General features: G+C 36.8%; 2 protein-coding genes across 2 annotated transcripts; one reads left to right on the top strand and one right to left on the bottom strand.

Moving 5' to 3' along the window:
• Nucleotides 1-47,237: 47,237 nt before the first annotated feature.
• On the top strand, nt 47,238-47,591 carry LOC149154254 (protein GLUTAMINE DUMPER 2-like). Its single transcript, XM_089444087.1, has one exon. The coding sequence runs from the start codon at nt 47,238-47,240 to the stop codon at nt 47,589-47,591; it is 354 nt and encodes a 117-aa protein (XP_089300213.1).
• A 520-nt stretch (nt 47,592-48,111) lies between these two features.
• LOC149154253 (protein STRICTOSIDINE SYNTHASE-LIKE 6-like) lies at nt 48,112-66,502 on the bottom strand. The gene is made up of 5 exons (XM_089444086.1): nt 66,439-66,502; nt 66,221-66,344; nt 48,868-48,930; nt 48,641-48,773; nt 48,112-48,396 (listed from the first exon to the last, which is right to left on the bottom strand). The coding sequence occupies exons 1-5, from the start codon at nt 66,500-66,502 to the stop codon at nt 48,112-48,114; spliced, it is 669 nt and encodes a 222-aa protein (XP_089300212.1).
• Nucleotides 66,503-72,089: the final 5,587 nt, after the last annotated feature.

Raw genomic sequence — 72,089 nt, 5'->3', positions numbered from 1 at the left:
TTTCCATAAAACCTTATAGAAGACTCGGTATGATTTTGTGTGTGTGTGTGTGTGTTTACATGGTGGCGATGGACACAATTGCAACTAGAAGTAAAAGCATGGACAGTGGTTTGGCATAACAATGCCTGGGCCAAGTCCATTGTTAATAAGAAAGGGGAAGTTCCCCTGATAGATAAAATCTCTTCGGGAGATATTTCGAAGGATAATTTAAAATGTTAAGGTTGCCATAAACCCTTAAAGAAAACTCGATATGATTTTTTGTTTGTGTGTGTGTTTACACGATGGCGATAGACACACTAAACACTAGAACTCATGGGATTGAGTTGTTATGGGTTAATGAATGTTTTATATGTTTTTTATTTTATTTATTGACTTCATATTTTCCTTTTTTATTTAATTGTTGACCTTGAGCATGGTCATGTTGCTTTTTATTTTTTCCTTATGTTTCCATTATGGTTTTCTTTGTTGTCATTCTTTCTCTTTGCTTTTGTGGTTTGGTATTGGCGATTACTTGGATTTCATAAGTGAATAAAGAGAAGCTCCAAGGAAGAGTTGAATTAGTAGAACCCAACTAGAAGTGCAATATCTTGGTTAAACCCTATGAATAAGATAAATGATAGTCAAAGGGTAGAAGAAAATGATAGAATATCTAAGATGGGATTGGTTGAGTCCACATGAAATCAAATGGAAACATTGTAACAACCATGGAAATGGCGCAAAAAGGGATGCTTTCCTAAATTTAACATGATGTGGCTAAGATATGTAAGGCATAATGAAACGATGTGGTTTGGTAGGTCATTAGTTGAAAACCATAATTGTAGCATGACAAGTGATCAATCTCTAAAAATATGATCACTGTGTGAAGGCATGGAAAATGAGTTTGTATTTTCCATTATTCGATAATGCAACAAGGTTATTTAATGGGTTCTAAGTTGCATGGAAAATGATTGGGAAAGTTGGTAGGAATGGCCCATTATTGATATTTATGTTATATTTATGCTCATGAAAATTGTGGTGAGCATGAATTTAATAATGTTAATGATGGAAGAAAGATAAAAATTAAAAGGAAAGCAATTGGGTGAGAATTCCTTAGGCTGAGTTTGGAAACTTTGTTTGCAAATTAATTCATGATTTACATGGATATTAGGAGGCTTTCTAACTTTAACACTATGAATGTTCTATATTTAATGAACATTCTAATGATGAAATAAATTAAATGTTGTGACACAAGTTGCATGATGGAGCTGGGAGCTCAGGAAGAAGATTAACATACAAGAATTCCATTAACTCCTAGGAACAAGTAATAACAAAGACCTTGACTATAAGACTATATGAGTAGTGCATGGCAACATGCCAAACCGTGACTTCACCTTAACACTCCATGCACATGTCATTAAAGCATGATATATAGCTACCAAGTTGTAATTATCTAATGATTACCCCACGCAACAAATCCCTTCGATAGGTAGACTACTTAGAATGTGGGTCGCTTGGGTCTGAAAGGGTGAGTGACTAATTAGGGGGCCATGGAGGAAAGCCCTTGGATAGGTAGATTGCCCAGAATGGAGGTTTCCTAGACTCAAAAAGATGAGTGACTGATGGGGGCCCACGTAGGAAAACCTTTGGCAACGTAGGCTATCTAGAATGGGGGTTTCCTAGGCCCGTAAAGGTGAATAGCTAGTGGGAGAAAAAATATGCCTATGATCAGGGTAGAAGTAACTTGAAATTTGTAGTTGCTAATGAATTCAAACTGAAAACAATACACACAAATTTATTCTACTCAATATGCGAAACAAAAAACATACAACAGAAACACATTCAAGCATTCAATCACAATGAACACTTTTTTTACTAAGGAACACAACTAGGAAAAACCCCTCCTCTATTTGTATTATATCAGATGAGAAGAATGATCTATTACGATAACAACTTTAATGCATGAATCTAAATCTGCACTACAATGTTGATCTCCTCCTCTGTGTCTGCTCTAGCCAATACTTAGCCAAAATAGGCCTTTTGCTTCCTCCTATTTCCTTGCACAATTCATGCTCCTAAAGAATAGGGAGGTTCATATTTCCTTTTGCAATTCCTAAGAGAAATGGCTTACCTTCTACATGAAAAAATTGTACACTCAATAGTATAAAATAATGATTACAATTATGCCTTTTTCATCCACCTCACTAGGGAATTCGAATTGCATGCATGAATATGACCATTTTTAGTAAATTGACTAGTTAACTGAAATATTAGTGCATTAAAAATAATTGCAACTAGTCAAATGAACTCATACTAACCCTATTCTAGACTAGAGCTCATATATTAATTGAGTTTCACTAAATTTAACTCGCCTAGATTTCTAGATATTAGCAATTAACTCATGCACAACTCTACTTCTTTCCCAGAAAATCAAATTGACTAACTTAACTGAGTGATTTCTCCATTTGACTAAGGAAAAAGTCAAATGAAGCCTTTTCTTGCTACAATTAAACACTCACTCTTAGCAAGAAAAGGGTTATGAACAACCCCAATCATTATCTTGAGGAAATCAAACTTACCTCTTAACAAAGCCTTTGTAAAAATGTTTGCATCCTCCTCCTTTGTAGGAATGTACTGTAACCTGGAACCAACAACTGATTTGTTCTCAGGGCTAGGCATAACCTCCCAAGAATCATTCTTTATGATGGAATCATACTCCTCAGCCATGGAATCTACCCACACAGTTTGGAAACAACCTCTTCAAAATATGGTGGCTCAAAATCAATGAACTCTGACATGAGTGCCATAAATATGGTATATCTATTTGGTGCTCTCATTTATCTTTGCAAGGATCTAAGAGCTCCAACCTACCCCTGATCTTCCTACACCAACTTCTCTACCAACCTGGTCATCTTCCTCCCTTCTTTGGAAGGATCTATGTGAGTGGGTGCCTCCATTGGTTCTTCTCTCTACTTATCCACATGTGGTTTCTCCACGTCATCCTCTTGGAATGTCCTCTTGCATATGAGAAATATTTGACTCTGTGGATTTGACTGAGGCTCCTCCTTTGTAGATATAAGCTCCTCCTTTGGTGGTATTCTCAGCTCTCAGTCTAGAGAATTCCTCATGGATTTCTCCTCATCAAATAGCACATCCCTCCTCATAACAATCATCCTAAGTGAGGACATGTACACCCAGATAATATGAGTTTTCTTTGTGTAACCTACAACAATCCCCCTCTCTATAGTGGGCTCCAAATTTTTCTTGTTATCTTAGAATATATTAAATAGATTATGGATCCAAAAATGCAAAAGAGGGAGACATATTACTTCCTCCCAATGAAAGCCTCTTGAGGTGTAATCATTCCAAGAAATTTGCAAGGGATCCTGTTTTGCAAGTATACATTTGTATTGCAAGCTTCTACCCACAAGGATAGTGGAAATCCATAGTCATGCGAAATTTCTCCTACAACTCCGACAATACTTCTACTTTTCCTCGCAACCCCATTTTGTTGTGGGTCGTGGGGTGTAATCTACTCCCTTCTAATACCCTCCTTGGCACAAAATTCTTTGAAGGCATTAGACACATACTCTCCTCCATTATCACTTCTTTGGGATTTAATTTTTTTTCAAGTCTCATTTTCAACTAAGGATTTAAATTCAACAAACTTTAAATAAGCCTCATATTTCTTCCTCGTGAAATAGATCCACCATTTGCAGAAAAAAAAAAATCTATGAAGATCACATAACACCTATGCTTTACAATTGAGATTGTGTAAAATGGTCCACAACCATTTGAGTGAACTCGCTCCAATATGGCTCCATCTTTGTTATCTCATCCTGGGAAGGAGAATTTAGCATTTTTTCCAAGAGTGCATCCCTTGCAAAAATCATGTTGATCAAGGGTTATTTTTGGAAGTGCAGTGGTGATCTGCTACATTATTTCAAAGATCCATGGTGTAAGTGTCCCATGCACCGATGCTACAGCTCTCAACCATCTCGGTCTTGAACATGTTTTTCCTTGCTACTAAATGCAGTGCATGCATCCACCTCTAACTAGTACAGATTTTTAACCCGAAAACCAATTTGTTTTACTTCTCTAGTAGCAACATACTTCAAATATGCCTTGCCTCTACTCAACACCACATAATATCCTTTTTCTTCAAGTACAACTATATAAATTAATTTTTTCTTTAGACTACGCACATACATTACATTCTTTAGGTGAAGATGGGAGCATGACTCCCTCTTAAAGGTGATATTCCCCATCCCTTTGGTACTATACCTTACATGATCTCCAAAATCTATGTGTAATTGTATGTCCTTCTCCTCTAAACTATTGAAGAACTCCTTATTTCCTATCACATGAAATTAAGCAACATATTCTAATTACCATACACTACCTCATACAGTACTTTCCATTAAATAAAAGAGGGTGAAATGCAATTCGAATTGTGATGTGAGAGAATCTCCTCTTGTTTCTCATGCGGGCTTCTTACTGTATTTCTTATGAGGACACTGGGCTACAAAGAGTCCATACTCATGGCAATGAAAGCATTTCATTTCACTAAGTTATTTCTTCTTGCCATGGTTTTGGCTGGATTATGTCTTGCCTTGGGCCTTCTTTCCTTTGGCTTTCTTTCCCTTTACAGTTAAGGAAAAATTTCTTCTTCATCAACTCTAGATGTGACATCATCTCTAGTGTTTCTTCTAATCTCCTCTTGCACCAAGTCAAACCAAAGTCTCTCCCAATATGGGAGCTTGTGTCTTCCATCAACTGAATCCTTATAGATGTGTTAGTACTTTGGAAGACCAAGTACTACTAAGTTGACAAGTTCAGATGATTGCACATTTTCTCCAACTCCTCTAAGTTCATATATCACCTTAGTGAATATGGACAAGTATTGAACAACAATTTCATATTTACTCATTTGAATGTTCTTGAGTTTATGTTTCAATGCCAATTTCCTGGCATCATTGTTGCTTTTGAATAGATTTGTGAGGGTTTTCCACAATGCATAACAGTCTCCTTACCATGTAAATTTGAGACCACGTGGTCTCTAACCCCCTCCAGGATAATCCTCCTGCCTTTTGTAGTATCTTTCTTCCGTTGAGTCGGTTGTTCTTCATCTAGAGCTATTGGTTTTGGAATATCTTTTTTTGTGTATTCTAATACTACATTGTCATCTAGAACAACATCCATTATGTTTTTCCATGCAATGAAATTCAAAGTTCCCTCTAATGAATTCTCAAGCCTCAATCCATTGAAAGACATTGATACTGCACTGAATAAATTTCTGCACTCCAATTACTACACTTGTATAATTTGAATTCTTGCACTCAAATTCCTGCACCACAAATATGTTATTCAAAATGTCTCTGAGATATGATCAGGAAGTTGGTTTCTACGTAGTTTTCAATAGCTTTGATTCCATGTATAAATAACTCAAAAATTGTAGTTGCTCATCAATTCAGATTGAAAATAATAGACACAAATTTCTTCTACTCAATCTACAAAAGGGAAAACATACAATAGAAACACATGCAATCATTTAATCACAATGAATACAATTTTTACTTGGGAAGTCAACTAGGAAAAACCATTCCTTTGTTTGTATTATATCTAATGAGAACTGTGATCTTTTACAATGACAACTTCAATGCTTGAATCCCAACCTGCACTGCAATATTGATCTCCTCCTCTTGTGTCTACTATAGCCAATACTTAGCCAAAATAGGCCTCCTGCTTCCTCCTATTTCCTTTCACAATTCCTACTCCTAAAGAATAGGGAAGCTCCTATTCCCTCACACAATTCCCAAGACTAATGGCTCACCTTCTACATGAAAACGTTGTACACTCAAAAATATATAATAACGATTACAATTATGCCATTTTCCTCCACTTCAATAGGAAATTTGAATTGCATGCATGACTAGGGATATTTTTTATAAATTGACTAGTTAACTGAGAGATGAGTGAGTTAACAACAATTACAACTACTTAACTGAACTCATATTGACTCTATTCTAGAATAGAGCTCAGATAATTGAGTTTCACTAAATATAACTCCACTAGATTGCTAGATCTTATAAATAAACTCATTCACAACTCTACTTCTTACCGAAAAACTCAAATTGACTCACTTAACTGAGTGATTTGGCCATGCTACTACTGCTATCTGCAACTTAAGTCATCCTGCTGAAGTGGAAATTTGAATTTCTCCATTTCACTAAGGCACATGTCAATGAAGCCTTTGCTTGATACAATTTAACACTCAATGGGGGTTGAGCATGAGGAAGCGATTGGGAGTTGTGTGAAAAGACTGTGTAGAGTAGTGTGACTACCACTAAGTACTTTCCTTGGGGCCGAGAAATAATCAGTTAGCTGCAATTGAGGGAGAAGCTGGCTAAAAATTGTGTGGAGCCCACAAAACACTTAGTACTTGCTTAGGTTGATAAACCTCTCAGTGAAGAAGCAAAGAAGAAGTTATAGAGATAAATATTAATTATCTGTTAAAAACCGTTTTCTAATATTATTCTTTACTTCAATTTAAAGTTATGATTCATAATGACTTGATTTATGTTTTAATATGATTATGCTATGTTCTAAATCGATTTAAAACTTTATGATTATCTCTCATGACATATGTCTATGATGTAAGAGAATCAGTGAGCTACCCAACACATGTATATGAGGTTGACTACAAGATAAACAACATCAACTTAATGACATCAGAGTGTGTTGTAGCATAATGAAGCTGAAGACTTCAGAAACTAGGTCCTTGTGCTGACACTAGAACCCTGTGATATGCATTGATTACCATGAGGTTTTCCATGAAACATGTGTTATGTTATTATAAAAATGCAAAGGGAAGTCTTAGCGAAGAGTATTCTTCTTGTGCGAGGAAGCTTGATTCAGGGGATAAAAAATATGCTCAAAAATAAATGTGCTCAAATTCTCCTAAAAATGACTTCAATCATATATCTTGTTGTTATGATTCCAACGATGCTTAAATATCCTCAATACAACATCATATGAGGAAGTTATCACATTCTGAAGTTTATGGCAATTAGTTAAAAAGTCAACTTGCACGGTTGACTAGGCAGTGTATGGAGACCATGTGGCAGTCTGTACACTAATGTGGTGATGACATCAACATGATGACTATGTAGTACAGAGCCAATCAGGAAAACACAGATGGCTTGGTCGTAGCAAGGTAAATGGCGCGATTTGATTCTTTAGAGGTGATTTGGTTTGGGCCAATCACAGAGTGACATTTGGCCCAATCACAGGGTGCCACATGGTGCTTTGGATGAGGCCAAAATTTTGGTTATGGGTCATATGGACTTCCACAATATTTGAATCGCTGAACTCATATCAACTAACCATTTTCTCTACCATTTTACCACATCATTTCTGGTTAATACATGGTCGGTCAGTTAATAATAAACAATACAGTTGGAGCCATTTGGGTTGGGGGGGGTCAGGATGGGGGGTGCACCTGACTGGCCTATTCCTAGCTTGTATGGTGGTTATATGACCATCGACAAATGGCGGGAGAGGTGGGGTGCGTGGAACTTAGCACACACACAAACCCATGGTTTTATCACATTACACGACTGTCAGTGGAAAAGTAGGGAGGGTCGGGTGCATGGAAACTTTCTTCCACTTAGCCCGTGGTTCCATTAACCATAACATGACTAGGAACAGGGCCATCGTGGCGTGTGGCCTCTCAACCATGCCCCACATTCATTTTAATTTCCATGGGATCAACTAGAGGTGGAGAAATAGAGGCGCAGAGGTTGGTTAAACATTCGAAAAAATCCACCCTGACATGGCAGGTTTTGTGGGTTGAACCGGCTACCTATAGTTGTGAACATTATTCCTTGCAAGCCCACCAAAGAGGAATTTCATTGCCAATTTCGATAGGAGTTCAAATTTCCAGAACAGATAGCATAGAAATGGAGAAGGAGTCCTAACTTGGCCATTTTTTAGCCTTTTTGATCCAAAGAAGAGCCTACCCTAGGGTTTTTGGGTGTTCTAGACATAATGGAAGTGTTAATTTTGCAATTTGAGCATTGTCTATTGATGCAATTTCACATTTGAGCATATAATTTAAAGGGCCGCCATTGGAAGCTGGACCTGGAGATGTAGCCTAGGAGGGGTGAACTCCATCATCAAATTGATGTTTTTGTGATGCTGCTTGTTGTCTATTTTTCACTGTTAAAATATGAAAAATTTAACTTAGTTTGTGTGCTTTTCAATATCGGTCCATTTCCCATAAGACATAAACTAGCTTACAAAACTTTACATGAAACCTTCAATTTTAATTTCGGATCAGTTTGGTATCAGAGTGTCATTTTTGTGAAGGTTTGAAAAATTTTGCAAGTGTTTTTCTTGGATGATTACAAGGTCTAAATTGAAAATAGGAGAAGGAGTGCCTGAAGAACCAAACCCTCAAATTGGTTCAAGGAGGCCTTAAACTCCGACAGTCACGGAGCATGAAGAAGGACAAAAGTTGATGTCTGAGGAGGAGAGAGGTTTTAGAAAGGATTTATATGATATGGATGAGATTGTGAAAATGTTGTACAATGAGAGGACAAAAAGGTTTCATGGAGAAACTTTTAATCAACCAAAAGGTAATGGTGGTAATGGGAGCAAGCCTTCACCTCCACCTCCTCCTTCAACTCCATCTTCACCTCCATCCTTACCTCCTTCTTCACCTCCTTTATCTCATAGACCTACTCCTCCTCCATCTCAAAAAGGACATGCTAAGTCTCCTTTGATTGAGCTTGCTGTCAAGTTTGAATTTCCTGTGTACAATGGGGAAGTAAATGTTGAAAAGTTAGATAATTGGGTTCATCAAATGGAAGTCTATTGTAGGATGCAAAATATTGATGATGATGTCAGTAAGATCCACCTTGCTTCTCTTCTCTTGGAAAGTGCATCTTTCATCTAGCGGGAGGCCAAAACTCAAGAAGATTTGAAGAAAAGTGGTAAAATCATCTCTTCTTGGAATGATTTTATAGTTGCATTAAGAAGGAAATTTTATCCATTAGCTAACATGAAAAAATCAATTATGGATTAGAAAAATTTAGACAAGCTAAAGGTCAAAGTGTCCAAAGTTACACACAAGAATTTAGAAGAAGAGCTTTAATATTGGGTGTTGATTTGTCTTCCCAAGATACTCTCCTTAAGTACATAGGTTGATTACATAGTTATTTCAGACATACTATACTCATGTAAATTAATCCCACCAATATAGATGAAGTATGTGTTTAGGTAACTCATTTATAATAGGAGGCAAGAAAGTTACTAAAAAGACTAGCAAGAAACCTTTCAAAATTAGGGCAAAGGAAAGGGGAAGTTTAAAGGTAAAGGAAAAATTAATTCTAGTGTCAATAAAGAGAGAAATAAAGTTACCTATAAACATTTTTCAAAAGAAGGCCCTGATGAAGACGATTGTTGAAAATTTCATCTAGAAATGAGACCAAAGAATTTCAATAACAAGGGGAAACAAAATATTGTTGCTACAACTCAACACGATCTAGGATCTGATTCAGGTGATGAAACCAAAATCATGACCATGGAAATGAAAGATATAGATTCTAATGCAAGTACTAGTTCTTCTAGTAATGAATTTCAAAATGATAAATAAAGAAGTGAGTTTTTTTATATCAAGGTCATTACAAAACATATAAAATTTGATACATATTTTGATAGTGGATACCAAGTCAATATTATCTTTGAAGAAATTGTCAAGAAACTTAATCTAGAAACTACACCTCATTCTAAACCTTACCCTTTGGGTTGGGTATGTGATGATGCCAAATTACAAGTGACAATAAAATGTAAATTCAAATTTTCCATCATTGCTAAATTTATAGATGAGGTAGAACTTGATGTTGTACTCGTTGATATTTGCGAAATTGTTTTAGGGATTCCATACTTCTATGACTCAAAATCGATTTTCTATCGTCATGAGAAAAAATATCATATTTTTAAATATGGAGTTGAGTATATTGTTAGAGCACATGGAAATAATATGAACTTATCTCTTATTAGTGATGGTCAGGTGAAAAGGCTTGTAAATGCTACTAATAATTTTTTGTTGTTGATGATTAAAGATAAAGATATTGTTGAATCTGAAGCTTTCACAATATGTGATTCGAAACTCAAGTATGAATTGGTTGAAGTCGTTAACACTTATGAAAATATGTTTAAAGAACCTAAAGGGTTACCTCCAAAAATAGGAATGCAACATGAGATTCATTTGCAACAAGATGCACCGCTTCCAAATATTAGCATGTATAGAATGTTAGTTTTGGAGAATGTAGAGATTTCAAAGAATATTCAAGAGCTACTTGAAAAAGGGGTCATCAGGCCTATCACATCTCCTTATGGGTATCCTATTGTCATGGTTCCAAATAACGATGCTATATGTCGCTTGTGTGTGGATTTCTGAGTTTTGAGCAATACCACGGTAAAGAATCGCTATCCTCTTCCTCACATTGATGATTTGCTAGACTAGTTGAAGGAAGTTGTTTACTTTACTAAGTTAGATTTGAGAAGTGGTTATCACTAGATAAGAATTGTCGAAGATGATATTTGGAAAATTGCTTTCAAGAAAAAAAAAGGTTTGTTTGAATGGTTAGTTATGTTGTCTGGGCTTTGCAATGCACCTGTGAAATTCATAAGCATTATGAATTATGTGTTGCGGCCATTCCTTGATGATTTTTTCATAGTATGCTTAGATGATATTTTTAATTTTTGTAAGACTCATGAAGAGCATGTCAAGCATGTGAAACAAGTTTGGATGTCTTGAAAAAGGAAAAATTGTATTTGAAGATTTCTAAATGTGAATTTGGGAAAACATATTTGGTTATTTGTGTCATATTGTAGGAGGGGGTGAATTGAAGATCAATCCCTCAAAAGTTGATGTTATTGTGAATTGGCCTAAACCCAACAATGTAATACAAGTTAGGAGATTTTTAGGAGAAACCCAATATTAGACAAAACTTATCGCTAACTTCTCACTCATTGTCACATAATTACATACTTTGACAAGTGTGAAACAATTATTTTAGTGGGGAGGAAAGCAACAGAAAGCCTTCAACACTTTGAAAGATTAAAATCATTACAACACCAATTCTAGCACTTCCAGAGCTTAAGTAGCCATTTGAAATTCAAACCGATGCAAGTGAATATGCTATGGGAGTAATTTTGATGTAGCATGGTAAGACAATATGTTATCATTCTAAAACCTTTACCAATGCAATAATTAACTATCAGACTTATGATAAAGAGTTGTATTCTTTAGTACAAAGCGTGAAGAAATAGAAGCATTATTTGATGGGTAAAGAAACGATTATTCATGTTGACTATCAACCTTTGCAGTATTTACAATCACAAAACAAGCTTCAAAAAGCTAGACATTTCAGCTTGATGGGATTCCTACAACAATTTCATTTTATAATCAGGTATAAGAAAGATATATATAAAAAAGTTGCAAATATCTAATCAAGGGCTATTGTTAATGCATCTGCTATTCTTAAGCATAATTTAATCATGCATGAAATTTATATTGAACAATATGCTCAAGATGAAGATTTTAAAGATCTTCATGCAACTTTTAGTCAAGGAAATCATGTTTAGGAGTTGAATTATCATGTTCATAACAAGTTTTTATATCATCTTGGCAAGTTATATGTTCGACAGTGTGAAAGAGTCAATGTCATAAGGGAATCCTGCACTTCTCTTATTTCTGACAACTTTGGTGTAGACAAAACAATTTCTCAAATTCAAAGGTATTGTTATTGGCCTCACATGAATGAATTAATTTCAAGATATGTGAAAGGATGTTCCATGTGTGCTACTAGAAAGCCAAGAAATATGAAAATGGTTTTCTACACTCCACTTCCTATTCCTTATCATCCTTGGGATTTTTTTTCTATGGATTTTGTTAAGGGACTACCAATGTCTAGGAAATGTCATGATTACCTATATGTTGTTGCCATAGAAAATTTTAGGGGTGAATGTTAGCCCTTTGGCGAAATTAAGGGGTTTTATATTTTTAGTGCGCAAATATTTTGTATCATAGTACATTTTTACAAATCACCTCAAATAACCCACCTTATTTTAAGGGAGAGGGTAAAAAAGGTAAATTTAGCCCTTGAAATTAGGAGTTACAACCTTCCATTCACCCAATTTCAAGAATAGGTTTTATTTAAGTGAATCCATTCGCCCATTTTCAAGAATAGGTTTTATTTAAGTGAATCCTATGGGCCAAAGGCCCAAATACCATATTTATAAAAGAGGTATGGTAAATTAATAAAAATATAAATAAATGAGAGGTATGGTAAATAAATAAAACATTTTTTTTATTTACTCCATAAGTCACCTTATATACATGCAAGGGTGTAAACAAATAAAAATATAAGTAAAGTGGAGGTATAGTAAATAAATAAAACATATTTTTATACTTACTCAAAAGGTATGGTAAATAAATAAAAATATAAATAAACTAGATGCATGGTAAATAAATAAAACCTCTTTTTATATTTAGTCCATAACCCTCGTTCTATTTATGAAGTCTCAAGAAAGTGGTTTTATTTAAGTGAATCCTATGGGCCAAATACCATGTTTGTAAAAGAGGTATGGTAAATTAATAAAAATATAAATAAACGAGAGGTATGGTAAACAAATAAAACATTTTTCTATATTTACTCCATAAGTCACCTTATATTTAAGAACACAAAAAATGCGTTATATTTAGGTAAAACCTATGGGAAAAATACTAAGGGACAAATACCATGGACTAGATTGTTATTAATACCATGAAAAAAACATTATTAACCCTAATATTATTATTAATGAAAATAAAAATGGCACATGGTATTGACCCAAGGTATTCACCAAAATGGCACATGGTATTGACCCATGGTATTCACCTGGAATGTAGCCTATTTAAATGGGGGAATTAAACCGGCATAGATCCATCTTTACTCTGGATCTACTAACCCCCGAGAGGTATCAAATATCGTGATATGCAGACTAGCATAGAGTGAAAAAATATCATGATATGCAAACTAGCATAGAGTGAAAAAATATTTGATCCGATCAAGAGTAAACATGGATGTTGTAAGTTAATGTATGTCAAACATTTTAGATTGGTTAAAATTAAAAATAAATTAAAAATCAACTATTAATTTTATTAATTTTTATAAATTACTAATAGTAATTTTTAAGCTCCATGTTTATGATAACCCATGGTAGAGCATAGACTATTTAAAGGGGAAATTCTATCATCTTAGATCCATCTTAATTCTGGGTCTACCAAGTGCTCAGAGGGATAAATAGATTTCATCCCCCTAAGAGTGGTAGATGTGGAGTTAAGATGGATATAGGTTGGTTTTTATGATAATGAAGATATTAAATAGACTTAGGAAATTATATTGTAAAAACATCTTAAGGTGAATGGTTAAGGCATAGACATTGGACAAGTATATTTGTATACTTCTGTTTTAAACTGAAACAAATCCAGGGCTAAAAGGAATGGATTGATTGCACTAGTCATCCTTCTATAACTTTCCAACATATGTTGGAGTAAACAGATTGTAATTTGGGTAATTTTTTTAATTGCAAACAGGAACATAATTGTGTATTGGCAGGGTGGTTACGAGGTCCCTAGAAGTGATGAATTTGAATTTTTCTTGGTTTTATATATAGTATTAGGTTTTTTCTCATGCTTTCTGTGAATGGCACGGGTGAATTTTATCCTACACCCACTAGGTTATCGATATGTAATTTCGGTAATTTTGATTTCAAAAGATATTTTAAAGAAATGCAATGATTTCATTTGTGTATTCAATAAACACAAGATTTTATAATTGAGTAAAATATTCGCCATGCTTGGTGAGAGATTCGCCAAAAAATTATATATACATATCATATTATTGATAAAATCGCCTTCCATTTTTCCTATATACCATGGAGATTCGCCCATTTATTATACATGTAAATTAAGGGGGGGTTCTTAAAATTTTCCCTGGTTGTCGCAGATCATTTAAGAAAAAAGTGTTTGTTGATGCCATGACAGAAATAGGTTACAATTGGAAAGACCACAAAATATGTTCTTCTAAAATGCGTGGTTTCACTTTGGGTTACACACTTCTATTATTTATGATCGTGATTCTCGATTTGTTGGGAATTTTTGGTCAAGTTTATGGGAATTCATGGACACAAAGTTGAAGAAGAGCACCACATTACATCCAGAAATTGATGACCAGACAGAAGTAGTGAATGGAACAATAGTGCATGTCCCTACAGGATCTTGTGGTAAGCATTCTAAACTTTTGGATGAGCATTTTCAATACATCCAACATGCCTACAATCGTGTCAAACACTCATTTGCACAAGTATCTCCATTGAAAGCTTGTTTGGGTTATTTTCCAAAGTATACTTTGGATTTCATATTTGGTAAATACATTGTACTAGATGGACTTAGTAATGTGGACAAAGCCAAGCATTTCATTGAAATAAATCAACTAGTTAATCAAAGGGCAGAAGAACAGCTAGAACAAAGAAAAGCCATGTACAAAGAAAGACCTTAGAAGAATTAGGTGGATCATGATTTCCAAGTGGGAGATCAAGTTTGGCTATACATCAGCAAGTAAAGACTACAAGGTGAAGGTTGTTAACGTTGGAATCTGCCTCAGGCTGAGGAAGACAAAACTCGAGGCCACATCAAATCACGCTCAGCCTCGTACCTAGCCCTACGAGGACAGGAGAGGGCTCTCTCCAGGTCTATCTTGGCAAAAGGTTTTCAAAATGGCTGAGATGACTCCAAATTAATACTGATTTTAGGCTAGTAAATTGATAGAAAGGGGTTTTTTGTTTTGATAAATGATTGGGTTTTCTGGGCAGTGTGGTACCAAGAACAGCGTGAGCAGAGACTTAATCAAAGGCACAGATTATTCCATAAGGCGAGGTAGGAGCGAAATTTAACAATTAAATTGAGATTAAACAAAATGGCAAGACTGCTGAGAAGTCGACAAGGGCATGTGTGATGAATCCTTGTCGAACAGAAGAAAACATTAAATATGAACACTTCCTCAAGACAGGGCAAATAAATTGAATTCTGCCTTTCTCACTTAAAAGTATCAATTTAGAAACGATTATGGAATGAAATGGAAACATTAAAAATACATATGAAACAGAAGAAAAACATATGCTAAATGTCCACACCACAAGAATCTCACATATCAGAGCTGAGCCATTTAATTAATCTCTGTCATTTAACTATACAATGAAATGCTCTGTTTTCCTCCACGCAACTCTCAGAATTTTTTTTTCCCTACAAATTTTTTTACATTAAATAAACTATGAGAGGTGTTAACTGATCGATGAAAATAAGGAGCAGTTACATCAATAATCATGAAAATAGGAAAACTCTGCTCTAAAAGGAATAACGTTATATTTTTTTGTTGATAACCAATGAATTGGTAGGACCTGTAGCTAGACTTTCTGAACTGCAGCTTGAAGAAGACCCAAAATAGACCAACCAATTCGATTTCTGTGCTAGGATAGTTATCTGTATTTAAATTTGGCTTTTGACTTTTATTCTCTCCCAAAATGTCACGACAAGTGTCTTTGCTGAAGGCACGTTTCCATGCTGCCACATATGTTCTTTAGATGAATCGAATGCCCACATATTGCAACGACTGCCACGTTACATTTTCCCTTTGAATGAAGAATAACCTTTTAATAAAAATGGCTTCCATCGCACAATTGCTGCCTTCTGCTTTCCTTCACCAAATGTCAAGCTGCTTCACTCGTTGCAACAACTGTTCAACTACGTTATCATCCCATTGCAGACTGGGACACCAAATGGCCTTAAGGCTCTCTAACGCCATGCAATATTCAACACCTTGCAACTCTTGTAATTCAGAGCAATCATTAACATATAGTAATCGAAGTTTTGTGAGCTCATCCAGCCACTGTATGCTTTTCAACATGACACAGTCAGCTAAGTACGACTGATGCAAAGACACCAAAGTTTCAATGCTTGGCAGCTTCTCCAATTTCAACCCTTTAATCACCAACTCCCTAAGTTTTGCAAGACCACAGAGCACTTCTATTTTCTTCAAATTATTACAATCAATCAATTCCAACTCTAGGAGTCTATTTGACAATGTGACAACCTTCTCCAGATAATGGCTAAAGCTTATGTGAATATGTTGAAGGTTGGGGAATACATCTTCATCAAATGATACCTCTGATATTTGTGTGTTGTATAGTCTTATGTGTTGGAGTTGAAATATGCACTTGTCAACTGAAGAGCCCAAATTACTGCATGTTCTCTGCCCAGTCGATTCTATTAAACTCTCTCTTGCTCCTTCAACTCTTCTAAATGGCAGTTGGCTTATGGGACAGTCAAGTACTAATTTACCCAACTGAGTTAATTGTCTAAAGGAATCCGGCAAACATTTCATTGCCTTGCAATCCCGAAGGTTCAATTCCTTAATTCACCAAGTGAAGGAGGCAGCGTTTCCAGCAAAGGGCTTCCTGTTCAACAATTTTCACAGCCAAATCTCTCTGGGTTTCAATATTTCCAAAACCATTTTCAGGTTCTATTGTAATCAGGGCAATCTCCCCCGTCTTTATGGTTTCCACAGCCTTTGCAATAGCATGACAAAGTGTCCATCATTGACATAAACTCCATGCCTTCTTCTGGTGATCGAGTCCGTATTATGACGCTGATCTTGAATCTCAGCATATAACCTGTGAGCACTGCCCAATAAATGAAGGATAAAGCAGGGCTGGCTTTTACACCATATCATACAATATGTGCATAAATATCCCATGTTTTCTAAATGTCCCATCTCCTTCACCTTCTTGAGCCTATTGCTTAAACAAACTTTTTGCAATTGAAATTTGTGTTTATATGCATGCAAATGGCTCTCCCGGTCATTCATTAAACTCTTCAACCATGACTAATGGTCTTCCATCCGCAAATGATCTCCTTAGAATTTCATTTGCAAACAGTAGACACTAAACACTGCGGATAATCACCATCCTTTCGGAATAGTAGGCACAAATACAATATCTTTACAAACTGTAATAAAATTTGCAGACCTTTTACCAAGCACGACCAAAATAGTTATAATTATGCCTTGTCATCATGGAACCACCAGCGCGTCTCTTTAGGTGATCGACCGTTTCTGCAATTTTTGACATATCGATCATTGCCTGGCGGATGTTGTTTCACAGTAGAGCTGGATAACATTGAAAGAATGTTGATGGAGATAGAGCTGACGGTCATAGCTGGAGACCAGGAATCGTACAGAATATCTAGAGATATGTGGCCATTGCTGTAAATATGTGGATGCAGAGGCGCTTGTGAGAGAAAAATAACCTGTGGAGCTTCCATGGGATAATGATCAGGGAAATCAACTTGTAGTTGATAGGATTCATTGGCATGAAAAATCCGAGCACTCATGTGTCATCAATTTGTTTGATTTCACTTTGTCTCTGATTATCTGTTTGTGCTTTTGCAGGGATAGAAGCTGTTGAAACTGAAACAAGATTGAGGAGTTGTAGGATTTGAAACATTTTGACAAATTACATATTCAGCATAAAAACATATTTGATGACTTCTTCTTCAAAACAGGGTTTTGAAGAAGAATCAATCTCGCCTTATTTATGATGACATTCCTGAAATAAACACTTACTGAACCTTCCTCTAGTCTGCAAATAAAACCCTGGACTCAAGACGTAAAATGACTCTTCTGATCAAAATGGCATTTAATGACTGCCAGTGACGAGAAATGAACCGTGGTGAATTTGACTGCAGCGAGCTAACAAGACGGAGTCTAACATTGGCTCCAATGGGGATGGCAGCTGCCGCTTCTTGGAGGTGCCAAGAACCGCAGAGCTTTGGGAGAGCAGACAGTGCCTCCGTCCATTGGGCGATGGAGTCATTATTTCAACAACCAACACAAGATTTCCGACTCATTTATGGACTGAAACTTGACTGAAATGATTGAAAAACTGACTCGGCAAACTTCACACTAAAACTGTAATAAAACTGGAACAAAATGCTGCCCTTTGGCTGCTTATTTATTTACAAAATCTACCCTACTTTGCTATAAAAACAATAGATCAGGTGATACTGAAATGCCAGATCAACCATTCAAGTAAACCTAAGAATGATGCCGCTTGAGAGTGCTTCAACTAGGACACAGATGTAATTGTTGGCAGCCCTTCATGCATGTAATGAGCCTGCTCACGTAAAAGACAGCCTGATCTATCAATCAAACTGAAAAACATTTCCATGTATGTTGCCATTGGATCGCGGAAGCCAGACTCTGTTGGCTACCCCAATTCCGCAATACATATTTCCAGCTGCACACTGTCAATGCAAACATCTGTAGGCAAGTCTGTTATTTCTTGTTTCGATGGAGGAAGGATTTCCAAGAACTTTTTAAGGTCTTGTAAATCATATAACTACATCTGCTCATCTAAACATTGAATCTCCTTCTCAACTCTTTCAACAACTAATTCACAAACACCAGTTTTGGCTTCAAAAGGAAGCTTCGTAGATTTCAAACATTGAAGCAAGGCACTGAAAAATTCTTCATTAAGTTCAAGATCCACTAACTGATTTCTTACTTCTTTTACAGCTTCACACAAGGCAGGGTTTGCCACATACCCTACCATTGCATGAGTGGATCAGTGAGAACTGGACTGTCTGGGTCGAGTTGGATTCACCAGGTGAAAGTTTTCAGCCTTCATAAGTGTCCGACTGCTGTCCACCATCAGCATCAGATCTGCAATTTGATTTCATGTATTGGGACAAGACAATCAACAAGTCGAATGTCACATCAACAACAAACCATCTTCCCCAGTATGGTTGCCACTATGTTAACGTTCGAATCTGCCTCAGGCTGAGGAAGACAAAACTCGAGGCCACATCAAACCACGCTCAGCCTCGTAGCTAGCCCTGCGAGGACAGGAGAGGGCTCTCTCCGGGTCTATCTCAGCAAAAGGTTTTCAAAATGGCTGAGATGACCCCAAATTAATACTGATTTTAGGCTAGTAAATTGATAGAAAGGGGTTTTTTGTTTTGATAAATGATTGGGTTTTCTGGGAAGCGTGGTACCAAGAACAACGTGAGTAGAGACTTAATCAAAGGCACAAATTATTCCATAAGGCGAGGTAGGAGCGAAATTTAACAATTAAATTGAGATTAAACGGAATGGCAAGACTGCTGAGAATTCGACAAGGGCATGTGTGATGAATCCTTGTCGAACAGAAGAAAGCATTAAATATGAACACTTCCTCAAGACAGAGCAAATAAATTGAATTCTGGTTTTCTCACTTAAAAGTATCCATTTAGAAACGATTATGAAATGAAATGGAAACATTAAAAAGACATATGAAACAGAAGAAAAACATATGCTAAATTTCCACACCACAAGAATCTCACAGATCAAAGCTGAGCCATTTAATTAATCTTTGTCATTCAACTGTACAATGAAATGCTCTATTTTCCTCCACGCAACTCTCAGAATTTTTTTTTCCCTACAAATATTTTTACATTAAATAAACTATGAGAGGTGTTAACTGATCGATGAAAATAAGGAGCAGTTACATCAATAATCATGAAAATAGGAAAACTCTGCTCTAAAAGGAATAGCGTTGTATTTGTTTGTTGATGACCAATGAATTGGTAGGACCTGTAGCTAGACTTTCTAAACTGCAGCTTGAAGAAGACCCAAAATAGACCAACCAATTCGATTTCTGTGCTGGGATAGTTATCTGTATTTAAATTTGGTTTTTGACTTTTATTCTCTCCGAAAATGTCATGACAAGTGTCTCTTCTGAAGGCACGTTTCCATGCTGCCACATATGTTCTTTAGATGAATCAAATGCCCACATATTGCAACGACTGCCACGTTACATTTTCCCTTTGAATGAAGAATAACCTTTTAATAAAAATGGCTTCCATCGCACAATTGCTGCCTTCTGCTTTCCTTCACCAAATGTCAAGCTGCTTCACTTGTTGCAACAACTATTCAACTACGTTATCATCCCACTGCATACTGGGACACCCGATGGCCTTAAGGCTCTCTAACGCCATGCAATATTCAACACCTTGCAACTCTTGTAATTCAGAGCAATCATTAACATATAGTAATCGAAGTTTTGTGAGCTCATCCAGCCCCTGTATGCTTTTCAACATGACACAGTCAGCTAAGTACGACTGATGCAAAGATACCAAAGTTTCAATGCTTGGCAGCTTCTCCAATTTCAACCCTTTAATCACCAACTCCCTAAGTTTTGCAAGACCACAGAGCACTTCTATTTTCTTCAAATTATTACAATCAATCAATTCCAACTCTAGGAGTGCATTTGACAATGTGACAACTCTCTCCAGATAATGGCTAAAGCTTATGTGAATATGTTGAAGGTTTGGGAATACATCTTCATCAAATGATACCTCTGATATTTGTGTGTTGTATAGTCTTATGTTTTGGAGTTGAAATATGCACTTGTCAACTGAAAAGCCCAAATTACTGCATGTTCTCTGCCCAATCGATTCTATTAAACTCTCTCTTGCTCCTTCAACTTTTATAAATGACAAATGGCTTGTGGGACAGTCGAGTACTAATTTACCCAACTGAATTAATTGTCTAAAGGAATCCGGCAAACATTTCATTTCCTTGCAATCCCGAAGGTTCAATTCCTTAATTCACCAAGTGAAGGAGGCAGCGTTTCCAGCAAAGGGCTTCCTGTTCAACAATTTTCACAGCCAAATCTCTCTGGGTTTCAATATTTCCAAAACCATTTTCAGGTTCTATTGTAATCAGGGCAATCTCCCCCGTCTTTATGGTTTCCACAGCCTTTGCAATAGCAGGACAAAGTGTCCATCATTGACATAAACTCCATGCCTTCTTCTGGTGATCGAGTCTGTATTATGACGCTGATCTTGAATCTCAGCATATAACCTGTGAGCACTGCCCAATAAATGAAGGATAAAGCAGGGCTGGCTTTTACACCATATCATACAATATGTGCATAAATATCCCATGTTTTCTAAATGTCCCATCTCCTTCACCTTCTTGAGCCTATTGCTTAAACAAACTTTTTGCAATTGAAATTTGTGTTTATATGCATGCAAATGGCTCTCCCGGTCATTCATTAAATTGTTCAACCATGACTAATGGTCTTCCATCCTCAAATGATCTCCTTAGAATTTCATTTGCAAGCAGTAGACACTAAACGCTGCGGATAATCACCTTCCTTTCGGAATAGTAGGCACAAATACAAGATCTTTACAAACTGTAGTAAAATTTGCAGACCTTTTACCAAGCATGACCAAAATAGTTATAATTATGCCTTGTCATCATGGAACCACCAGCGCATCTCTTTAGGTGATCGACCATTTCTGCAATTTTTGACATATCGATCATTGTCTGGCGGACGTTGTTTCACAGTAGAGCTGGATAACATTGAAAGAATGTTGATGCAGATAGAGCTGACGGTCATAGCTAGAGACCAAGAATCGTACAGAATATCTAGAGATATGTGGCCATTGCTATAAATATGTGGATGCAGAGGCGCTTGTGGGAGAAAAATAACATGTGGAGCTTCCATGGGATAATGATCAGGGAAATCAACTTGTAGTTGATAGGATTCATTGGCATGGAAAATCCGAGCACTCATGTGTCATCAGTTTGTTTGATTTCACTTTGTCTCTGATTATCTGTTTGTGATTTTGCAGGGATAAAAGCTACTGAAATTGAAACAAGATTGAGGAGTTGTAGGATTTGAAACATTTTGACAAATTACATATTCAGCATAAAAACATATTTGATGACTTCTTCTTCAAAACAGGGTTTTGAAGAAGAATCAATCTCGCCTTATTTATGATGACATTCCTGAAATAAACACTTACTGAACCTTCCTCTAGTCTGCAAATAAAACCCTGGACTCAAGACATAAAATGACTCTTCTGATCAAAATGGCATTTAATGACTGTCAGTGACGAGAAATGAACCGTGGTGAATTTGACTGCAGCGAGCTGACAAGACGGAGTCTAACAAAGGTAAAGAGCTCAAGCTAATCAGCTATGGTCCTTTCAAAATCTTGGAGAATATTGGTAAAAATGCTTTTCGATTAGATTTGCAACCTTACATGCAAATTTATTTTGTTGTGAATGTAGAAAACTTGAGATTGTATGAGCCTCCAATGATTAATGATCATGAAGAGAATGTGTAGATACGATCTATAGAAGATTTTTCTCCTGAATATTTAAATGAGTTGTAGGAAGACTCAATTCCTGACAGGATGATAAGGACTTCACGTAGAGGTAATGTGGTGTATCTTTGAGTGGGGTTCAAAGGTACCAATCTAAGAAAGGCAAGGTGGATAAAGAATGGTAAAGTGAGGGAGTTGTATCCTCAATTACTTGTTGAGTAAAAATAGACTTTTGGAGGTCCAAATACTTCGATTGGGGAGGAATGATCTAGGGGATCAAAAATATGCTTAAAAATCAAAGTACTTAAATTCTCCCAAAACTGGTTCCAAATCGTAGATCTCGTCGTTTTGATTCCAAAGATGATTGAATCCCCTCAATCCAACATTATATGAGGAATTTATCACATTTTGAAGTTGTTGGCAAATAGTAAAAATTCAACTTGTAGGGTTGACTAGGTAGTGTATAGATTCCATGTGGTCTGTATGCTAACGTGGTGCTGACATTAGCAGGATGATTATGCAATATGGAGCCAATCAAGATAGGACACGTGGCCTAATCATACAAAGAAAAATGGCATGAATTGATTGGTTAGAGGTTATTTGGTTTGGGCGAATCATGGAGCAACAAGTGGCCCAATCACAGGACACCATGTGACACTCTAGATGAGGCCAAAATCTTGGTTATGGGCCAAACATACCTCAGCAGGATTCAAACCACCGACCTCATATCAACTAATCGTCTTCTCTACCACTATTCCATATTGTTTATTTTTAATACATGGTCCATCGACTATTAATAAACAATATTGTTGGAGCCATTGGGGGTGTGTGCTCGATCAGCCAAGCACTAAGTTGTATCATGGTTATATGACCGTTGGAAAATGGTGGGAGGGGCAGGGCACATGGTACCTGAACCACGTCCGAGCCCGTGGTCTTATAACATCACATGAGCATCGACGAAAGAGTCAGAAGGGGCAGGCACGTGGCATCCTACCCGTGCCACAGAGTGTGGTCTATGGCCAACACCCCACGGTCATCTTAACTTCCATGTGATTTACCAGAGGTGGAGAAATAGGGGCGCGGGGGTCAGTGAAGCATTCAAAAAATTATGCCAGATACAACAGGTTTCATGGAACGAACCTACCACCTACAATTGAAAAAGTGTCTCCTTTCAAGCCCACCAAAGAGGAACTCCATTGCTAGTTTTTATAGGATGTCGAATTTGAAGAATAATTAGTAGATAAATGGAGAAGAAGGCCTAACTTGGCCATTTTTCAGCCTTTTTGATCTGAAGAAGAGCCCACACAAGGGTTTTTAGGTGTTCTAGACACAATGGTAGTGTTATTTTTGAAACTTGAGCATTTTATGTTGATGTAATTTCACATTTGAGGATATTGGAAGCTATATCCGAAGATGTAGCCTAGGAGGGGTGAACTCCATCATCAAATTTATGTTTTTGTGATGTCACTTGTTGTCTATTTTTCACTGTTAAAATATGAAAAAATTAACTTATTTTGTGTGATTTTGCAATATTGATCCATTTCCCATAAGACATAAACTAGCTCTCAAAAATTTATGTAAAACCTTCAATTTTAATTTCAGAAATTCATTTCCCTAGGATGTATCATATGAGGGACTAAGGAAGCAGAGAAGTGGATGCATGAACTTAGATGGTGAGTGACTTTACGGAACACGAAATAGATCATGCAAGGGATTGATGAAGCAAAGAAGGGGATGCCAAAACTCAAAAGATTAATTGGTTTTTGTAGCATCATGTGCATACCAATTGGGATCAGGAATGAATTGGGTGTATTTTAAGAAAGCAATGAACTGAAATTGTTTCCTGAAGGAGGACTAAGCATAATGGTTGGCATGACTAAACATTAGAGGTGGATCATATTTCAAAATCAACTAATTAAGTAGGTCAAGGTGCAATGGAAACACTTTGGACCTGATGAAGCAACCTAGGAGATGGTTGAGAAAATATGGGTGTTATACCCATCATTTGTTGTTAAATAAGTGGATGTTAGAGTTATTTATAAGGTTGAGTTTTGTCTTAGTATTTTTCTACTAATAACACTGAGGACAATGTTCCTCTTAACAGGGTGGGGTTTATAACATCCCTAGTATACCACCCATGTTTTTTTAATCTAAGTGTACTTTCACTATAAATCATAAAAAAAATTAGGGGTGAATGTTCGCCCTTTGGCGAAATTAAGGGGTTTTAAATTTTTAGTGGGCGAATATTTTGTATCATAGCACATTTTTACAAATCACCTCAAATAGCCCACCTTATTTTAAGGGAGACGGTAAAAAAGGTAAATTTAGCCCTTGAAACTAGGAGTTACAACCTTCCATTCGCCCATTTTCAAGAATAGGTTTTATTTAAGTGAATCCATTCACCCATTTTCAAGAATAGATTTTATTTAAGTGAATCCTATGGGCCAAATACCATATTTATAAAAGAGGTATGGTAAATTAATAAAAATATAAATAAATGAGAGGTATGGTAAATAAATAAAACATTTTTTATACTTACTCCATAATTCACCTTATATACATGCAAGGGTGTAAACAAATAAAAATATAAGTAAAGTGGAGGTATGGTAAATAAATAAAATATCTTTTATACTTACTCAAAAGGTATGGTAAATAAATAAAAATATAAATAAACTAGATGTATGGTAAATAAATAAAACCTCTTTTTATATTTAGTCCATAACCCTCGTTCTATTTATGAAGGCTGGGGAAAGAGGTTTTATTTAAGTGAATCCTATGGGCCAAATACCATATTTGTAAAAGAGATATGGTAAATTAATAAAAATATAAATAAACAAGAGGTATGGTAAACAAATAAAACATTTTTTTATATTTACTCCATAAGTCACCTTATATTTACAAACACTCAAAAAATGCATTATATTTAGGTGAAACCTATGGGAAAAATACTATGGGACAAATACCATTGGCTAGATTGTTATTAATACCATGAAAAAAACATTATTAACCATAATATTAGTATTAATAAAAATAAAAATGGCACATGGTATTGACCCATGGTATTCATAAAAATGGCACATGGTATTGACTCATGGTATTCACCAAAATGGCACATGGTATTGACCGATGATATTCACCTGGAATGTAGCCTATTTAAATGGGGGAATTAAACCAGCATAGATCCATCTTTACTCTAGATCTACTAACCCCCTAGAGGTATCAAATATCGTGATATGAAAACTAGCATAGAGTGAAAATATATTTGATCCCTCCCGGGGCTTGGTGGATCAAGAGTAAAAATGGATGTTGTAATTTAATGTATGTTAAACATTTTAGCTTGGTTAAAATAAACAATAAAATAAAATTCAACTATTAATTTTATTAATTTTTATAAATTACTAATAGTAATTTTTAAGCTCCAGGTTTATGATAACCCATGGTATTGACCCATGGTAATACCATGGTATTCATGTGAGCATAGACTATTTAAAGGGGAAATTCTATCATCTTAGATCCATCTTAATTCTGGGTCTACCAAGTTCTCAGAGGGATAAATATATTTCATCCCCCCAAGAGTGGTAGATGTGGAGTTAAGATGGATATAGGTTGGTTTTTATGATAATGAAGATATTAAATAGACTTACGAAATTATTGAATGGTTAAAGCATAGACATTGGACAAGTATATTTGTATACTTCTATTTTAAACTGAAACAAATCCAGGGCTAAAAGGAATGGATTGATTGCACTAGTCATCCTTCTATAACTTTCCAACATATGCTGGAGTAAACAGATTGTAATTTGGGTAATTTTTCTAACTGCAAACAGGAACATACTTGTGTATTGGCAGGGTGGTTACGAGGTCCCTAGAAGTGATGAATTTGAATTTTTCTTGGTTTTATATATAGTATTAGGTTTTTTCTCATGCTTCTGTGAATGACATGGGTGAATTTTATCCTACACCCACTAGGTTATCGATATGTAATTTCAGTAATTTTGATTTCAAAAGATATTTTAAAGAAATGCAATGATTTCATTTGTGTATTCAATAAACACAATATTCTAATGGAATTCTGCATTTGTGGTTTACATATATAGATTCCATGGAGAAGTGTTAGTGGTGTGACATCAATTTTCCTCAAGCAGAGGCTTTAGTTTTACTCTTTTTGGAAGCAAATACTTTCTTCCAACATTTTTTAGTTCCATGAAAAATTTGAAAGTCCTAACAGTATTCAATTATGGGTTCAAGAGAGACATAGTATTCAATTATGGGTTAAAGAGATCCACACTAAATGATCTATCGGCCTTATCTTCACTTAGTTTAAGACTATTCACTTGGAGAGCCTACATGTGCCCCCACTTCAAGAGCATAGTAAAGTCATGTAGAACTTAGAGAAGCTATCTTTAAGCTTTTAGTGAAGAATGGAAAAATTTATGGGTTCAATAACAACCAGTTGAGCATTAAGCTTCCAATAATGCTAGATTTTAACCTGGAGCACTTTTGTGATTTGGAGGAGATGTCCCCTCGTTTTTGTGACACATCTTCAGTTGTGAATTGGACTATTACTAACTGTCATTTCCTTCGAAAGTTACCTGATGACTTGGGGAACCTCAACTCTTTAAGAATGTTAAGGAAGGAAAGAAAGTACATTATGCTAAGTTCTCTTATGCTTTTCAAGTTTTTCTTGGATATCTACAACGTTTCAGGTAGAAAATTACATTCTGTTAATGAAAATTTGTCTTGATAGAAAGGCCCAATTTCAAATTCTAATGCTTTCAAAAAACATTCTATAACTGTGAACATTGTATAACTCCCTTGATCGTGAACACGATTGTGATCAAGATGGAAGACTTCATAGTCTGGATTGATTGTTTAGCAGTGATAATTAGTGGGCTCATTCACAAAAGCTTCTATTTCACTAATCCTTTTTATAGAGTTGTCAGATTCAATTTCCAAAGGTTTTAATTACACTATAGAGTTGAGTTCAGAGAGAGTTGTGATTCACAGTGTTAAGTGTAGCAGCTATGACACTTGAATGAAGACAAGCATAGTAGATGTATCAGACTCTGTTATAAGCTTACTTGCATATTATAAGGGACTTGGTTGGCTTTTTTATAATTTTATAAACAAGTTCCATTTCGTTGAAATGTGAAAAAAACAGTGATATGGACACCATGTGGCTCTTGTCATATATGGTTTTATACTTTTTCAAAAAATTCTCTAAGAGTTCACAATGCTAAGATTCACTAGGACCTTACAAAGTTATATTATTTAGTGAAAGAATCACCAAGATCTTACAAGATTTTATAATTGAGTAAAATATTTGCCATGCCTGGTGAGAGATTCGCCAAAAAATTATAGATACATATTATATTATTGATAAAATCGCCTTCCATTTTTCATATATACCATGGAGATTCGCCCATTTATTATACATATAATTTTGGGGGGGTTCTTAAAATTTTCCCTGCTATAAATGGTTATAAATTTATTTGAATGTCCTGAAGAGTGGGACCACAAATCTATGACTTATGGGACAAAAGGAAAGACAACCTCAGTAGTGTTAGCTGAGACCACTCTTTAATCAAATTTGGGCTAGAAAGAAAGGTATTAAAGAATGTTCCCCGAGGAACATAAAGAGACACACAAGAAAAAATATAAAAAGCAATTCAAAAAGAAATAGGTGGTTGGATTTTGGTTGAATGAAAGAAGTTTGAGGACATAATTGGATTTTTAGGCAAGGAGGAGATCTTGTGAGAATTATTTCCCACTGAGTTTGCTTGGAAAATCCCATTGGATTGTGGATCTGGCTCATGGATGACTATTGAAAGAAATATAGGTTGTAACTACTCTATGGTCGGGTGGAAAATTTAAGTCCCACATTTAATTTCAACCATTATTAGATCGAAATAAGTGTTATTAATTGTTAGATATGAATATGATGATTAGTTCTTTATTTAAATTAATGTATAGCTTTGTAATAATTTTCCATGGCTATATAAAATTGTTGCATGGCATCAATAGGGAAAATGCCTTAACTGTTTTGCAGATTATATTGAATTTATACCTTGAAGTTGTAAGAAATATGTCTTGATTTTTATGTGCAAGCTAATATGTTGCATGTGGACATGAATGGCTCTATGATTACAATTTCTCACATTTCTACTATAATTTTTTTTTTGGGAAATTCCAAGAGATGAAACTTGGACCATAGTGAGGGTAAATCCTATCGATCCTTTGATCCACTTTTTAGATCTGGAGTCACAAAGTTTTATGAAATATGATCAAAGAATGATGGGATTACTAAATGAATCTTTAAACATATCATGTTGGCATTTCTACTATAACTTTTCTTCTGATTGGTTTTAGAAGTTGAAACTTGAACGAGGAAATCCCATTGATCATCCGGTCCATGTTTCAGATCTTGGGTCACAATATTTTAGGAGATATGATTAGAGGAATTCAATATTCTTAAATGCTCCTAGAATCATGATTTAAACTACTCGTGTTGGAATTTATGCTATAAATTTTCTTCTTGGAGTTTCAAGAAGCTAAAACATGGACCATAGTGAGGGGAATTCCTGTTAATCATCTCATTCAACTTTAAAATATTGGGACATTATATTTTAGTATATATGATATTCTTAAATTCTCCTAAAATTATGCTTCAAACTGATCATGTTAGCATTTATGCTGTAACTTTTCATCTTATAGGTTCCAGAGGTTGAAATTTGAAACATAGTGAGGGGAACTCCCACTGATCATTTGGTTAAGGTTTTAGAACTTCAACTGCTATAATCTGGGAAATATGCCCTAAATATTTTTCTATATTAGTTAACATGTAAGGTGTTAGAATAATTGCTTAAATGGTTTAATGATTCATTGCATACAAACTATTTGATGAAAATCCCTAATGAAAATGTTGTTTTGTGGATGGGAATATTATTGTTGTATGATAGTATTGTTGTAGTTGACATATGCCTATTTGCATGCAAAGAATTTCAATAAATGCTTTAAAGTTGATTTATTACAATTTCTATACAAACTATTTGATAAAATACCTCAAAGACAAAAATCAAAAGTTGCATGATTGAGTGGTATGTTTCATTTAGTATGTTACAAGTAAAATTAGAACAATGTTTCTAATTTGATTTCGTACAAAATATATACAAGAAAATACTTTTCAATTGGTTATATACAAACTATTTGAAGAAAGGTTTACATGTAAAGTGCTTGACAAAATTTATGAGAGATGAAAATCAAGTTTTGGTAAGTGTGGTTAGAATAAATTTAATAGGGGTATGTGACAAAGTGGTACAAAAGCTTATTGTCAAGCTGGTAAAAGGAAAATGAAAATTTTGGGTACCCCATAACTTTTGTAAGTGATTGAAGGAATTGGGTATGTTACATTACTTATACCAATAAACATCCCCTATTTAAAAATAACTCATAATCAAATTAAACTAGAAGAAACTAATACTAGATACAACTAACGAAACCTGTCTAGGTCTCTTAGTCCCAACTATATTTCTCTCATCACTTCTTGTTTCTCTGTGTAGAAGCCTTATCCATGGGACTTGTTCCTTTCTTTGCGACTCCATTAGTCTCACTCAATAACCCCATTGGACAAACACTTTATCCAGACACAATGTCCCTTCCTCTATGAAACCCCTTTGATCAGCAGTTTTAGCCCCCACAGGAGTCGTTTTGCAAAAATCATAGTCAGTGTGCACACTATAGCTTACCATAACTCTTTGTATATAAGATCAATCCCGAAGTGCTTGTTCCTATCTCATTCACTCCAAGTGTCCTCGGTGATGACTGTGATCCATAAACTGTTGTGGATATTCCACTGGACAGTTCATCACAATAGATCTGATAATAATATATTAAAATACTGAAATTTTACACTATTACAGTTTTATTAAACTTTAAGATCTGTAAACTTAACTCTAATTAGTGCATGCATGCAAAAATAAATTATGCAGAAAAGTATAGAACGACAAAATAAGAACGCACACACAAGACACAAGACATGCTCTCTAGGAAACCCTTTCGGAAGAAAACCTAGTTGGAAGGTGAGGTCACTTCACTCTCTTTCTCTATCTGGAAATATGGTTGCAGTTACAAATAAGTAATGCCTATGGCCCAGTGGCTACTACAGTGCACAGATCCTCTTTGTGTGATGTACCTTCTATCTCTCCTAGCTACCTTTTCTCAGTTATGGAACAAAATTCTCTCAAAAGAATGTAATGCTTCTTCCTCATAGTGGCTCGGTTATAACACAACACGATAGCCTATTAGTGGTTAATTTTGACTACATAAACTCTTAACTAGAGTTACAATATACTATATTCTAGAGTATTTTACATCATACTCATGTGGCTAGCCCCGTTTCCATGAATAAAGGGGGTTGACGCAACATCCTCCCGAACTATAGGTGTGAAGACAGGAAGGTCAACTTCTGAGTGCCATAACCTTTACATGCAGACTCTAATTGACGCACTTCTTGTGCCATTGTAAAGATCTTTATGTGTATAATAACATAAAATGGTGACACAGAAAAGTGGAAAATTTTTACCCCCAAAAAATGTAATTTGATGACTCAAAACACTCCTAGAAGGTTTCAGACCCCGTTTTACCAAATCTGGTCACGCTGGTAAAACATGGGGGCTTCACTAGGGGAGAAATACCATACCATGTGGGTTCATATTGGGGGATATTCATTCAGGAAAAAATGACATAATATATTGGGGGGATATATAGGAAGTAGAGGGTTTTTATATTGGCAGGTATAAAAAATGGAGCCCAACGTTAATGAAAAAATATAAAGGGGTATAAAAAAATTTAATGAAAAAATGGATAACTACAATATCTAGTGAAAGTAAGGGCTTTTAAATTGGGAAGGTGTATTGGGTTCATGTTGGTAGGGGGTTAAATAATGTGATTTTTAGAGTTATTTTCTAATATGTAGTCAAATTAAGCGTATTTTTAAATATTCCATGAACGCATGTGATGTCATAGGTTCATTGAGTGAAGCCCCCGTGTGGTAAACTAGGTCTCGTGAGATGATTCCTCCACTTCTTCCACTCCAAATGCATCGAGATGGATGACAAACAATATAATGATCCAATATGGATCAGACTGAGAGTTCTCATTTGGGATGGGGCCCTTGAATTTGATGGTCATTATTAACCCAAAAAATCGACGTATGTGAAGGGTGGGGAGGAGGGGGAGAAGGTGGGGATGTCCCATGACGTTAGATGGAAGGGGCCGGGTGGGGGGTTTACACAATCGTGATTATTCCCTCAAGGTTTTTGTTTAACCCACTATTTCAATCAAAGAACATGGAATTCATTTAGAAGATCTCATGATCCTTGTGGATTGTTGGGGGCTCGCCCTATGACATAAGAAAAAAATGGGGGGGTTGGGTCTGCAATCAATGTGCACCATCAATTTGAATTGACATATCTTTTTACTTCGCTTATGGATGATGCATGTGTAATGAGGATCCAATAGCTATTTAAGTCACGACCTGGTCGATCACTACTTGATGGGGAGGGGTGGTCCAAACCGAGACTCCCCCTTCATACCCAAACCCCTTGGTACTCCACTTCAAGAGTTGAAAATGCCTTTTCTCGGGCGTGGATGATTCACTATTGATCTGCCTTATTGCGCTACCATATAAGAGGTATTTTAATTATCGTGAGCTCCCCCAGAATCATGACTTTGTTCATATCTCCTCCTTTACAACATTATTGACTCAGCCATAGGGGATTAACACTGATCCATCCGTCACCCTTTTTCTAAGCATAAAAGTAACATAAGCTCTAACATGGGACAAATGAGAAACCATAATCATGATTATATTACATAAAGTAGATATTTACATGGTCCTGGTAGTATTATGCAAGTTTTAGAGCATTATCTATCATGACTCCTCTGTCAGACCTCCTTAGTTTTCTCCTTTTTCCACACTAATTGTACATATATATAAGCCTCTTATCCTCTAGAAATATTCTAATAGCACAAATACAATTTAGACACTTATCCCAACAACCTAACAATGTTTATTTTTATAATGGCTCATCATGCCAGAACCACCAACTCACCTAACAACCTAACAACCTAGATTATTCTAAAATATTAACACTTGCACTGACACTAAAAATCCATTATTTCAAATTTATAGAATTTACTTTTGAGGGAAATTCATTTCCCTTTGGAAATTCCTTGACACCCTTGGGGCTTGATCAAAAGGGATTTCCCAGGGTTGATGCTCCTACATCAGACTCCTTAGGTAAAAAAAACATTTATGACCTCTTGGTCATATTTCTTCCCTCTATTGAGCCTCCTGGATCCTATTTTTTATTCTATTGTTGATCATCCATCCATCCACGTTGTTGTCGTTTGACTGTCCTTATCCTTCTAAGATATCATTTTTTTCTGTTTCGTACTTCCACTTGATTTTCTTAGGCTATCTTTTAAATTCAACCAAGTTCTATATTTGACTTCTCTTTCCTCTTCAATGTACAATTTTTTAGCTACCCTCAACCTCCACAATTCCCTGGATTCAATGTCCAACTTATTTCCTTGTTAGAACAAATTCTTGGTACCACTCACTTTTAACAGTGTGTTCAAAAATTGCATGGCTTCACTTTCCACCTCATCATATAGTTCCCCTTCATTACAAAAATTTGACAAACTTTCCCATTATTGTTTTATAGAAGATGTTGAGAAATGGAAACAGGAAATTCCAATTTAATTTTTCCTTGAATTAAACTGAGAATTAAAATCGAATTCTATTCTCATAGCAACTTGTAAATAGTGAATTAAATTTAATTAACTTAACAAGCTTAGGAATTTCGAGTTGGAAGTCTTTCTATTATCATCTATATGTTCCCCCTAAATTTTAGGGGTCCAGTATGAGTTTAAATTGAGTTGGAAATTAGATCACTCAGTTTACTGAGTTATGTTAAGTTAAACTAGTTCCAAATTGTTTGAGGAACTAATAGAGGACTAACAGTCAGTTGGTTCACTAGTGCATCCGTTATTTCTACTCCAATTAACTGAAGATTCCCTCATGAGAAACTCATGCATGTAAGTTCAGAGAAAGACCCAGTTGACACTAGAGTGCATGGATAATGTACTATCAGTGGTATTATTTACTGGAGTGTAAATATCATGCATGCATCAAAGATTGATCCTATGTTTGGATTGCACAAGTTTGGAAGCATGAACTCCCCTTAAATACAGTATATTCATCCTAGGAATTATGCAAGAGATTAGGGGCTTGGAGAGTTGTTGAATAGGCTAAGGACTTAGCTTGAGCTAGCTTGTGAGTTGAGAGAGTTGAGCATACTTGTGCAGAATTGTTATATTGAGAACAAGCATTGTATCTTCACATATATTTCTAATATATACAATATAGATAGCGGGGTTTTAAGAAATGGATTTCCCTATATACATATTTTGTTATGTGCCATTGATTAATATTCTTCTTGTTCAAATTGTTTTCATCGGTCTATTGGCTTCCACTAGTTGAAAGTAGAAGTAGATTCTTGTTTTTTTCTTTAGTACATTGCATGCCCTTGTGAAGCTACAAGATTTTCTACATGGTATCAGAGCTAAAGAAAATATGCTAGAGGAGATTTCTAAGTTTTGAGTTTTGCGTTATAGGTGAAATTGAAATTTGCAATACATATTTCAGGATCGGAAGATGGTGTTCTATAGTTTGCCGCTTGAGTATGCCTCGGAAGGAAGCTCGAATTTTATATCCTGGAGGGACAGAATGGAGGTTGTGCTATAGGATAATGGCTTGAAAGAATTCGTTGATCAATAAATTCCTAGGCCAACAACATCAAATGCACATAATTTGGCCGAACGGAAGAAGTGTGTGGTGAAGGCGAGGCGGATAATCCTTGAGGGAGTTCGAGACCACATTGTCTCGAGTCTCGATGGAAAGGAAAATCCATATGCTATGTGGAAAACATTGATGGAATTGTATCAGAATAGAAATGACCAAAGGAAATTGTCACTGAAGGACAAACTTTGAAAAATCAAAATGGAGAAAGGCGAGATGATTCGAAAATACTTGACCAAGTTCACTCAGTGTCGTGATGAAATTGTAAGTGTTGGAATCAAGGTTTCTGAGGATGATATGGCGAGTCTTTCTCTTCTAGGGCTCCCAAAGAGTTCACATAGTTATCAGGACTCTGTCAATGATCGGGAGAAGCTACTAGATTGGGAACGACTATGGTCACATTTGATGTCAGAGGATATCAGAAGGAATACGAGGGATGGCTCTTCATCAAAGATTGATGATGCAGAGAACTGTGCCTTAGAAATTAAGGTGAAGAATGGGAAAGGGAAAGCTTCCCATTCCAAATCAGATTCTTATCATGGAGGTAAGAAAAAAGACATGACGAAAGTTAAGTGCTTTCATTGTCATGAGCTGGTCCATTTTGCTACAAATTGTCCACTCAAGAAGTCCAAGAAGAGGTCCTCACGAGGAGCGGCAGGTGAGGCTTTGGCCTCTCAATTCGAATTGGAATTTTCCCTCACTGCATGCATGGTATCATCAATGATGGTAAGTGTATGGTACTTAGACAATGGAGCTTCATTCCACATGACTAGTGACAAAGAGTTATTTAGTGACTTGGAGGAGAAAGATATCCAGATGCATATCAAGATGGGTGACGACGGGAAGTATAGTGTTACTTGATTGGGAACGATTAATTTTCATAAGGATCATGCGGCTCCACTCACCTTGAAGAATGTTATGTATGTGCCTGGGTTGAAGAAGAACTTGGTATCCCTTTCCATGCTTAAGGATAGAGGCTATGATGTGATTGTTGGGTTGTGTTATATTCTTTCCACGATTAACCCACGTAGTGAACCGAGGGTTAGAGGGGGGGTGGAGCCCCCCCTTCGTTGCGTCGATTGTGCAGTGGGGGGGTCACGGGGTGGCGGGTAGCTCCCCTCTACGGGGTTTGGGGCAGCGCCGCGGGAAAAAAAAAATTGGACCCTATATTAGGTTGGGCGAACCTACCTATGTTTTTCGGCCCATGGTTTTGGACGCGATGGTTTTCGGTCCATGGTATTGGATGCTTCGGCATGTATAAATATGTATTGTAACATTGAAAGGAATATAATGAAAAATCAAGCTAGTAGTCTCGGTTTTGGGATCCAATGGGAAAATCTCTGTGTATATGTGTTTTATGTGTTATGCTCTCACATTGTTTATTTTCTATGTTTTAGAATTCATATGCAGGTAATTACTGTACGGGGTTAAAACCTACATTTGGTATCAGAGTTGTTTTGGCTTCAAGGGGATGCCTTTGTTGCTGAGGGGTTTCGCTCAGGCCTGTGGTAAACCCTATTCAGTGGGAGATCTGCGAGATCGATTCTGGTGGTGAAAGAAGATGGCGAGCAGTGGAAAGATAGAGATCGATAAGTTCAATGGTCAGAGTTTTGAGTTGTGGAAACTCAAGATGGAGGATCTGTTGGTGGATAAAGATCAGTGGGTCGCGGTAGATCCAGGTACTAAACCAACGGGAGTGACCGATGAAGAATGGAAGAAGTTGGATCGAAAGGCAAAGAGCACAATATGATTGTGTGTCTCAGATTCAGTATTGTTGAATGTATCAGGGGAAGCTACGGTGAAGGCTTTGTGGGACAAGTTAGGGACTTTGTACCAATCTAAGTCTCTGATGAATAAACTGTTCCTGCGGAAAAAGATGTATAACCTGAGGATGAAAGATGGAGACTCGGTGACAGAGCATCTGAATGCATTTAATACTGTGGTAAGTCAGTTAGCATCTGTTGATATTAAAATTTCAAATGAAGATAAGTGCATCAGTTTGTTGTGTTCTCTACTAGATTCGTGGGATGGTCTGGTTATTGCAATAGGTAGCAATGCAATTGCTTTGCAGTTTGATGAAATAGTCTCAGCCTTGCTGACGGAGGACATGAGACAGAAAAATATGGAGAGCCAGAATGGTGATGCCTTGTCTGTATGAGGATGGTCCCAGAATAGAAACAAAAATAAGTCATCAAGTGGGAGATCTAAATCTAGAGGGAGATCTAAATCTCTAGGAAAACCTATAAAGGTGGTGTGCTGGAAATGCGGAAAGGAAGGGCACTTCAAAAGGGACTGTAAATCTAAAGCTCCTGATAAAGGAAATGGATTGGATGATGCTCCTTCTGCAGAGGCAAAAACCACCTCAGATGAAGGTGGGGATTTGTACTTGGCTTCTTCAAGTACACATGTAGATCATGAGGCAAGGTTGATTGACTCAGGTGCATCCTTTCACTTCACTCCCCATAGAGAGTGTTTCTGCGAGTATGAGAAATACGATGGTGGTGATGTCTTCTTAGGAGATTATAGGAAGGCTAGAATCATTGGTCGCGGAAAAGTAAAGTTGAAGTTGCAAGGTGGAAGGGTTAGAACACTTCCGGGTGTTCTGCATATTCCTGCATTGGCCAGGAATCTGATTTCTGTAAGCAAGTTGGATGATGCAGGTGTAAAAACAGTGTTCGAGAAGGATACCTGCAAGATGGTTCGGGGAGCACTGGTATTGATGTGGGGAGTTCGGACTAGAACTCTGTACAAGCTGCAAGGTAGCACTGTTGTTGATGGGTGCAACAGTTCTGTGGTTCCTGAAAGTGGAGCTGAAAATCTAGTGGTCTCCGAAGAGAAGACCATGCTGTGGCATCAAAGGCTTGGACATATTGGAGAGAAGGGCCTTCAAATACTTCATGGTAAAGGTATGGTAGAAGGTATGAGTAATAGCTCTTTGGATTTTGATTTCTGTGAAAATTGTGCATATGGGAAGCAGAATTAGGTGAGTTTCCCCTCTGGTGTTAACAGGGTGAAACAGATATTAGAGCTTGTGCACAGTGATGTGTTTGGACCTATGAAGGTTCCATCACTGGGTAAGTCTATGTACTATGTATCATTTATAGATGACTTCTCAAGGAATACATGGATATATTTCCTTAAGAAGAAATCTGAAGTCTTTGACAGGTTTAAAGAATTTAAGGCTCTGGTGGAAAATCAGACAGAGAGGAAGATAAAGGCGTTGAGGACAGATAATGGTGGAGCATTTTGCAGCAAGGAATTTGAAGAATTCTGTAATAAGTGTGGTATAGCACGGCAGAAGACTACTCCATATACACCTCAGAAAAATGGAGTCGCAGAAAGAATGAACAAGACGTTGACGGAAAGGGCAAGAAGCATGCTCAGTGGTGCCAGGTTAGGAAAGGAATTCTGGGCAGAGGCGGTGGATACTGCATGGTACTTGGTCAACAGGTCACCTTCATCAGCGTTGGAGGATAAGACTCCACAAGAAGTATGGACTGGTAAGAAACCCTCTCTTTCACATCTGAGGGTATTTGGATGTGATGCATATGTACATGTTCCAAAGGAGAAACGAACCAAGTTGGATAGTAAATCTGAAAAGTGCATCTTTATTGGGTATAAGGATGGTTTAAAGGGTTATAAGCTTTGGAACACAGTCACACGGAAGGTTGTGTACAGCCGAGATGTGGTGTTCAGAGAGGTAAAATATGTTATTAAACATGAATTCCAACCAAAGGAACCTGAGAAGATAGAGTTTGAGCTAAAGGAGGAAGAATTAGACTCTGTAGCAGAGGAGGAATCAGAAGATGAAGAGCCACAAACTCCGGCTGTGAGAAGATCAGTTCGAGAAAGAAGGCAGCTAGAAAGGTATAGTCCTTCTGCTTTCTGTTCAAATTTTGCTTTGTCTATTACTGATGATGATCCTAGAACTGTGAAGGAAGCAGTAGATTTAGAGGATGGAAAACTCTGGAAAGAGGCCATGGTTGATGAAATAGCATCTTTGCACAAAAATGAGGCTTGGGATCTAGTGGAGTTGTCGGCTGGAAGGAAACCCATTGGCAGCAAATGGATGTTCAAAAAGAAGACAAATGCAGAAGGGAAGGTGGAGAAATACAAAGCTCGGTTGGTAGAAAAAGGTTATTCCCAGGTGCCGGGAATTGATTTTGGTGATATTTTTTCTCCTGTTGCCAAGGTAACTTCTATTAGGTTACTTTTATCTGTTGCTGCTACTTTTGATTTTGAGGTAGAATAGATGGATGTGAAGACAAAATTTCTTCACGGGGATGTGGAAGAGGAGATCTACATGAAGCAACCTGAAGGCTTTGTGGTGAAGGGTAAGAAAGAACTGGTATGCAAGTTAAAGAAGTCTCTGTATGGGTTAAAACAGTCACCAAGGATGTGGTATCAGAAATTTGATACATTTATACGGGGACTTGGCTTCACTAGAAGCAAAGTAGATCACTTTGTGTATTTTAAATTAATTGGTTACCGTGTTATTTATCTGGTCTTGTATGTGGATGATATGTTGTTGGTTGGAAATGACAAAGAAATTATCCAGGATTTGAAGACCCAATTGTCCTCCAAATTCGACATGAAAGATCTTGGTGCTGCAAACTATATTTTGGGCATGGAAATTAAAAGAGATCGGGCAAAGAGGAAGCTCTGGTTAAACCAGAGGAAGTATGTCGAGACAATACTACAGAGGTTTAATATGCAGGATAGTAAACCAGTGAAGGTTCCTATTCCTGTAGGTGTGAGGTTATCTGTTGAACAATGTCCCAAGACACAAGAAGAGGAAGAGGACATGTTCCATGTTCCATATGCGAGTGCAGTCAGTAGCCTGATGTATGCAATGGTCTGTACTAGACCAGACATTGCACATGCAGTGGGAGTATTGAGCAGGTTTATGTCAAAACCAGGGAAGGAGCACTGGAGAGCAGTGAAGCGAGTTTTCAGGTATTTGCGTGGCACTAGTGATTATGGTTTGTGCTACCAAGGAAGACCAGGATTGGACAGAGTGTTGGATATTCATGGATTTGTTGATGCAGACTGGGCTGGAGATCTGGATCAGAGAAGATCTACAAGTGGATATGTGTTTAACCTATTTGGAGGTGCAGTCAGTTGGATGAGTAAGAAACAATCTGTGGTGGCACTATCAACTACAGAGGCAGAATACATGGCAGCCACTCATGCAAGAAACAATGTAAACTTTGAAACGGGAACTATAAACTCAAAACGGGAACTCTGGCCCAAAAACCCCAAAAAAACCACAAAAACAGTGCTCAAAACGAAAAGTGTGTATACTGGAACGATGTTTTTTTTTTTTAGGTGTCAATTTTGCGGCTGTTTTAAAAATGGCAGTGACTACGAAATTTTCCTGCAAAATATAGCTTCAGAACGAAAGTGTTGATACTGGAATAATGATTTTTTTTTTAGGTGTCAATTTTGCGGCTGTTTTAAAATTGGCAGTGACTACGAAATTTTCTACGAAATTTTCCTGCAAAATATAGCTTCAGAATGAAAGTGTTGATACTGGAATAATGATTTCTTTTTTAGGGTCAATTTTCATACTTTTTAAAAAATGCTAATAAAACCAATTTTTTATGTCTCAAACAAAGTTAAATTTTAAGGAAAAAACACATTAATGTTTCTGGTAGAATATCATTTTTCTTTCCTAAGTATAAATTTAACATGTTTTCAACCAAAATCAATAGTTTCTCATCTTAATAAAAGAATCAACGCTAGACCTTAAGTCTCGTGGTGGAGCACTAACTCAATCTACAACATATCAGGTGACTTGAAGTAGTTAACCCCCTTGCTACCTTATGATTCGATATGCTCATGCATCGATGATCTGCATCCCCAAAGTTGGAGCCCCCTCCTTTTGTCAGAATGATATGGGTCATATTAGTTATCATGTTTCTCGAGGTAGTTAACTCCCTCATTACTTCTCAACCCAACATATTTGTTGACCATTGATCTCGGTGGAACATGACTTGTCGAGCCAATGGAAAATCGTTTGAACATAACTCCCAAAAGTGGTCTTTAATCCACATATATGTACATGGGTCATGACATTATTTTATATAATGCTTTTAATTGTAACCATCTGTTCAACTATTTCATCTAAATAACTACATGACTATAGAAATGATGACATACTTATAATAATGACAATGTTGAGAATTGAAGGTTACCCACAAGTGAAAATATCCTCGCTCCCAATAATAAATAAAACCTCTTTGGGCCACTTTTTCAATAAGGAATTAATAATTTAGTTAGATATGAGTTTGGGTAGGAAGCTTGTTTGAATGGAAGGGCATCTTATGCATATTTAAATAACATATTATCACTGTTAGTCCATCACTAAACTACTAAATAAAATTATTTATAAATCATTACTAACTTTTATTTCTAAATCACTAGAAAGTTAGTAATTAAATTACTAACAATATAAATTATGAATTATATAAATTGCTTTCACTAACCATATTTATTTGAACATAAATTATCTTAAATTGCTTTCACCCTCATGACATGAACAAAACTAAATAATGTTGTTTGGTGTGATAAATTTATAGCATCCATGATTGCTAATATTCCAGTATGTTAAAATCTACTATATGCATAAATTATAAGAAATCAATATTCATCGTTAGTATAGAGACATACATTCCTTCCACTCTGAAGTCCAAGTTGCATAGTAAATTTTGGTTTTTAGGTATATGAATCGTACAAAAGATTTCTCACTGAATATCTATGGCTTTACTAAAACAAAATGGTTTGTATATTGTTGTGTTCAGTTAGCTCGCTGAATGATCTCATGCAGCATCTCCTAAAATTTGATATAATTATAATAGAATGCAGAAAATTTCAATTAGGCATATATTAAATGGGTGCAAATCATGGGCATTGTTTGTATTTTGCAACTTATAATTTATGAAAAGGTTTATGTGATTACAAAAAAATTAATTAGTAATACAGAGGTGTTACACTAAAAAATGTCACCTTGACTACTTACAGTTAGTATGGCTCAAATCAACAGTCATGCTACCCTCTTGGGCAAGTCTCATGCCTCTGTTATCCATCTCAAACTCAAAGAAGAGAGAAAGTCTTGTAAAAACTATGTTTATCTCTGGGGTCGCAGGTTCTCTCTAGCCTTACCTGCGGGGACGCTGACCATGTTCACAAAATCTGCGTCCATGGACGCTCTGTATGTTAAGGGACAGGTGCGTCCCTCTGTAAAAGGAAAAATGCGCGAGTTTTATCTTGAAAAAGTTACTTGTGGTTACTTCTAGAACATTCTAGAGGTCGGTTTGATGAAATGGATGCGCCTCCAGTTGGTTCATGTATCTCTATTAAGGGGGAACTTATCCCATCAATAAGGGAGCTATCCCACCCATAGAGGGGGATGATCCCATTGATAGTGGACCTGAATAACCTCTTTACAGCACTATAAATAAAGACATTGAGCCAGAGGGAGGAGAGGTTGGAGCTATACATTTTCTTTGGGTAAATGCTGCAGGATTTAGGTCTTCCATTAGAGCCTTTGTGAGGAGAGATTGTCTTTACTTGATTCCCCAGTGGAGTTGCCAATTTGTCACACGGAATTTGTCAAGGGTGCGGACACGACTGACCTTCCTAGAAGTCTAAGACGTTCTAATGACTTCCGAGGAAAGTTCCTTTTACTGTGTCAACCTCGTTAAAAAATGAATCAGTTGATGAGGATAGTTCTTTTACTGAGTCAACCTCATTTAAAAAAGAATCAGGTAGGTTTTAGGACATGTAGGTAGATTGTAGAAAGTAAGTGTGTGCGAGGACAGTTCCTGTTACTGAGTCAACCTCGTTAAAAAATGAATCAGGTACGAGGATAGTTCCTGTTACTGAGTCAACCTCGTTAAAAAATAAATCAGGTTTGAGGATAGTTCTTTTCTTGTGTCAACCTCCTTAAAAATGAAACAACTCCCTTTTCAAGTTAAATATTGAAAGTAAACCTTCATTTCATCCAGCCGGTTGAATGCAATGAAGCCTGGGGGGCATGTACCTCTCTTTGCGTCATTATGCTGGGGGCATGCGAACTTTTTGAGCATAGTTCCTTGTCTTGTGTCAAGCTCGTTAAAAAATGAAACAAGGGTAGGTTAAGTAGGTAGATTGTAGAGAGTAGTCATGAGCATAGTTCCTTGTCTTGTGTCAAGCTCATTAAAAAATGAATCAAGGATTTTAGAGCATAGTTCCTTGTCTTGTGTCAAGCTCGTTAAAAAATGAATCAAGGTTTTTAGAGTTAAGTTTTTGTTAGGTAGATTGTAGAGAGTAGTTATGAGCAAAGTTCCTTGTCTTGTGTCAAGCTCGTTTAAAAAATGAAACAAGGGTAGGTTAAGTAGGTAGATTGTAGAGCGTAGTCATGAGCATAGTTCCTTGTCTTGTGTCAAGCTCATTAAAAAATGAATCAAGGATTTTAGAGCACAGTTCCTTGTCTTGTGTCAAGCTCGTTAAAAAATGAATCAAGGTTTTTAAAGTAACGTTTTTGTTAGGTAGATTGTAGAAAGTAGTTATGAGCATAGTTCCTTGTCTTGTGTCAAGCTCACTAAAAAATGAAACAACTCCCACGAGTCTTTCCAAGATTTTGAAAGTAAAGCTTCATTCCATCCACCTCATTGAATGCAATGAAGCTTGGGGGGCATGTACCTTGATTTGCATCATTATGCCGGGGGCATGTGAACTTGTAACAATCATAGTTTTTCGTTTCAAGCTTGTGTAAACATGAAACCGAATCCGAGCATAGTTCTTTTCCTGTGTCAAGCTCGTTTAAAAAATGAAACAAATCCTCCTCTACTTGAGTCGAGAGATTGACTATATCTCATAGATGTTAAGTTGTATATTTAGGTTAGTTATTTTAGTTTTTGCATAATTTTCTTACAGTTTTAGGTCAAAGTCCTTCAAATGATCTCATTCTTGAACCTTCATTTCATCCACCTTAGTTGAATGAAATGAAGCTGGGGGGCATGCGCTCTAACAGTTATGCTTAGGGGGCATCAAGCACAGTTTTATCTCTGTTTCAAGCTTGTGTAAAAATGAAACTACTCTGAAGCATAGTTTTTCTCTGTTTCAAGCTTTTGTAAAAATGAAACCTATCTCGAGTCAATTTCAGTTATTTTCAAGACTCGTTAAACTCATGAAAATACCGAGATTATTTTGCTATCTTTCATTCTCGTAAAACAAATGAAAAATGTCGAGTTCTTTCCGTCTTTTCCTGCTCGTAAATTAAATTGAAATTCGGCCATATGAGTACATTTTTATCCCTTTTTCGAACTCATTAAAACTTACGAAAAAGTGAAAACCATGAGTACATTTTTATCCCTTTTTCGAACTCGTTAAAACTTACGAAAAAGTGAAACCTCAGAGTCATCTTTTAAGCCCTTTTCTGACTCCTAAAATATGAAAAGATCGCCGAGCGTTTCTTTTACACTCGTTAAAACGGAATTAAAAGACGGTCCCCTTTTTAGCTCTTTTCTAACCGTAAAATCAGGAAAAGATTGCCAGGTTTTTGTCGTTTCAAACTCGATAAGGAAATAAAACGACGTGTCCTTGATCGCTTTTTACTTTTCAGGTCAACGACACTATTATGAAAGTACTCCTTGGTCGCAAGATCAAGCGGTTCCCCCAGGTATTATTTTATACTTTTTCGGGCTTGAGGGACACAAATATACGAAAAAGTTCAACGTGGAGTCTCCTTTAGTTTTTTCAGACTCTCTAAAATTGAAAAACGCTGAGTTTCTCCTATACTGGGCTCGTTAAACTTTTACAGTAGAGGACCTGTTCAATTACAAACAGGAACGAACCACTCCTTCCTAGGGTTCGAATTTAAACTAGGTTGGACTCGTCCGAAGGATGAGCTTATAATCAAGCATATGTTATCCTCCTCAAGCTTGTTAAAAATAAAGAGGTACTTGCCAGAAATGGTGGGGAAAAGAGAGAAGAATGAACCTGTTCGTCACCTTTTGTCTCAAAAGAAACTTTATTACCGCTCTTGAACACGACACTTTTTATTCACCTGGGTTGGGAAATCTTTTACCTCACAGTTGACCAAACCACTTTGAAAGTCTTTAACCGGGTTCCGGGGATTAACTTTGAATTATTCGTCACCAAGCCATCTGTTGTGTCGTTATGTGTTCAAGAGGTCTGCAAGCAAAACTTTCATCTGCAAAATACTTGTCATCCATTTGACCATCCCTGAGTCAGTCCTTACAGCAACATTTCTTCAACTTGAACAATGATTTCGTGTTGTGGGCTTGCCTGCAACGGGTCGCTTTCTATCGACATCGACACATTATCTAGAAAGATGACTTAGGAATCGACAGTACCTTGAGTCTGCATGCATCAATGGCAGGTTTCTCGCCTTTGACGTCAGTTTACATCATTGACTTTCGATCAAAGGATTCCGTGAAGTGTTCGACATCAAAACATCTATTCACATTTCACGGGTTGTGCTTGGTACTTTGAGAACCATTGACATTACTGGTGGTCTCTCTCATGCTTGTTAACAGTTTACATCATCGACTGGTAATCAAGTGGTTTCTAACATGTTCGACATCGAATCATTTAATCACATGGCTAGAATCGTACCAATTCGGGAAGTAGAAGTGAAGACCCTGGATCTAGTTTCTACCATCCAGGCTGCGAGGAGTTTTGTATTCATTATCTATGTAGACTAATCATAAACAGATGGCTGCGTCCATACTGTGTCTACAAAAGTCTATAAAAATGATGTACTGCAAGATCATTCCTGTATCAGAATAGTTAGTCCATTAGTTAAAGTTTTGAATCTGAGTATGGGAATGCCTACCTCAGTGATGATATAATCTTATCCATGTATTTTGTGTTGAAAATTGCAGGTTCCAACCAGGCCATCCACAAGACAATCCTTGAAATGATAAAGCGCTTCACCCTTCCTAGAATTACAAAACCCTACTCTATTCCAGGCTTCGCACTTTAGGGGGCAATCTGTTACACTAAAAAATGTCACCTTGACTACTTACAGTTAGTATGGCTCAAATCAACAGTCATGCTACCCTCTTGGGCAAGTCTCATGCCTCTGTTATCCATCTCAAACTCAAAGAAGAGAGAAAGTCTTGTAAAAACTATGTTTATCTCTGGGGTCGCAGGTTCTCTCTAGCCTTACCTGCGGGGACGCTGACCATGTTCACAAAATCTGCGTCCATGGATGCTCTGTATGTTAAGGGACAGGTGCGTCCCTCTGTAAAAGGCAAAATGCGCGAGTTTTATCTTGAAAAAGTTACTTGTGGTTACTTCTAGAACATTCTAGAGGTCGGTTTGATGAAATGGATGCGCCTCCAGTTGGTTCATGTATCTCTATTAAGGGGGAACTTATCCCATCAATAAGGGAGCTATCCCACCCATAGAGGGGGATGATCCCATTGATAGTGGACCTGAATAACCTCTTTACAGCACTATAAATAAAGACATTGAGCCAGAGGGAGGAGAGGTTGGAGCTATACATTTTCTTTGGGTAAATGCTGCAGGATTTAGGTCTTCCATTAGAGCCTTTGTGAGGAGAGATTGTCTTTACTTGATTCTACTTGGAAGAGGGTGAGCTTTGTCAAAGTAGAGGAAAACCCTTGATGGACCCTGGGAGGAACTTGCACAACACCAAGGCCAGGTTGTAAGAGTTTCTTTGTTTCGTTATTAATACAAACTGGTTTATTTTTCTCAATAGCTTGTGTTAATGAGTTATTTCATGTGTTCCTTGGTCTGCATGTTGAATATATGTTTTATTATATGAAATGCAAGTGCGTGGTAATTGTTTGATTGTTTGTGGTTGCAGGAATTGACTTGAAGGAGGAGCTCATCCGGATCGTCAAGAACGGACTTCAACAACAGCGTTTTGGAATAAGGTAAGCCTAAACACTTGTAGTTTTCATGTTGTAAAAGGTGTATTTAGAGAAAGATCACTCCATTTTGTCTTGTTTGTCATTAGAACGTCTTAGACTTCTAGGAAGGTCAGTCGTGTCCGCACCCTTGACAAATTCCGTGTGACAAGAGGTGCAAATTTTAAATCCCTAGATTCTTAGAGATAATGGAAAATGTACAATACGTTTTACAAAATGCAATTTAAATAGTATATATACCACCCTATTTGGAATCTTTCTTTAAAATAAGTGCTTCTAAATTGAACATTTCTCCAATAACCTTTTTTAGTTTGAAGTTCCACGAATTATATGGGATAATTTTCTCGTTTGAAGTTGGAGGAATTATATGAGGGTAATTTTCTCCATTATCTTTTATAGTGAGATCGTTATCTTTTATAATGGGATCTAATGTATAACTAGGACATAAGCAACTCAATAAACTATATTATTCACGAGACTATCTCAATAAACTATATAATATTCACTTGAAATGGCCTTCTCTTCAAATGCCACTATTGTTATTCGGAAGCAGCATGATATACCACTTGATTATAAAATAAAAAAACTATTTGAGATATTTAATAATTATAATGAAAACAGAAAATCACTTGATTATAAAATGATTATTTGAGATATAAATTATAATAGGACATTAAATAAATTACTATTGCGTTTTTATATTTATGAATATCTCTTCAACTTTTTTGAAGTAAAAAAAAAACATGGCCGTGCAGTGAAACTGATAGCTTATTAGCCAATAATTAATTTAATGTATGGACTTACGAAGTCACCTTAACGATTTCAGAAATGTATGGGGATTTGTCACGCTTGTTTTCAAATTTGTACGTGAGATTGACATTTGTTAACTGTTAGGTTTGACAATGGAACCGCCAGAGCGGCGGGTCGATTCCCGGAATCGACCCGCCGCCGGGTCGGGCGGGGCGGAGCAGCCCGGGGGTGGCGCTGCGCGGCGGCGCCACCGCGCAGCGCCACCCCCGGGCCGCTCCGCCCCGCCCGACCCGGCGGCGGGTCGATTCCGGGAATCGACCCGCCGCTCTGGCGGTTCCATTGTCAAACCTAACAGTTAACAAATGTCAATCTCACGTACAAATTTGAAAACAAGCGTGACAAATCCCCATACATTTCTGAAATCGTTAAGGTGACTTCCTATCAGTTTAATGTTCTCACATTACAGCAAATACAGAAGTATGAGAAATATTACAGCGACTTCCAATGTGACTGCACATTCACCATGCAAGCCAGCAGTTCCATTTCTGCTAGGCGGAGTGGGTTTCTTGATCGCATTGATAGTTTTTGCTTTTATCATTCTGGCTTGCTCCTATGTGAAGGAATCCTATGGTTCGAATTCAAACTCAGAAGCAAATAACAGATCAGAGGAGAGCCGCGAATCAAATGTTCAGTATGGTGACAAGAATGAGACGATGGACGATAGAATATCGTGTGAACGTTCAGTGGAACGAGAGGAAAAAATAGTTGTAATCATGGCGGGGGATGTGACGCCAACCTTTATTGCTAACCCAGCCTATGTTTCTGCAATCTGAAAGCGCCAGGAGGCGGTGTATAGAGCTCTTTCATAGGAATTAAACGTGAGAGAAGATGGGGAAAAAACTGGAATTTTATGTTCAGTTGGATCCTGTATTCATTTTGTACTTCCTCTCATTTCAACAGCTACTTCTGTGATATGAGCATTTACAGACTCGTCAATTTTTGCTAGCAGAGTTTGTATATCGTAGGAAGCGTGTCACTAATCCGGTTAGTGGCATAGTATTTACTATTTTCAACGCTACTCGACCAATGAGTCATCTGTTCATAAATCGAAAATATTAACTGTTTTTGAAGGAAAATGATAGATCATACCACAATCTCAAAACACAGAAGCGCTGTTAATACTTTCTTGAGTGGGACTCATGTGGTTACACTCACAAGTTTGAATTGTCAAATATATGCTCCCTAAACTGTAATTGTTCTGAAATTTGAAAGAAGGCGTTGCAAATACCCATACATTATAAAAGTGGATCCCAATTTAGTTTTGAAAACATAGAGCTAACTTCCTATCAAATTTTAATTTATTGGTATCTCTTGCGTGAGAGTAACACGTCCAATGTAATCCAGAGTAAGAGATGCAGAGTACAGAGAGTCTCCCCTCTTCAATCCTGTATTTATTTCATTTTTCGAATTCGGATCGGAGTACAGCGCAATGGGATTGCCCATCTCATTCACTGCCAAAACACCTGGTTCATTAATTAGAGCATAGAAGACTACAGGTGGCGTCAATGTCGTCATCAGAGCCAACACGTGCCTCACAGATGGGAACTTCGTTGCCATCCTCCAGATTAAGGTTCGGCTCTGTCAAAAACCCACCCACTCTAATTTCATATATCAAGGAACAGAGAACGAGAAAAACATAAATAAATTTTTTGTAATGTAAGTAATAACTGATTTCTATGTTTAACGGTTTTGGTTCCCACAAATTTTATGATCTAATTCAAACAACTTCAACGGCTAAAATATACTCCAAACACCACCATTTCTTTAAATGTAAAAAAATCCAATAATTATTGAACTGGGTACTACAGTGACAGAACATTACCGTCGGAACTCCGATCCAGAAGGTGTCGTTCCCGTCATAGTGGATGTTATCTGGAAGTCCAGGGAGATTGTCAATGAAAGATTCGACTGTGCCCTTCTCTGGCCCCTTTAACCAGTACTTCTGGCAACGATACCTGTATTGAAAAACAGGGCACCTCTCAATTATACTACATGATCTAGATTTTTCCTTATAAAAATAATTAATGAGTGAGTGCAAGGCATACATACAGTGAAGTTTCACAGAAGACGACGAAGTCCTGTTTGGCGGAGAGGGCAACTCCGTTAATCTCTCTTCAACATTGTCAATCTCTCTTCAACCATTACTGCTTCAACCATTTCATCCATTGATTTCTGTTCCGCAACTGCCATTTAAGCCATCACTCTTGGATGATGAAGAAGAACAAAGTGCATAAATCAATAGAATTCTGATTTAGCGAAGGAAAGCAATGAATGCCCAAAAGCGTGAGTTGTGGAAATAGTGCTCTCTGCAACGGATAACGAAGAATACAAAAATACCTTAAAAGTGTAGCTACACATGAAATATTAACAAAATGAATAAAGCGAATTCATGAATACAAAAGGAATAAAGAGAATTCATAAGTTAAAAAATTAGCACACAATTTCAATTTTAAATATTTAATTTTTAAATAGTCACCGTTAATCTCTTTAATGAGTGTCATGATGTTAAAAAAAGCGACGGCTATTTTTTAAGAGGGAAAAAAAACTCATATCTTTTTAGTGAGATGTGAAAAAAAGAAAAAGACTAAGTGTAATATTTTTTTTGATGTAGTGAAAATACTCCGTATTTGTCTAAATATTTATGTTCAATTTTTTGAGGAAAAACAATAAAATAAAGTTTTTAAAGAGTCTGTCAAGCTTATTAAAGGGGATAGGAGCTAGACATTTGGATCATCCTTGAGTTTCTCTATCTTATTGTGTTTTCTTGAGAACTTGAAGTGGCTAGTACTATATAAAATAAAGTTTCTAGAAAGTCCATCAAGCCTGCTAAAGAGGATAGGAGTTAGACATTTAGATCATCTTTGAGTTTGTCTATTTTATTGTGTTTTCTTGAGAACTTGAAGTGGCTAATACCATTTGATTGAGGGACAATTTTACTTATATAAACATGTGATCGCGGGACAATTTTACTTATATAAACATGTAACATTCTTACGGTTATTAATATAAGTAAATTGGTCGTTCGGGTAAAACGATGGGGCAAGGATGCATTGCCAATCTTGGATAGTGAGTCGAGTAAGTTAATTATTATTTTTTGAAAAAAAAGTAGTTATTATTATTTTTTTGACATGAAATTCATAAACAAACTATTATTTGACCATTTTTAGTTAATATTTTTGTATAAAAATTGTGATTTTGACATGTTAATTCTAGCAAAAAATTATCAAAACGTTTAGTTTTTTTGTTATATTTATGTTAAAAATGGTTATTTTTTATGTCCATTGTTAAAAAATGTTGTTTTTTAGAAACAATTATTTCATGTGGATTGAAAAATTAATTAAGGATGTCTAAATATGTAGATTATCTAAAATTCAAACTATCGACTTTCTAATTTAAAAACGCAAAACAATAAAAACCCCACTAAAAAAAAAAAAAATTAAGATAGAGAACAAGAAAATATGAATACAATGACGACTTCAAAAACTATCAAATTTAGAAAATATTTTTTTACATTTCATACACTAGGTCTTTTAAAAAAACGGATATTCAAAAAATAGGTCTTTTAAAAAAAGGGTGTGATGCAGAATACTCACTTTTTAAAATCAGGATGAAAATCACTACCATTCACTACCATTCTAAAACTTAATGCACATGAAAAAAATTAAAGTTCCAAAAACCATGTTCTAAAAAAAAAATGTGTATTCTGCATCAACACTTTTGAAAATCGGGTCATTTTTTTGCCACCTCTACAAAACGGGTAACAGTATCAGTTCCCGTTTCAAAGTTTACATTGTTAAGAAAGGAAGCAGTTTGGTTGCAGAGATTGTGTTCAAGTATGGGGTTAGTACAGGGAGCTATAAGAATAGACTGTGACAGCCAAAGTGCAATTTTCTTGGTAAAGAACCCTGCTTATCATTCAAAGACAAAGCACATTGATGTTTAGTATCACTTTATGAGGGATATGATAGAAGACAAAAAAGTGTTGCTGGTAAAGGTGGACACTCTGAAGAATACTGCAGATGCATTGACAAAATTTGTGACCTCTGAGAAGTTCTCTTGGTGTAGAGAAACAATGGGCATTTCAGGGCTGGAAAAATGACTAAGCTCTCATGTGGTCCCCTGTGGAAAGAAAGCAACAAGTGGGAGATTTTTGGGTTGTGTTATATTCTTTCCACGACTAACCCACATAGTGAACCGGGGGGTTAGAGGGGGGCCGGAGCCCCCCCTTTGTTGCACCGATTGTGCAGCGGGGGGGTCACATGGGGGGCGGCAGCCCCCCCTGTCTAGGGGGCGGGTAGCCCCCCTCTACGAGGTCCAGGGCGTCACCCTGGGAAAAAAAAATTGGACCCTATATTAGGTTGGGCGAACCTACATATGTTTTTCGGTCCATGGTTTTGGACGTGATGGTTTTCGGTCCATGGTATTGGATGCTTCGGCATGTATAAATATGTATTGTAACATTGAAAGGAATATAATGAAAAATCAAGCTAGTAGTCCCGGTTTTGGGATCCAGTGGGAAAATCTTTGTGTATATGTGTTTTATGTGTTATGCTCTCGCATTGCTTATTTTCTATGTTTTAGAATTCATATGCAGGTAATTACTATACGGGGTTAAAACCTACAATGATATTCTCGAAAGGAAAGGATTTCCTTTGACACATAGTGACGGGTCAAGTAAAGAAGATAGGGATTCGAGTGAAGAATATCTATAAGATGGAGTTAGAGGAGTGTGCTTCCTTGATCACAAAAGAATAAAGGGTGCAAAATCAAGACGTTGGAAAGTTGTGGCATAGGCGATTGGGTCACTTACAACATGGGGCTTTGAAGATATTGCAACAGATCTCTACTGTTCTTCCCAAAGTTACGCTTGAGCAAGTTGATACATGCAAGGGGTGTACTTTGGGAAAATACACCAAGTCTTCCTTTCACGACAGAGACAGTTGAGGAGAGGCTATTCTAAAGTGAGTCCATTCAGATGTGTGTGGACCATTCTCGATAGCATCCACGACCAAACATAAGTATTATGTTATATTTTTTTATCACTATTCTCGTAAATGATGGATATTTTTCTTGTAGAAAAAGGATCAAACTTTCACAAAGTTTTGTGAGTTTAAAGCATCGGTGGAGAAAGAGTCAGGAAAGAAGGTTAAATCTCTACAGAGTGATAACGGTGGTGAGTATGTATCAAATGAGTTTAAGAATTTCTATGCAGCGGAAGGGATTAAATGGGAGTTGAAGGCACCCCATAACCCTCAACAGAATGGGGTGGCCGAGAGGAATAACATAAGCATAGTAGGGGTAGCAAGGGTGATGTTGCATGATCAGGGCCTACCACTACACTTGTGGGCTGAGGCATGCAACAAAACAATTTATGTTCAGAACCGTAGCCCACATCAAATACTTGCAATGAAGACAACAAAGGAGGCTTATTCCAGTAAGAGGCTAGATGTTCGTCACTTCAGGATTTTTGGGTCATCGGTATATTTCCATGTGACCAAAGATGCAAGGAAAAAGCTTGAGTTGACAGAAGAGTTGGGAATATTTGTGGGGTGCACTGATACACCTCACAACTATTGGGTGTACTTGTTGACCAGTAGGATAACTGTGGTTCGCAGGGATGTTAGATTTGATGAGGAGAAGGCCATGCGAGTTTCCCTTGAGAGGAAGCTTGAGCTACATGAGGATGGGGAGATTTTATCTCCTAAGGTTGAGGAGCCTCAGATTGATGTAGAGCAGCCATATGCAGAGGATTCAGGAGTCGAGACATCCACTTAGGAAGAGTCTTCTAGAGAGGGAATAAAGCACACTAAAGAGGCTGAAATATTTTTGGATGATGCATGGGAGAATGTGGGAGAACCCACTTCTTAGCGTAGGCAGAGGAGGTCACCTGAGAGGTACACTGGATACATGGCTCTTATGGGTGAATGTGTTGTGACAAAGCCATCTTCCTTTAAGGAAGAAGTGCAGCAACCAATTTGAGTTGATGCAATGGTGGAGGAGTATGACTCCATAGTTTGTAACAGTGTTTCAGATGTGGCCTCGAGACCGGAGGACTAGTCAGTGGTGAGCTCCCGTTGGATTTAGAAGGTAAATCAAGCTACATATGGTAGTGTGGAGAAGCATAAGGCTATATTTTTGGCCCGTGGATGTTCATAGGTAGAGGGGATTGACTATGATGAGACCTTTGCTCCTGTTGCAAGGTACTCATCGATCAGATCTATATTGGTACTATTAGCACAGATGAGTTGGAAGATATATTAGATGGATGTGAAGACAACCTTCCTTAATGGCATGATTGAGGAAGAGGTGTACATAGAGCAACTTGAAGATTTTGAGACCTTTGACCGTGAGTCACATGTGTGCCAGCTCAAGAGAGCATCGTATGGGTTGAAGCAAGCACGTTGTGCTTGGTACACCGGGATATATAGCTACTTCACCAGGTTGGGCTTCACAAAGAGTGAAGTGGATGCGAACCTCTATCACATAGTGGTGGAAGGTAAACTGTTGATCATTGTACTTTATGATGATGATCTCATAGTGACAGGTGATGATCAACTAATCAAATATTGCAAGGAGGACCTTGTAAGATATTTTGGGATGAAGGACATGGAGCTCATGCATTACTTTGTTGGCATGGAGGTATGGCAAGGAGATGAGGAGTTGTTTGTGTCTCAGGGCAAGTATGCCAATGAGATACTCAGGAGATTCCACATGGAGAGTAACAACCACATGGGGACTCCTCTAGCAGGTAACTTGAGGAAGGAGGATGATATCTCAGGGGAAGTAGTGGAAGCTACTGTTTACAGGCAGCTTGTGGGTTCACTCATGTACTTGGTTAACAAACAACCAAATATGTGCTATGCAGTTAACCAGCTTAGTCAAGCTATGGTTAGGCCTACCAAGTTTTATTGGAAGGCGACAAAGCATGTGTTGAGATACCTAAGGGGCACTTCTCAATATGGATTATGGTACATACAGACAAATGTAGTGAAGCTTCAAGGCTTCAATGATGCAGATTAGGTACGGATTCTATCCAATAGGAAGAGCACATCAGCAGGGATCTTCAGTATTGGTTTAGCGACAGTTTCTTGGTATAGCATGAAACAAAGATTGGTTGCATTCAGTTCAGAAGAGGAATAGTACATGGATTCTAGTCAGGTAACATGCCAAGGCTATCTGGATGAGGAAGATCCTGGTTGGTTTGTTTGGTCAGTAGATGGATCCAACTGTGATTTACTGCAATAATTAGAGTTGTATCAAACTCTCTAAAAATCCAGCTTCTCATGATTGGTTCAAGCATATTGATATCTGATATCATCATCTCAAAGATTGTGTATTGAAGTGGATTATGTTGTTAGAGTACATTTGTTATATACCTAGGGGGGATAATATGGGGTACCAAGGGAGGTACCCAAGGTAATAATGTAATAATGGGATGGGCCATAGTAGTAAATAAGGTGGTTAACCCATGTCATGTAAGGGACCACAAGTAGTTAATAATAATGTAATGGGCCCATGGTATTAGTTGATGGTATGAGGGAACCATGGTAATGACCCATGGTATTGTATGTATGAGGCCTATATAGAGGCTAGAGACTCCATGTGGAGATATAGACTGAAGTATCATTATATGAACAGGCATATGGCTTGTGAAGCGTTCTCCTTCCTTAAGGAGTGAATGTATGGTGTTGCCCTACCTTAAGGGTTTGATCAATAAAGAATCATTTCATATTATTTTTGGGTTTATTTACATTGTCTTATATTTTCATATCAGATCTATAATATTTCTGGGTTAGATCTACAACAAGTGGTATCAGAGCACTTTCTTGGGCAAACAGTGGAGAAATTTTTTTTTATTTTTTTTTTGCAGGGTTTCGGGGGCGGCGACTTTGCAGGTCAGATCTGTACAATTTGGTGCAATATCTATAAAATATAATTATAGCTCTGGATTCTTTGTGCAAAAATAGTCGAATTCAAAAAAAAAATCAGTTGAATCGGAGTCCGGATGAAGGAGATATCACTGATCTAAAAATCAGTGGGGTTGCAGACAATTTTCAGGGCAGCGATTTTGCGGCGCAGATCTAGATGTCCTGGTACAAGATCTACAAAATCTAATTGTAGATCTGGATTCTTTGGGAAAAAATACCCAACTTCAAAAAAAAAATCAGTCGAATCGGAGTCCAGATGAGGGAGATATCGCTGATTTAAAATCAGCTCTTTTTTCAGAAATTTTGGGTGACGGCGGGAAAGTAGCAGCGCAGATCTGAAATTCCAGTGTCTGAATCAGGATTTCTACCACATGGGCAGATGCAGAATGATTGTTCCATTTCTAAAAACAGGTTAGAATAGAGATTCTGAACAATATTGACGAAACTGTGACAATTTCAAATTTTCGCCAAAGTAAGTAAATTTTTTTCAAACCCTCTTCATGGAATATTTTGCTGGAAAAGATGATAGCCCTACTATTGAAGAATTCATACAAAGCCTAAAGAAAATATATAAAGAGGAGATATGGAGGTTTATGGTACCACTTTTTTTGACAGAAGAGGCCGCCATATGGTGGAACTCACTGGGCTATATAGCCTTGACCAAAATCTCGAATGAAGAAATGGAAAAACTCCTTATGGACAAATGGTCTCAGACTAGAAAACAAGATAAGGGGAAACATGTGGGGTTATTTCCTACTGGTATATCCTTATTGCAGGTTCATGGATTGATTCAGAAAGAGAAGATCATTGTTTCTATAAATCCTAGTTGCAAGCATAATTTCATCCATGTTAATTTGGCAAAAAAATTGCAAGTTCCTGCCAAAAACATTAAAAACACACAGGTGGAGGATGAGGATGTTCAAGTGTACAAGGATTTGAAGATTTCTATGGATAAATATGTGTTGCATGGTGATTTTTATGCTTCATATATGGATAACATGGATGTTGTTTTGGGATACCCTTGGATGGAATCAGTGGGTACCATAAATTTTAATGTGTAGAAGAAATTCCTGAAGCTCTGGTATAAAAAGAAGAAAATTACATTACAGGATATTTCCATTAATAAGCAGGTAGAGTCCAAGGAGGCTGAAGCAGAAGATGTTCCAAAGTCTGATGATGAGCTAGTAATGATAGATAATCAAACACAAACAGAGGCTGAAGCAGAAAAGGCTACAGGTACTGATACATCAGAGGACGGCTCAGTGGTTGAAGTTATATTGGACAAGAAGACACGACAACAGGCACCACAACAGGGTGAATTAAAGAAAAAGACACCGTGGGTTAAAACTTCAACATATCATCACCCACATCACCCTACAAGAAAACAACCAACACAATGGCAACCAACTAGCCACAAGGACAACAACCCCCATATGATGGATAGCAAGGAGCCTAGATCCACCTACTACACATCAACACTGGAGAGCTGCAATGGTCAACTTCCATCTCAAGCGAGCGAGGCCCCAGCAAGATCGAGGGTTCACCTTTCTCTTGGATGGCTAGATGCACGTGCATGGTACCAGTGGACTACTCTTTTGAGTAGATCTTACTATTTATGTTCTTCCCATGTTTCAGGGACGAAACATGCTTAGGGGGGTGGAATGTTATATACCTAGGGGGGATAATATGGGGTACCAAGGGAGGTACCCAAGGTAATAATGTAGTTAATAATAATGTAATGGGCCCATGGTATTAGTTGATGGTATGAGGGAACCATGGTAATGACCCATGGTATTGCATGTATGAGGCCTATATAGAGGCTAGAGACTCCATGTGGAGATATAGAGTGAAGTATTATTGTATGAATAGGCATATGGCTTGTGGAGTGTTCTCCTTCCTTAAGGAGTGAATGTATGGTGTTGCCCTACCTTAAGTGTTTGATCAATAAAGAATCATTTCATATTATTTATGGGTTTATTTACATTGTCTTATATTTTCATATCAGATCTATAATATTTCTGGGTTAGATCTACAACAACATTCCCACGGAGGAGCAAGATGCTAACATTTTGACAAAGACATTGTCAAGATGTAAATTCGAGTTTCACATATATAGGATCGAGGTAGCTGAAAATTCCTTTATCGTTGAGAGGGAGTGTTGAGAAATGGCAACAAGAAATTCCAGTTTAATTTTTCCTTGAATTAAACTACGAATTAAAATCAAATTCTATTCTCATAGACACTTGTAAATAGTTAATTAAGTTTCATTAACTTAATTAGCTTAGGAATTTCGAGTTGGAAGTATTTCTGTAGTCATGTATATATTCTGCCTAAATTTTAGGGGCCCAGTATGAGTTTAAATTGAGTTGGAAATTAGATCACTTAGTTTACTGAGTTATGTTCAGTTAAATTAGCTCCAAACTGTTTGAGGAACTAATAGAGGACTAATAGTCAGTTGGTTCACTAGTGCATCCACTAGTACTACTCTAGTTAACTGAATATTCCCCCATAAGAAACTCATGCATGTCAGTTCATAGAAAGACCTAGTTGAGACTAGAGTGTAAGGACAATGCTATGACTGGTATTATTTACTAGAGTGTAAATATCATGCATGCATTATAGATTGATCCTATGTTTGGATTGCGTAGTTTTGGAAGCATGAATTCCCTTTAAATACAAGATATTCATCCTAGGAATTATGAAAGATATTAGGGGTTCAAAGAGTTGTTGAATAGGCTAAGGATTTAGCTTGAGCTAGCTTGTGAGCTGAGAGAGTTGAGCATACTTGTGTAGAATTGTTCTAGTGAGAACAAGCTTTGTATATTCACTCATATTTATGATATATGCAATAGAAATAGCAGAGATTTGAGCAGTGGCTTTCCCCAGATACATATTGTGTTATGTGCCATTCATTTATCTTATTCTTGTTCATATTTTTTTCATCGATCTATTGGCTTCGCTGGTTGAAAGTAGAAGTAGATTCCTGTCTTTTGCTTTCGTACATTGCATGAGCTTGTGAATATATAGGTTTTTATACAGAAGATAGAATTCCATCCTTTACACAGGGAATGAACCTAGTTTCTTTACCTTTTTTCAAGAGTTTATTTACAAGCGTACCTCCATTTCTACCTAGTGCAACTTCTTTCTACACGGATTCTTGCCCTATATCCCTTGGTTGAAAAAGAGGTAAAATTTCAATTTTATGAGAAAAAAATTGTCCTGTGCTCCCCTCTTTCTCCTTCTCCTGAGAACATCGATTTTCCTTTTCCTACAATCCCAACAATATTTATATCATGAGCTTCATAAAAATTACCTACATACCTAGATGATTTATGAATTCATGTCTCTTCCTGCTCGTCCTCTCCTTTCTTTGAATGAAATTAAATTTCATCCTTATCAGACATTATTTAGCTTTTATCAATTCCTTTGTCATATGCAACCACATAATAAGTTTGAAGAACAAACTATTTATCTATTTCAAACTCAGTGTCCTTCATCAATTTCTTCAAAAATTTGTCCTCTTCATTGAAGTTCATGCGAATTTTTTTACGACTGTGACATTTTATCTCCTTAATCCTTCCTTTGGTTGTCTCTATAGCCTTCATCCTTTGTGCCATGTTCCTCAAATTTTGTATTGTTCAACTGATCTTTTATTAACCTTCATCCTTCTCTTTTATGAGGTTGTTCTCCTCATCTTCACTTTATTTTAGAACATATTTTAGTCATTTTCATTCATCTTCCACTTGGCTACCTTCAAAATTCAACATTTTTGTAGTTGTTGTCATGACTATCTTTATCAGTTTCTTGCAGGGATGAAAGCTTATTTATGCTTTCCTCTCCTCTTGAGAAGAAATTCTTGTACCTTCTTGTTCCTTTTGGACAATATGCCTATGCTATTGACTTGCAAACACATCATTTATTAGTTTTAAAAACATGCAACCATCTAGTGTTACAGATCATTTTGTCACATAGGAAAATGATCATCAATTTGGGTCAATCACTATCTACATGTGTTATGGAGCATCACCTTGTATAGTTTGAAACTAAATTATCCCAAAGAAAGTGTAATTTCTAGACCCTATGGTACAAAACCCTAATTTTGGCTATGTTCACAGTTACCTAGTTGATTCCTGTGCATACGTAGGGAAGACCATTACTTTTTGTGAATAAGTACGCATTATCTTCCATTATGACCTGCAGACATGAATGAGGTATGTAAAAATAAAAAGTAAAGTCTAGAAGCATTGTTGGTAGCATCTATCCCAACCAACAAGCTTCGAATGAGTGCCTATTCAGTGTTGATCCCTCCCAACATGGAGTAACTTCACTTCCTTTGTGGTACCTCTATCCCACTAAGAGTGGATCTCATCCCTTCGAGAATGGATCCATAACTTCTCATCCTTGGCCTATAAATCCATTACAAGTCTGGGCTTTGAGGGAGGATTGTTGGAAGTAGGTTTATGTTGTTGAGATTAGGTTGGAAGGCTTGTCTTGCAAGGGAGAGGGTTGGAGATTGCAGAAAGGGATTACTACATCAAGGCATGGTTGTAAGGCTTTTCTCTCCAATTTTATGAATATAAGAAATTGTTCTTTCTCAGTTATAATTACACTTTAAGCATTGATTTAATAACATTCATTCAAAGATTCTCATTTTAAGGATTTCATTGGGTGTTTTGAATTCGATTTCCTTTGGTCATTTCTCAAATATTTGTCTCTTTTTCTTAACAATTTTTGCATGTTTTTCTTTCATTTTTGCAAGGATATTTCCCGCTCAATCGTCGGTGGAGGGGGGGCTAAATTGTGTCTGAGTGTTTAATCGTCTTTGAGTGTTATTATTTTTTATATTTTGAAATTTCACCAGGTTTCCTTTACTTACACTTGATTGGTTCTTTAGTTGTATTAGTGAAGGGAAATAGTCTTGTTGTTCTTTTGCTTATTTAGAATCATCTTGTGTTTTTTTTGAAGAATTCTCTTGCATAGATTACATTTGCATGGTTAGAATTGTCATTTCATGAATAACATTTTTAAATAGATTACATTTGCGTAGTTCTCAAGAAAATTGTGTATAGATTACATTGCATGGTTTGCAACTTAGAGATTTGAATTGCATTGAAATTAGAAGTGGTACATTCTGGAGTTAATATTTTAAAGAAGAACCTCTTTACTTACTCTAGCTAGAATTCATCGAAATGAAGAGACTACAAATTTCATATTTGATGCATTAGAGTTTTGATTCAAGTCATAATACCATCAGTTTCATGTCCATTGACGCTTTGAGTAAATAACAACTTAATAACAAATCATTAATAAAATTCATCTATAATTTTTATTATTTTTAGGGCTCTTTTCCACCTACTATAGATTAGGTTGTAGGTATTTGGAATAAGAAAATGAGTAAAATTTCCAAAGCTGTAAACAAACACTAGAATCTTGCGATAGGGAGATAAATCCAGTTATTTCAGTTTTGCTCTGAGAAGCTCCCCTTACAAATGAGTCAAGCACGATATCATATTAGACCTGGTGAAGTAATCGTACCCACTTCATTGGCTATGGTAGCGTGATTTTAATGTATTACAATGGTGGCAAAAGGTACTTGGGGTCACTTGAAAGTAAACCTCCAATGGACCATGTTGAAGAGTTTTCAAGAGGATTGAACTTTGTTACTCTTCCCTTGCATGTACGTCTGATCTACGACTGTTCCACTAGGTAGAATTGTTGTAGTTGGTAAAATTAGTGACCATAATCCTAGGGCTATTACCCAAGCTGACGACAGAGTAAAGGTCCTGTAGTACCTAGAATAGATGTTGACTAGACTCACTTGGAATTTTTGGAGGGTAATCTTCACTCAAGATGGCATAAGTGAAGTTACTTGCACCATATTCTTTCATGAAGTAGGTTGTCAGTGTAACTAGTTCCACTCACTCTATCTACAACCACTTTTCACTTTGATTTCTATGACGTTGGATTTCATTACCAAAAAGTGATTTCATTGTGAAAAACTTGTTTTCTTGGTTTGAATCCTCACATTTTTTAGCATGTGTTTAATTGATTGTTTTTACTTTTTACAGACCTTAGGTGTGGATTGTGATTTTTAATTGTTAATATTAAAAAGTAAATTTATCTAAGTTGAATCTAATGACATCAATGATAGAAGTTACCAATAAAGACCTCCCTTTTAACGGGAACCCTAATCCTTTCCCTAATTTTGTAAATGTCGGTCCTCATATGGATACATTGTCACTTCCCAGATTCATGATAGGTTTACTTGTATGGATTTTCTCAAATTATTTAATTCCAAACACTCCAATTGTACCATCTCAACCAATTTTTTCACCTCAGCCGAGTTAACCATCTCAACATTACCAGCCTATTATTGACCCTTTACCTTCTTCGTCCAACATTTCCTCCTTCCTTTCTTCCTCTTCGCTTGGTAAAAACCTTGATGCTAGTAACCAGGTAACTAAGAAGAAGAAGAAGGAGAAAGATAATAATGTAGTCAATCAACCAACCATGGTTGTAAGTATTGGTAATCTTGAGGAAACTTGTAAAATGCATCATAAGCGAAAATACCCTTGGAATATTTGTAAGGGTAACCACTTCCTTATCAATTGTCCTAGTATTCCTAAGGTCTTGGAAATATGGTCAAACAATTATTATCAACTTACTATTGATCCATCAACTAGAGATTCTAAAATTCAAGGCAAAAAGATTAAGGTTAGATTTCCTTGTAGGTTATGCAAAGGGACTCATCATAGTCACCTTTTCCCTCACATGGATGAAGCCTCAAAATTGTTTGAAAAAATTATTGTTTCACAGCAGCAACTTCCAACTAATTACTGTAAAATTTCTCTCCATATACTTTCAGTTGAATAAGTGTTTAATCTAAATCCAAGTATAGTCAATCCTACTCTTCCATTGGAGGGTGAAACATGTGTCACTCATATCAATGGATTATTTGTTGATCAAGTGATTGAATCAATTCCATCTTCGGTCGATCCCACTCTCCCTTTAGAGAGTGAATTTCATGCCTCTCAGGTTCTTCATGTTACCTCAGATTCTTTTACACATGGGGGCATTTCATTTGTTGTTTCTAAACCCCATCCAAGTAATGCGGCTATTTCTTTTGATTTGAGTAGACTGATAGAACCTCATCTTCCTTCTTCCACCCCTTTCCAAATTATTGTGAACTATTAAGGTAATAATGTTTGATGCACAAATGTAAATGAAGGTGCTTCCATCAGTATTTTATCCTCGACTACTTGGAAAACTTTGAGTTCCCCTCAGCTTGTACCTGTTACACAAAATCTTTTAGCTTTTAACATAACCATTAGTGAACCTTTAGGGATCCTTCATAAGTTAACTATTACCTTGGAAGGTAAGACTGTTTGTATCGATCTTATGGTAGTCCAAGATCCATTGGATTTCAATTTTATCCTTTGGTGAGACTATGTCTATGCCATGGAATTTTTCATATCGACACTCTTTCACGTAATGTCTTTTTCTCACAATGGAAACATTGTGATTGTTGACCAGATTTCATTTATTGATCTCAATTCGACTACCAACCATCTGAAACCCCTAAATGCTCCTTATATGGAAGTGGTACCTACCTTGCCATGGGTTAATTATGTGGTAAGTTGTCTCATGTTTTCAGTTACCGATGCAAGCGAGCCTCTCACTGTCTTGTCGACTTCTTTTGACTTAGATCCGGTAACTGACATGGTCAAAACTTCAATGGGGGCATTTGAATACGATTTTCTTATCCCTATATATCCCCTTGACATGTGTTCCTTCCAAAGAATTGTTCTTCCATCTGATGAAGACCTTTTGGATGCCATGATCAAGGGGTTTCCCTTGACATGTGTTTCTTCTATTTGGAATCCATGAAACAAGTCGTTTTGAGGATTCTTTTACTGTGTCGACCTTGTTAAAAAATGAAACAACTCTTTTTGAGGATAGTTCTTTTACTATGTCAACGTCATTAAAAAATGAAATAACTCTTTATGAGGATTGTTCTTTTACTATGTCAACTTTGTTAAAAAATGAAATAACTCTTTATGAGGATAGTGCTTTTACTATGTCAACCTCGTTAAAAAATGAAACAAATCCTCCCCTAATTAAGTCAAGTCTTTCATTTGATCTCGTAAATGAACCTTCATTTCATCCACTTATTAGTAATCGATAGTCTACTTAGGTGAATGAAACAAATATTGGGGGCATGTTCCTATATCGGTATGCTTGGGGCATGAAAACTTATCTCAAGCATAGTTTTTCTTTGTTTCAAGCTTGTGTAGAATGAAACCCACCTCGAGGCTATTTCAGTTATCATTTTCAAGACTCGTTAAACTCATGAAAATATATATCGAGCATCTTTTGCTATCTTTTCATGCTCGTAAAACATACATGAAAATGTCAAGTTATTTCCGTCTTTTCTTAATCGTTAATTAAATTGAAAGTCGGTGATCTAAGTAAATTTTCATCTCTTTCTTGGACTTGTTAAAACTTACGAAAAAGTGAAACCATGGAGTTCTCTTTATGTCCTTTTCAAAATCCTTAAAAATTAAAAGTTCGTCGAGTGCTTGATTGTTAGAACTCGTAAAATTAAATGAACAATCGTCCTTTCAGTATAAGTTTACCCCTTTTATGAACTGAACTAGACTATTTATGAAAAAGGTATATGTTGATCAATCATGGTCAATAGAGTTCTCTCTTGCATTATTTTATCCTTTCTCGGGCTTTAGGGACTAAAATTACGAAAAAGAACATTGTGGAGTTTACTTATGTTTTTCTTCTTACTCCCTCAAACTGAAAAACATCGAGCTTTACTTTCTCCGGGCTCGTTAAATTTTACAGTAAAACAACTGAACACGTTTTCTTTTCTTGTCTTTTCAAACTCTTTAAACATGAAAACGACATCAAGTTACCCCTTTACTGGACTCGTAAAAATTAAACAATGTAGGACTCGTTAAGCATGATGAGAATGAACCACTCCTTCTTATGGTTTGTTAAAAACACTTTGGAGGACTAGTTTGAAGGATGAGCTTACAGGACAAGCATATGTTATACTCCTCATGCTTTTAAAAAATAAATAGGTACTTGCCAGTAATGCTAGGGGGGAAAGTGAGAAAGAATCTTTGTTTTACATTCGTAAAAGGTAGTATGCCGCTTTTGAACATGACACTTCGTCACTTTTGTGTCCGGGTTGGGAAATCCATTTTGTTACTCAGATGACCATACCTCATTGAAAGTATTTAGTTGGGTTGGGTTTTATTTTTTGAGTAAAATGATTCCAAGTCATCATGTCATGTCTCTGATATGTTCGAGAGAAGTTCAACCTCAGTGAAAATTACTTTACCAGTCTTGGCCTTCAATTGCATCGACCATCCCTGAGTCAATCCCGAATTAGTTTAAACTACTATTCTTCAAAACTTGACACAATTTTTGTGTCGTAAGCCCTCCTATGAAGGATTGCTTCCTATCAACTTCAACTCATTATATAGGAATTTGATCTAGAAACCTTCAGTACCTTGAGTCCTGCATGCCTTAATGGTAGGTTTCTTGCCTTCAACGATAACTTCTCATCATTCGCCTTCAATCGAATGATTCTATGAGTGTTCGACAAAAAATCATCTATTCACACTTCATAGATTGTACTGGAAGTAGCTTGAGATCCATTGTCATTATTGGTGGTTTCTCTCATGGTTGTTAATGGTTCACATTATTGATTGGTAATCAAGTGGCTTCTACCATGTTTGACTTCGAGACATTCACTCGCATGGCTATATTCGTACTACAAATCGAGAGATGGAGATAAAGACCCCGGATCTAGTTTCATCCATCTAGGTTCCGTGGAGTTATTAAATATTCATGATTGTAAAAATATATCCATTGATGGTTGCGTCCATACTATGTCGTCTTTTGACATGGATCTTCAGATGCATTTCCATACTGTGCTTTGAGACATTTATGTTCTGGGTAAGGGAATGCCTACCACAGTGATGATATTATATATTGCATTGTAACATTTCTATGATTGTTTTAGGTCTTTGACTATAGTATCTAACCCAAACCTTTGCATGATAAAACATTTCAATCATCAAAATATTTCTTCTGACTTTGCGCTTTAGGAGGCAATTTGTTACGCATCATTTTGTCACCTAGGAAAATGATCATCAGTTTGGGTCAATTGTTATCCATACATATGTTCCGGAGCATTACCTTATAGATTTTGAAACTAAATTATCCCAAAGAAACTAGAATTTCTAGATCTTATGGTACAAAAACATGATTTTTGCTATGTTCGCAGTTACCTAGTTGACTCCCGCGCAGACACAAGGAACTACCATTATTTTCTTCCACTATGACCTTCGAACATGACTTGAAGTATGTAAAAATAAAAAGTAAAGTCTAGAAGCATTGTTGGTAGCATCTATCCCAACCAACAAGCTTCGAATGAGTGCCTATAAAGTGTTGATCCCTCCCATCATGGAGTAACTCGCCTTCCTTTGTGGTACGTCTATCCCACTAATAGTGGATCACATCCCTTGGAGAATGGATCCATAACTTCTCATCCTTGGCCTATAAAGCCATTACAGGGCTGGGGTTTGAGGGAGGATTGTTGGAAGTAGGTTTATGCTATTGAGATTAGGTTAGAAGACTTGTCTTTCAAGGGAGAGGGTTGGAGATTGCAGAAAAGGCTTGCTACATCAAGCCATGGTTGTAAGGTTTTTCTCTCCAATTTTATTAATATAAGCAATTGTTCTTTCTCAATTATATTTCCATTGATTTAATTTGTAGGATTCCTTGGTCACCTACATGAGTTTTGGTTGCATTATTGATCAATTCACATGTTTAATTGGTTAATTAATTCATTTGTCTCGCTGATTATATGATGTACTCTTTGATCTCTTATTTCTCTTTGTCTTTGCAGATCTCTTCTATAGCATTGTAGAGAAGCTACTAAGAGTGACGAGAGGACATTTGGAGCATCAAAGGGTGAGTGATAGAAATATTTGAGGAACTTAATCAATCAGTTTGCTAAACCGGTAAGAGGACTCTTTCAATCTATTTGCTCTCAAATAATCGAAACTTAAAGAAAGGTAGCAATGACTGTGTGTTTGTTACTAGGTATTCTTAGAAGTCTAGGGAGATCACTCTTATTCGAAAGAGGGATTTATCCACATAACATCTAGCCTCTTCTATTACATGTATCACGAATTCCTCTTGGTGTGTATGGATCTCCTTTTGGTTTCTTTTAGGAGACAATGTTGTCTCATCTTCTTTCATCTTGTCTTACTTTGATTGTCCTTTGTATACATATTTGTCCACAATATGATTGATAATTATAGTCCTTACATTATGAATTTCATTTGAATACCAACCTGAAGGAACAATACATACGAATCAATTTTGCTTTGAGGAGTGACTACCTGGCCTGACATGGTTTCAGAGCCAGCTCCCAAAATAGTTGTAACTCCCTTCTGCCTACTGCTCTCTTTCCACTGCCTACTACTCTCTGTCCACTGTCTACTGCACTCTCTATCCCCTCCACAGTCACTGCCACTCTATAGTCACTGCCACTATCTAACGCAGAACCATCTGTTAAACAAAACCAGAAGGTTGAATAACCATGCGTGAATCAGGTTCCTTGGCTAGGATCTGCGTGCATGAATCAACTGTGTATTAACGCTACTATGTACGCCAGTATTAAAATCTACCCCATTGTTCTCTATCCCTCTCCGAGAACTTGCAGCCATTAATTATCTGTAAGCGTGTCTGTGCATTCTGTAGGTCGGTCCTAAACTTTTTTGAAACACCTTGAATCAAGTGTTGAGTCCTATATGCGTTGAGAATGAATGTCACTCGTCGAGGTTGAATATGTTGCTATTTTCTACCGACGGTGCTGGTGAAAGTTGAGTTCAATTGCGACTATGTGTCCATTCTTTGTGCTAGTTCATTGAGTTTATATGTACGTTGGTCGATTCATTGATTTTATCTGCCATTCGTTGTTTAATTCTTGGTTGGTGCATTTACATTGTACGTTTGTTGGAGAACTCGAATTGGCTGCTCAGCATGGTGGTGCTGCCCAAATGGTGTCAAAATTTTTTGAAGAGCTGCTACGTGTTGTACGCTGGTCCATTGGTCGAATCACTTGGTATGCGTTGAACTGTTTTGAACGCTGGTGGCCTATGTTAAATGGTATGTGTTGAACTGTTTTGAACACCGGTGGCATATGTTAAATGGCATATGTTAAATGATATGCCTTGAACCGTTTTGAAGTTGCATTGTTCATTGTGGTGAATTTAAGTTGGGGGTGTTGCATGAAGTACCACTATCACACTGCTGGAACGTTGTTGGAACTCTGATATATACCTTTATTGTATGTGTTGTAAAGCTTTGTGTCCAACGTTGTACAGTTTTTTATATATTTATGGTATATGTAGGATGACATATATATATACACAGTCACTCACCATATATTTCGACTGTCTCACCTATATATTTTATACTTTAACGTTGTCCAAATGAATGCCAATTGACATTTGAATTTGTTGTCCCGTCTTATTTTTTCCCATTAAGATTAAAATTTTTGCAGCATAAGTTTTTTTGTTACAGTATGCATTCAATCATATCCATCGTGGGAATAGTTCTCACTGTCAAAGAGAACTATCCTGAGTGGTCCCGGATGATAAAACACACACTCATTTTCAATAAGTTGTGGAAAGGAGTGTGTGTTGGAGATGGAGACAAAGAGCCAGAGCAACCTACCTCAGACAAAGAGCTCGTCATTTGGGAAAACAATAATAGCAAAGCTTATGCATTAACCGCAGCATCTGTAAATGAAGAGGTGAGTCGCCACATTGCCATTTTCAACTACTTCCAAAGCCTTTCAAAATCTGAAAGAACTCTATGACTCACATTCTGCACTTGAAGTTGTTCAACTCATGATTAAACTCTTCACTCTTGAACTGCAAAATAATGATCCTCTTGCTCTTACATCTGCAGTAAAGTCAATAATGCATGATATCAAATCCACTAAGGTTGAATTGGATATTTCTCTTATCACTTTTCTCAAGGCACTTTATCCTACTTACTCCAATTATCTTGAGTCATTGCAAGCAAATGGAAATCTCAAATATATCACCTTTGACTTTCTTGTGAAAAAGTTTGCTGAAAGAGAGAAAGCTTTTGGAAAGAAGACAGCCCCTGAATCTTCTGAAGAGGCTGTGTGCCTTGCTCATAAAGAAAAGAATCTTGCTAAAGATTCTTCCAAAGGAAGAGGTGGTCGAAGAGGAAGAGGAATATATTTCAGAGGTAGGGGGGGCAGACACTCTCAAGGAGAAAAGGAAGATTTTCACTCCATACGCTGCAAAAGAAATGGATCCCGTGATGCCTCTACATGTAAGTTACCATGGGACAAAATTGAGCAGCAAAGAAACCAACAGAAAGGTAAAACTGATGATACAGACAAAGGTAAAGCGCCTGAATCCACTCACTATGTTGTGGCACAATGTAATATTGGAGTAAATGAAGATTTATTTAATGCTTCACTTGCTTCTTGGAAAAATGATTGGTTGCTTGATTCAGGAGAAACTTGCCACATGACTCATATAAAATATTTTTTTTGAAGAATTTACTGACAATGTTGATGGAGCAGTATACTTTGCAGACCAATCAAAAATCAAGCCATCAGGGCTTGGCACAATCAAGCTTAAACTGCCTGGTCTTCCAGAGTTTCTTCTGCATCATGTTCTATATCTCCCACAGCTCAAGAGAAACTTTATGTCCTTGTTCCACATACGCTAGCAAGGTCACTCCATTCATATGTTTGATGGCAAGCTTAAGGTAAGAAAAGCATCTGACCACTCACTTGTCACGAGGGGAATAGAAGAAGAAAGACTTCTCAAGCTACAAGGAACCTCTGCTCATGCACAACATTTCTCATACAATTCTCATTATGAAGAAGGTACACTTCCATCAAGTTTATTATGGCATACTAGATTTGGACATTTGAACTATGACAATCTCCGCTTTTTGAAGAAAAATGGTGTTGCTGGTTTGCCTACAATTCCTAGGAAACTTAAGCAATGTGATGCTTGCATTCTAGGAAAGAATAGCAAACAGTCTTTTCATGATTCACATTCAAGAGCACATTAAAAACTTGAACTCATTCGTTCAGATTTATGTGGTCCAATGCCTATTCCTTCTGCAAATGGAAATAAATATATGATGACATGTATTGATGACTACACTAGAATGTGTTGGGTTTATTTATTGAAGAAAAAATCTGATGCTTTTCAAACATTCAAGAACTTTCATAAATGGATTGAAAATGATGCACAATCTCATATTGGGTCTATTCGCACTGATAATGGAAAAGAAACACATCAAATGAATTTGAAAACTATCTTCGCCGACATGGGATCAAACATCAAACAACTGTGCCTTATAATCCCCAACAGAATGGTATAGCTGAAAGAATGAATAGGACAATCTTAAATATGGTACGATCCATGCTCTTCTTCAAAAATGTAAAGATAATGTTTTGGGCTGATGCTATTCTATGTGCTGCATATATAAAGAATAGATTTCCATCTAATGCTATTAGAAACAAGACTCCATATTAAATGTGGTATGGACATGTTCCTTCGGTAAAGCATCGTAGGGTCTTTGGTTCCACCTGTTATGCCTTGATACCAAAGGTACATAGAAACAAACTTGGTGCTAGAAGTCATAAATGTATCTTCCTAGGGTATTCAAACACCTCCAAAGCATACCATCTCTATGATGAAGTAAATAAAAAGTTTGTTGTATCTAGAGATGTAATTTTTCTTGAATCATCCAAAACTGACAATGTTGTTGACCGCAACATGATCGCTTGGATAGATTCATAAAAGCAAAATCATTTCAAGAATTTGATAATCAGATTGTGCATCTTGAAGGGGGGATTCCTATACTAGATCAACATGTGGAATCTTCTTCTGAAGAACACTCTCCCCTGCATGAAACTCCAACAACGGATGATGCTTTAAGTGACGTGATTGACAGAATTAGGAGACTCAACCTTGATTCAGTCCCAACTCAATCAATGGAGCAGCCTGGACCATTTGAGAAAGTTCCCCCAAAGTGGCTGATAAAGACACTTGAAATTGTTCATCCTGATGAGGTTGGAAAGACAGGAACTAGAAATTCAAACCGGCAAAATGGAGGCGATGTACATGACTCTAATTCACCTGTTGATATGGATGTTTCTTATGATTGTGAATTGAACTTGTCTACATTTTTTGAACCAACTTCCTTCAAAGAAGCTACTTCACATGATGAATGGAAATAAGCGATGCAAAAGGAGTATGATGCCCTCATAAAGAATAGCACTTGGAAGCTGGTTGATCCTCCATTAGGAACCAAACCAATTGGCTGCAAGTGCATCTACAAGAACAAGTATAAAGCTGATGGCTCACTTGACAAGCACAAAGCTAGGCTTGTGGCAAAAGGTTTTACACAGAAGGAAGGGGTCGATTATGAGGAGAATTTTTCCCCCACAGCAAAATGGGCTACCATCCAGACACTCTTTGCCCTAGCAGCTCAGAACGGTTGGAAAGTCCATCAAATGGATGTAAAAACTGCTTTCTTGAATGGAGATCTAAAAGAGATTGTTTTTATGTCCTAGCTTGAAGGATTTGCGGTGAAAGGACATGAACATAAAGTATGCAAACTTGTGAAGTCCTTGTATGGCCTCAAACAAGCACCGTGAGCCTGGTGTGAAAAACTAACTGCGCATCTTCTGAAACTCAATTTCAAACATTATGATCTTGATGATGCAACTTTATTTGTCAAGAAAGTTGGAAAAATAGTTGTATATCTTGTGGTATATGTAGATGATCTTTTGATGACAGGGAACAATGAAAGCTACATTGCATCCATAAAGAAGGAATTGTGGAAAAGTTTTGAAATGACTGATTTGGGCTATGTTCATTACCATCTTTGTATTGAAGTAACCCAACATCCGAAGTCCATATTTCTTTCTCAAAAGAAATACATTGGAGATTTGTTGAACAGGTTTGGCATGACAGAATGCAATCCTCTTACTACTCCAATGGAACAAAACTTAAAGCTCACATCTATTGAAGGAAAAGAATTTGAGGATGCAACAAAGTATAGATAGCTTGTAGGAAGTCTCAACTACCTAACTACTACCAGACTAGACATTTCGTTTGTTGTTGGAATCCTCTCCAAGTGTTATAGACATATTTGGGCACTCCAACCCCAATCACATATGTCCATAAACCAAGGGCTTCTGAACCCCTAAAAGTGTTGTTTCATACCCTAAAGGAACAAGGTCAGTGGATTACATCATTTCCTAGAAGTTCTCCCTGAAAAACTGCTCAGAACTGGTCAAAACTGGACCATACAGACTGCTCCATGCTAAGGGTGCGATGCATCTCACTTACAGCACACAAAGGGTGTGATGCATACTGAAAAGCCCATTTGTAGGGTGCGATGAGCAAGAGTAGACAAATGGCAGAGGCAGTTTGCTAAGTGGAAACCCAGGGAATCTTCTAGAAAATTCCCCTGTGACACTTGCTTCTCTGAATTCGCCCAGGGATGAGTAAGAGATCATGAAATCTCCAAGTGGAACCAAGAACTATCAGTGAAATGACACTAATCAAAATCCTAGAAGCTGACTCACCCACCTACAAATATCTATATATGGATCCATCGTCCTAGAGATCCAAAGGCTGGAACTTTGTAATTTGTAAGGAAGTGATGTTGGTTTCTCTGTGCAACATTGTATTGTTGGGTGATCTAGCTTTTCATGAGGTGAAGAGGGCTTTCATGCTGGGAGGATAGCGCTAGATCAAACAGCTTGGTTGTAATCCTCTCTTCTACTACTTCTATCAATAAAGCTATTTGAGTTTTCCTCCATATGCTTATATATCTCTGAATCTTGTATTTGTGTATGCATTTGTATGGTTAATATATATCTGATCCTATATTGTTTATGGTTATAGATCTCTATGCTTTGATGGTATTTTGTTGCTTTGACACTACAGGTGTTCTTTGAAGCGGGACAAGCGAGAAAGAAGTGGCAAAAGCTATATCAAGGGAGAGAGGAAACAAGCAAGGAGACTAGCGAAAGACTGAGGTTGGTACTCTCTGATTCTCTCACATCTATCTCTCATAAAGGAAAACACAAGTGACTTTAAATTGTTTGTTTCTAAGATAGCCACCCATCTTAGTGGGACTAGCAGCTCTGAATGGACACTAGTTTTCCTGATAACACCAGGTTTATGCAAAAGCCTTGTGAGGGACATTGGTCTACTGCAAAAAGAGTTCTAAGGT

This window comes from Pinus tabuliformis, chromosome 9 (genome assembly GCF_031772625.1).
Source record: "Pinus tabuliformis cultivar Carrire ecotype Pingquan chromosome 9, CPIR1, whole genome shotgun sequence".
In the NCBI taxonomy this organism is placed as follows: domain Eukaryota; kingdom Viridiplantae; phylum Streptophyta; class Pinopsida; order Pinales; family Pinaceae; genus Pinus; species Pinus tabuliformis.
This window is presented reverse-complemented; position numbering and strand designations above follow the sequence as displayed.

Excerpts from the sequence above, each read along its gene's own strand:
- LOC149154253 (XM_089444086.1), bottom strand. The coding sequence starts at position 66,502 with ATGGCTGCAAGTTCTCGGAGAGGGATAGAGAACAATGGGGTAGATTTT. Across the intron at positions 66,345-66,438 it reads TTTTAATACTGGCGTACATA|ATGGTTCTGCGTTAGATAGT; the intron begins GTAGCGTTAATA and ends TTTGTTTAACAG. Across the intron at positions 48,397-48,640 it reads TCTGGATCGGAGTTCCGACG|AGCCGAACCTTAATCTGGAG; the intron begins GTAATGTTCTGT and ends GGTTTTTGACAG.
- LOC149154254 (XM_089444087.1), top strand. The coding sequence starts at position 47,238 with ATGAGAAATATTACAGCGACTTCCAATGTGACTGCACATTCACCATGC.